At 34.5% G+C, this 53,386-nt stretch overlaps 2 protein-coding genes across 3 annotated transcripts; both read right to left on the bottom strand.

Moving 5' to 3' along the window:
• Positions 1-11,045: 11,045 nt before the first annotated feature.
• On the bottom strand, positions 11,046-23,406 carry LOC141542384 (fucolectin-like). Of its 2 annotated transcripts, XM_074266708.1 has the most exons (5): positions 23,331-23,406; positions 18,675-18,874; positions 14,610-14,895; positions 11,898-12,052; positions 11,046-11,536 (listed from the first exon to the last, which is right to left on the bottom strand). In XM_074266708.1, exons 1-5 carry the CDS (start codon positions 23,378-23,380, stop codon positions 11,532-11,534), a joined length of 696 nt encoding a protein of 231 aa, XP_074122809.1. In that variant the 5' UTR covers positions 23,381-23,406; the 3' UTR covers positions 11,046-11,531. The 2 variants fall into 2 exon arrangements, with proteins under 2 accessions (XP_074122809.1, XP_074122808.1); XM_074266707.1 differs by lacking the exon at positions 11,046-11,536 and having other exon boundaries at positions 11,815-12,052.
• Positions 23,397-51,070, bottom strand: LOC141543922 (uncharacterized). Its single transcript, XM_074269593.1, has 10 exons — positions 50,680-51,070; positions 45,478-45,707; positions 42,993-43,278; positions 41,336-41,517; positions 34,078-34,363; positions 32,562-32,803; positions 26,659-26,944; positions 24,107-24,384; positions 23,465-23,616; positions 23,397-23,414 (listed from the first exon to the last, which is right to left on the bottom strand). The coding sequence occupies exons 1-10, from the start codon at positions 50,814-50,816 to the stop codon at positions 23,397-23,399; spliced, it is 2,097 nt and encodes a 698-aa protein (XP_074125694.1). The 5' UTR covers positions 50,817-51,070.
• Between the last annotated feature and the right edge of the window lie 2,316 nt (positions 51,071-53,386).

Genomic DNA, 53,386 nt, shown 5'->3' with positions numbered 1-53,386 from the left:
TAGGTTTGTTATCTATTACTTCTCTTCATGTTCCATGTATGTTCTAGCCAAACTGGTATGCTTGCTGTTCCTTCCTTTCCCTTTTATTTAGAGAATACTTGCTCTAAATGGTGGTCTCTCCTTCCTTATCTTTACTTCTTTGTATCCTTTATGTTTTCCTTTGCTTTTCTTGATGGTCCCGACTTTAGAACTTTAGACTGACACTGTTCTTATAGAACCCTATTAAACTTTTGTATTTATCCTTTGTTACCTGTTCTTACTTCTGTCCTCAGTATCTAGATTGATTGGTGAATTCTCTCTGCATCCATACTGGACTTTTTAAATGACTCCTATTTTAACAACTTAAAAAGACAACATCTATGATCTATACAATTCCAGAGGTCAAATGATGAAAAATAATGTTCACCTTCTGACAGAGAAGAGAACTCAAGATACAGATGAGCCATACATTTTTGAATCTGACCATTGTGAAAATTTGGTTTGCTTGATCATTTATATCTGTTACAAGATTTTTTTCCCCTTTAATTGGGAGGAAGGAGGTGGGAGAGAATATAAATGCCTTCTAATGACTTCTGTTTTTCCTCATTAGGTTTTTTTCTTTGTGTTTTCAGAATTTCATTCTTGAGATTTTTCCCTGTTTGTCCTCCCTCAGAAACCTTTAGATTTTGCTCTTATTAACTTTAAAAATGCAGAAAAGAAAAAGGAAAAAAATCCCTCTGCTTTTCTAAATTCTAGATTTTGTCTGGTATTGCTGACACAATCTAGGAGAAAATTCACTTTTTTACCTGTTCACTTAAAAAAATACAGGAGAAGCTCAAGAACATCTGACAGGGATGCTGAGTCATCCTGTTAAGAGTAAGAACAACAATTTTGGAGAGAGGATACCCCAATTCTTTTGTATTCCCAGTGGATACCCAATTCTATCTTAGGGTCCCAACGATTTATTTCTGACAGTATTTTATTTTGTGAATATGATTCAATAGACTGGGCTAGCTTTATTGTCTTGTGAGCTCCATGTTTCCTGGTACTAGTCTTTGGTATTTCCCAAACCTTCTTGCATCTGTTGACATTCTGTAGCAATCACTTCCTGTTGATGAGAATCAGATCCAGAGAAGAATTTCTCCTTGTTAGTTCCTCCACTTTTTGAATGATAATTTCATTCAAGTACATCAAGAAGTTTTTAGCTACTCTGTTTTGAGTAGTGAGTGTGATTCAGGAGATGGTCTGATACATTGATACATCCTTCCATTGCTGTCATGATTTCTTTTTTTTTTTCTTTTTGCTGAGGTAGTTGGGGTTAAGTGTCTGAGCCCAGGTCACACAGCCAGGAAGTGTTAAGTGTCTGAGACCAGATCTGAATTCTGGTCCTCCTGACTTCAGGGCTGTTGCTCTATCCACTGTGGATTTCTTTTAAACTCCTCATCTATTACCTCCTATTCAGGCACCTGGAATTATAGTGTAAAAATTAACTTCTTTTTCTGCTTCCATTGATTTTTATTTAAAAGCTCTTATGATCACTCTCTTTGTTCTTGATTATTCATATGAATATAAAAGATATATACATTCAGATCCAAATTTCTTTCATAGACCTTATCCTATCATAATAGTCATGTGGTCAGAGTTGTTTCTTTGCATTATACTCTAGCTCATCTTGCTTATCGCCTATACTTTGTACTTTTGTGTATAATATTCAAGGCCTTGGATTTTTACTATTGGCTTCATTTTTGAATTTTTTCTCTTTAGAAATCTAAAGATATTTCAATAGCTATTCTTCTACCATGTGTCTTTTTTCTACTTTAAAATTTTAGATTTTCAATTCCTTTCAGTGTCTTTGTTCCTTCTTGATCCTCTCAAGTCAAAAGGTCCATTAAATTGTAGGCTCTTTGAAGGTATGCACTGTTTATTTGCTTTGCCTTTTTTTGTATATGTCATGTTTAGTACAGTGCCTGGCATGTAGTAAGCACTTAATAAATGCTTAAAAATCAATTTATACAGTGCCTGCTTATAATTTATACAGTGCCTAGTGTTCAATAGATGTTTATTGATTGAACAAGGGTTGGTATTTGTTGCATTGGGTGAAATCTGGCTACAAAATGACACAAAATCACTAGATGGGGCTGTGAGCATCTGCAGTGATTTAGAAAAAGCTCGAGTTTGGTTTGTTGGAGATCTTTTGCCTTCAACAAGTCACTGTTGTGCTCCTATCCCTTTCCTGCTATCCTCTTCCTAAAGGACTTGTCAGGCAAGCTCGAGGTTGGAATACTTCTGAGACATTTAACTATTTCTGTTCTTTTTACCCAACCCCTTAGGCATTTTCAATGAAAGACGCTCCATTCTCCCTTGTGGGTGAGTTAAGGCAACTTGGTTGAATTTACTTCTTTCCTTCCTTATGCTAAGTCAGAATGTCTCTCTGTCTGTCTTTCCTTCCCTCTGTCTTTCTGTCTGTCTCTCACCAGTATTGTCTCTCTAATTGAAGAAGGGATGCAGGGATGTACTTAATTCAATTCCTACCAATCTGAGCTGATTGTTAAATTTTTAGTTTAAATTTTGGAAATCTGCAATACTACAAACCAGAATTTGATTTGTTCTTTTCTTAGTTATCTGAACTTAAGTGATAGAGAAAGTGTTAATAATGCAGGGTAAACTTTTAACATGTGTCATGCATATATTTTTTTTCAGAGAACTAGTTGTTAAAGATTTACAAGCACATCCTATAGCTGAGAACATGGGACTTCTACCAGACATAGGACAAGTGCATATAGAAGCTTTGTTTTATTGCACCAATTTTCTTGACCTCTGTTGTCTGTGAATGACTGGCAGTGAGAAAAAAAGGACAAACTTTCCTTCCAGCACTTAGGGTATGCTCTTTCCTTTCCTGCATCAGTTTCTGGTTCAAGCATAGGTTTGAGTAGGTTTAAATTTAAAGTGGGAATGGAGCACAACAAAATGGCAAAACACATTGAGTTCCCATCTGAATTCAGCATAGCTGTCAGACAAATTGGCGTTTCATTTATTGCTAATCTTGATCAAGTAGATCAGTCTTAGGGAACTTTGAATTTGCTTCTCCTATGCTTGACTTTAGGAAATTCTAGTTTGGATTCTAGTGCTGAACTTCTGGAGCAAGCTATAAATACGTCTTGAAATTTTCAAAGTTATAGCTATCTCCAGTACTTCTTTACCTAACAGGGGTCATTAGCAGGAAAAAAAATAAACACATGAAGTATATGAGCACAGAGGCCCAAATGAATGGGCCACATTTTGGTCCTGGAAGAGGAAGACCCAAGGCCTGTCCCTATTCAGAGGCTTATAATAGACCTCTCTTACTCAGAAACAGCCAGGCAGGAAATAGAAAGAGGCTCACTTTGGTTGATTAATACATTTTAAATGATCCCAGTTTCTGGCTCAGCTGCCAGTTTTCACCAAAAGTCAGCAGACTGGAACTAATTACAGAATGTCTACACATGCCCCAAATCAGGGAGAAGGGTACTTTCATTACACATCACTGTGCTTTTATGAAAACAGTCTCTAGCCTCTTCTCCATGGCCTGGCAGCAATCAGAGGACACTGTGTGTACTCTGAGAATGGCACTTTATTGATTAGGAGCCCATTGCACTGACAAAGGGAAGGAATGGAAATGGTGGTGAGGAAGAGTGACTGCTTATTCTTATTCTTCCTCTTTGCCTTGTGTATTGGGGACCTGAGAGAAGAGACCCGCCAAGTTGTCTAGAACATACCCTGTTAGTAAAAAATTTTTGAGCATGCACCCTGAATAGAAATATGTATAAAATCTCTATTTGTTTTTTATTTATTTTATTTATAATTTATTTATTTTATTAAATATTATTTATTTTATTTATAAATTCTATAATTTATACTGTTGTATATTCTACCATATTGTTACATTATAAATATGGACAAAATACACATTTAAAAGATGAAAAATATTAAAGTCAAACTCAGGAAGTTATAGTGTGAAATATTATGGGGATGGCATTGGAGTCAGTAGATATAAATGAAAAGGCATCAGATATGGAGACAGATGATTTTCAGTGCATTAGAATTCTGTATCACAAAGATATAGAAAGTTGAGAGGGCTTTAGAAATATCAAGCAAGTAGGTGGGCATAGGGGTGAGGAAAGGAAGAGTAGGTAATCTTAGAAGCTACACTCCTATCTAAGAATAATAAGAAGCTGGATGGAAATGAATACTTTTAAAAATGTAAACTTCCCCCAGCCCAATCTTTCACCCCTTCAAAAACATATACACATAAACACATTTACAGGGTTTATTAAATTAATCTAGAAACTAGAAAGTATTATGAATAGGTATTGGTGAATCTTGTTAACAAAGAGTAAGGAAGGAGAAGGAAGAAAAATTAGTGATAAACTAGGTTAAGGCTGTAGTTATGCACTAAAGTCAATGGTTGTATGTGTTCATAAGATTGGAATTTTAATGATCTCTAGGTTGATAAGTTAGAGTAAGTCAGAGTGTATGTGTGCATGTATGAATAAAGGTACAAAAATAGTTTAGAAAAATCATTTAATCAAACATTTCCTTTGAAAGTCTGACATGCAAAATTTCTAAGAAATGGACACAAATGTACCAGAGTAATGGCACTTGGATTATTTTGGAAACAAATATCTGAAGACTGTATCCGCTAACAAAAATGTTTTGCCTAAAGGCTCATGAATGTCAGGTCTCAGGGGTACCTTAAATACCATTGAGGATAGTCCCTATATTTTAAAGAGGAAGATACTGATGGAAGTGACTCACACATTTTATAATTCAGTCAAATGTAATATTAATGCTATTATAATGTAATTTTGGGGAGCTGAATAGGAAAATCTTTAATTAGTTCAGCTCCCTGATTAATGAATATATAGGGCATGAACTTTTGTTTGGAGTCAAGAAGGTACTTCTCTAATGAGAGTGTTAGCATACTTATTAGTGTATTGATAAGAGGACACAGACAATTCCAAATTAGTTTTTTCAGTAACTAAGGTAGCTGCCAGGGCATTTGGCTAGCTAAAATGCAGGAGGAAAGACTTTGAATTGCTCCTTTGTGCTAGAAAATCAATCTTGGTCCCCCTTTTAATTCCCTTTTCTCCTTTTCCCTTGTACCTTACCTAGTGTGGTGGCTAGGAAATGACTTCTCCATCACTACCCTTATGAACAATATGAACAGATGATGGAAATTTGCAGAAGCACGATAGGATGCTTGTACATAGCCTTTGCAGAGAGTGCCTTAGAGCAAACTTTTCACAATCAATAGCAGCTTCTAGGACACTGACAAATTCTGTGGAAGCACCAATTAGAAGTAAACTTGTATTTGTACTCAGAATAAGAGAAGAACTCATCAACAGTATTCTGGAACCTAAACTTCATGTATGAGATATGGAGATTTTGGTCTCCTAGACAATATAATCTCAGAATTCTCTTATATTTAGAAGGGATGTAGAATATTTGTGCTAAAAATATGGATTAATATAACTAAATTCTTATGTACTTTCTGTTCCGAGATGTTCAGAGATTTAGAGGTAAATGACTTGCCCAAAGTTGTAAATCACAGAGTTGCTAGTCAAACCCAGTTGTTTGGACTTCAGCTCTTCAATTATCTCCACAAGGTCTTTGGGACTGTTACTAGATCGTTTAAATATTGTCGGCAACCTTCCATGTCAATCTGAAGCTTGGATTCTGGATATTTTTAGCTTTTTAAGTAATGTGGGTCGGTAATTTTCCACTTGATTCTTAATAATGAATTTAATTTCCTCCCTTCCCCCTTCCCCCCCCCCCCCCCATCCTGTTCTTTCTCCCTCGATAGAAAATCAAGAGTTGGGATATTATTTAGAATTTCTATACTTGCTGAAAGAGCCTATTTAGACTTTCTGGGATTGTCATTCTACCAGAGAAATTATTCTCTCCCTCCAACACTCTATAATTCTTTCCACACCATCCCAATGCTCTGTGCTGGACAGGTTGGACTTTCAGTTAAGACGTTCCTCAAACTGAAATAGCCAGTGTGTTATTCAGCATCTGGACAGCTCAGTTCTCTTTTAGGGCTACCTTTAGCCAGCAACTTTTAGCAGTAACCCTGAAGAGCCCTCTAGTGGCAACCACTCGACAAAATAGCTCTTTTAAGGAAATTGAACAAAGCCCTTTAATTTCAGAAAGAAAGCATGCTTATTTGAAACCAGAGTGGGGACTTAAATTCTCCCCTGTTTTCCAAATCTGGTCTAATAGAAGGAGTGGATATTTTTGGTGGGGAAAAATGAACATGTTCATCAGGAAATTACAAATTAGAGTCACTCATATATTATTTCTTCTTGTTCTCAACTACTAGCCGGACTTTCTATGTAAAAGAAGCACTTGATCTTACTGATGGACTAATTAAAATGTCCTCTGTTGTCCTTCCTATTTATTAACCTGAAGATTAAGCATACTTTCTTAGGGGAGAAAGAAGGGATTACTCCATTGGTCTTAACAGTAGACAAGTTACACTTATTTCTCAGTTTATACTGTTTAGACACCATGGTGTTATTAATTAATTAATCCTTAGTGAAGGAAGAAAATCTCCACAAGTTCTTGAGATAAACATGTCCTTAAGGCTTGCCTGTGATTATTCAAGATTAATTTTGTAGTGATAGAATTAAGAATCCAGAATTCCCTCTCAAATTGGGCAGGGCTAGAGAATATTTATAGTGAAACTGTAGCATACTTTAATCCATAATTCTTATGCATTTTCTGAAATTTAAAGAAGTTAAATAACTTGTCCAAAGCCATGCAGTAAATATGTGACACAGTTGAGAATCAAAGTCAGGTTTTTGGACTTGAAAATTCAATGCTCTTTATTTAACGATTAGCAAGATGAAGGCAACTAAATAGAAGACCCTTCTGAGCAGAAGAAAATGTTATATATGTGGAAGGTTATATTACATTATGAAATTACTAAATCGGTAATGGAATTATAATGGGAAATTATTACTTTAGAATATTAACTAATTTTCTTTTTTTTTTCCCCCCAAGTCAAGGAGTGAAGTTTATTGTAATTGTAACACCAGTTGAAGAGGACTGAGTTCACAAAGAATCAGGAGAAAGGAATCAAATTTATCTAGTACTTCATGTCACTGATATGCTAATTTTATAGCCTAGAAGTAGAACTGAGGAGTGGTCTCTGGAATCTGGTTATCATTGACTAGCAGATTATGTATCTGACAGTAAGAAATGTTTGAAGGACTATCCTAAAGGCCAGAAGACTAAAATCTTTGACAAACAAGATTGTTAGAACAATAGTACTCTAAGATCAGGGGACCTTAGATTATTGCTATATTTTCTCCAGAAGCTATACCCCATTATATCTAATTTTCAAGTATTTGCAGATTAATGTGATAGATTGATACAAATTTGAGATTTGAAAAATAAAGATGTTACCTAAAAAAGAAACAAAAATGAAAGATTATTTAAAGTATTATGATTAAGGAAGAGAAATATAATATCTGGTCATTATAATTAAGTCTTCAAACGTTTCTCAGAAGTTTATTCTATGTTGCTTTCTAGAACAGAATGAATTTCTTTGCTGTTTGTACAACAGTATGCTTTGTGAAAACCATATAAATGGTGGAATAGTTTCCTATATCTGTTGCATCTGAGAGAGAATGTATGACATCATGTTTTATCATTGGCATTTTAAGTAAATTTTATTACTTTTTCTCTTTAGAGCAGAATAAAGGGGAATAATAGTTTTTTTTTTTTCAACTGATTATACAGGTGGCAGTTCTAAAGGCTTCTGATGAGTTTAAAAATTATTGTTAAAGAAAGAATAAGATATCATGTGTTCTAATAACAATAATAAGATTTAGCTCTTTAGTATTCCTGTATTTTTAGAACAATAGCGGACACTTTTAATCTTCAGACTTTGACTTAAAACTTTTTATAATGAACTTTAGTTCAGATTTTTCAGTATTCTTACTTTATCTCCCAATCTCTGGTTAAGTTGTCAGTTAGTGTCTGGCCTGAAAATAAAGGCATCACTAACAATTAAGACATATACTCACTGGTTCTAAATTGATTGAAAGTTCAGTCAGTTAATGAAATATTAACAAAGGAAAATATTAGCAAACATTATAAAAATGGGATTTATACCAGAAATGTAGGGTTGGCTCAATATCAGGAAAACTATTGACATACTTGACCATATCAATAGCAAAATTAACAGAAATTATATGGTTATCTCAAAAAATAAAGGAAAAAAACTTTTTTACAAAATACAGCACTCATTCCTAGGGAGAATACTAGAGAGCATAGGAATAAATGAAGCTTTCCTTAAAGTGATAAGCAGCATCTGTTTAAAATCATCACCAAGCATTATATGTAATGAGGAGAAGCAAACCAAGTCAAGGAGACAATCTTCAATTTTAGTCACATCAAGATCAGGCAGGATTAAGAATGAGACATAAAATGTGATATTACCATAATGTTCAAGGTGGGCCAGAACTGACTCAGGCTGACTCATGTTTCAGGCTTGGGAATGGAAGATGAGTCACATGTATATCACATACTGTTTGACAAAGGGAAGTTCATTCAACAATAACATGGAAAATAAATTCTGCAAAGAAAGGTATTTCAATTAAATGTAGCTTGCCTCTGTATTTGCCACAGGGGCACATCTGGTCAGCATGATATCTGAGTCACATGGCAGTGGGGAAATCTTTCAAACCCGAAGAACTTTGACTACTCATTGGTTGGGTTTTTATACTAAGGCTGATCAGGAAGCTACATCAAGGTTTAGGCATTAATTTTCTCAGCCATTTTTGTGGAAGGTTTCATTAATATTTTAGGAGAAAATTATTGTATGTAAAACAGATGTTCCAGTCATCTGTAAATTTCTGTGTAATGGGGCTCATTTCCATGGTTCCCAGTCAGATTATTAGTAGGGTTGTTTCTACCTCATGTAAGGAATGATATGAGTTTCTAGGGAACCACGCTCAGCTAAAAAACAGGAAGTATCATCCAACCACAAGGCAGAATTATGTATTGAATAGAATGCTGAATTTCAAGACAGGAAAAATGATTCAAATTCCATCTCTGACACCCTGTATGGCTATTGTGAAATCATTCCATGTCTTTGAATTTTGGGCAGTTTGCTAAGACTATAGATTGTAAATAGACTGCGATCTACATAGGTAGATGGAGTTAACATATCTAAGGAAATTGTGTCCTTGACATATCAAAATATTGTCTGATTATAGGGAGAGAGATAATTTGGTATATGGACAATTATAATAATAGTTGACATTTATATAATTCTTTAAAGATCACATAATGTTCTTTATAAACAGTCTCATTTAATTCTCAACAGCCCCATAATAGGGAAGCTGCTGTTAGCCCTATTTTACAGATTTAGCAATTGAGGTTCAGGGGGGTTGAGTAACTTATTTGGGATCTCACAGCAACAAAGTATATGTAGTGAGATCTGAATTCAGACCTTCCTGAATCAGAATCTGGTTTTGGTCCAGGATTCCAGGGTCATTTTCCTATGTAAACTCTATGTGAATCACATAATCTCTTTTGGCCTATGGGAACTCAATTTTTCTCATTTGTAAAAGTGAATTTCTCAAATGTTTACAGCTCTCCAGGGGATGCTCCTAGCAACTATGACAAAGGATGATGATCTCATTTGTAGCAGCAGGATTAATTTTGTGGTGACCTGAATACAGTGTGTGCTGTTTAGGTTTTTCCACGGTTGGGTAATTATAAAGGCACACTAAAAGTGAATGCTGGTGTTCTTATTAGAAGAGAAGGTAAAAAGGAAACTTTTCCAGGAAGAATTAAATGTTCTTTTTAAAAAGTAGAAGGGGAAAAGGAAGAAAAAGGGTTTGAAGAGTTTACAATTGATTGTTCATAGGAAAGGGTAGTATGTATACATTGGCAAATACCTATATTCTCAATAATGCAAAATTAAGCATCTGATTATATTTGAAAAGTGATTTTATTGACCTTAAAATGATAGATGAACAGAAATAAAAGTTGGCCTTTAAATAAATCCTTACAGAAAAATACATTTTCTTGAAACCCATTTTCTTAAAACCCTGTAATAATAATTAAGACTTTGTTAGTTCTTATTTGGAGGCACACATATATCAAGCAACATAATATCTGAAGATAGGAAGAAAGATAAGGTATTTTAAGAGTCATAGAATTTCAACATAGTAAGGGACTTTATAAGAGTAAACCATGATCCCAAACCTAGAAAGGATTTGCTATAAATAGACAAGTCATCATCTAGCCTTTATTTTAAGACCCCAAGACAGAGTAGTAGCCTTTAAAAAAAATTTCCTTTCATTATTTGGGGGTTTGTTTTGACATGAAGCTTATTTTTTTATTTTTTTCAACTTTGGTTGATTGCTTCTAATTCTTTCTTTTGGAGTTAAGCAAAACTAAGGCTAGAGTTCTTCCACATGGTAGCCCTTCAAATGTATGCAGATAATTAATGTTATTCGCTTGAAGTCTTCTCCAAACTAAAAAAACAAACCAACCCAATTTCTTCAGCTTAATTTCATTCAGCATGAACTTGAAAATTTCAGCAGTGTTTTGCCCAATTCACATTTTCCCCTCCTCAGGGCCATGTCTGCTTTTTATTATTTATGAATTAAAGGCTTACAAATTAAAATAATTGTTTATGAAAGAGTATAGACATTTTAGTTACAAGGACAAACATTTGTACGCTATTATTCTATACGCTATCCATTAAAATAAGTGGGAAATATATTTCTTTGGCAAAATGTTATTAAATATTAATAACAAAAAATTAGATTCCAATATTTATTTAAAAATTAAATACTTTAATATAATTTTCTTTTTATTAATTTATTGAGTATTCTTCCAATTAGATTGAATGATAAACTGGACAAAGATAAATTTCATAGTGTGTACACGTTAAAGAAACATCAGGCATCAATAATGTAGATCATTGGCTTACATGGATATATTGAGGTATTAACCATTTACAACTGGGTCAAGAGGAAGATCTAACTGAGTCTTCTGTGGGAAGCTCTATCCCCTTATTCCAATGATGCTTTGAGTGCTAATCTGATAAATATGATTTCTTCATACAAAATTGATCCTTTTCTGGTGATTCACAATTTTGAATTTCTTAAGAAAGGAATTCTTGGTGTTTTTAATGTTATTTTTTTGTATTTTTGTATTTTGTATTTTAATGTATTTTTTTAATGTTCTATGACAACTACATATGAGATACATTTTAAGGAAACTAATTCTATTCCAACCCTATGCAACTGAAATATAGGATCTCATACCATATGGATAACCTGATATTGAATTTACAGATAAAAGATACCTCCTAATTATATTGCAAAGTTGAATGTCTATCTGAAATATAGTTGTACTCTTCGTTGTAGACATTGGAAGAAAAAGGAAGACATTTCCCCTGTGTGGCTCCTTTGGAATTATGTTTTAATCAATTAATAACTTTTTTTTTCATAAGAAATGAAAATGGAGAAAAAATTGTAGTGGTTTCAACCTGAAAATTATAATATTTTAGTTAGTGATAAAAATACCATCTTGCATAATTATAAGAGAATTTGATAGTTCTCCCTCTCTTCATTAGGCAATGAATCCCCCAACCATATTCTCCAAAACATCCTCACATTCACTTTTTCTCCTACTCTCCCTATCCCTTCCCTTTTCCTTTTGTCTCCTTCCCCTCTCCCCCTTTCATTTTTTCTATTTTCCCTTTTTTCTCCTTGTCTTCTACATACTCTCTCTCCTCTTCCTCTCACTTTTCTTTCTCTCCTCTTCCTATTCCCTTCTCTTGCTGACTCTTTCCTCCTCTCCTTCTTCTCTTTCATTCCTCTCCCTCCCCTGCCATTAAAAATACTTACCAGAGCTGGTGATTTGCTTGCCAAACACCTCTACTTCACAGAGACTAAGGAACTCTTTCACTTCTGGCATGGTAACAGTTATAAAACGTCCTTGCATTCCATCACATTTAAAAATATGTTTCTGCCCTGGACTAATTCTGGCGCTATCTCCACACCTAAAAATGACCATGTAGTAGTAAATTTATCTTTCTGAAATAATTATTTGAAAGTCCACACATAAAGCATATAGCTTTGGCACCAAGACAATATTATCTGAGAAGTTAAAATATTTAAAAAGTGCTAATGCTTAGAATGAACTGAGGCTGGTGAAAGAAGCTAAGGACAACAAGAAGGTTTTTTATTTTGTTTTTTAAAGCTATATTGGGGAAATGAGAAGGGTTAGAGAAGGAATACTGTCACTGTTTGAGATATATGTAATAATGCTAACCAAAGATAAAGAGAGGGAGATGAGAGACTCAACTCTGTTTTCTTTTTCTTGCCAAGAAGAGGGATTTTTGGATTGGAAATCACAGAAGAAAAATAAGTAATTAAAGTCAGTAAGAGATGAACCACATTAAAGGGTCCTAAAGAAACCTGGAAGTGATTATTGAGTTATCAGTGATTTTTGAAAGATCTGTTGAAAATAGGAAAGTTTCTGTGGGATGATAAATATTGTCTGGGTCAACTAGTTAGCACAATTGATAAAAGTGCAGGGCCTGGAGTCAGGGAGGCTTGAGTTCAAATCCAGAACAGACACTTACTGGCTGCTTCTGAGCAAGTCACTTAACCCTGTTTGTTTCATCTACAAAAAAGAGCTAGAGAAGGGAATGGCAAGCCACTTCAATATCTTTGCCAAGAAAACCCTCAATGGATCATGAAAAGTTGGACATGACTGAACAACAATTAAATATTGTCTTTGACTTCAAAATTTGAATTTTATTCCATGAAAAATACTAGAAAACATGTTATTAAAAGAATAGTACCACATTTAGAAAATTGAAGAGTTAATCATAAAAAGCCAGAATAACCTCATCCAAATCAGCTCATACTAGATTAAGCTGATTGCCTATTTTGAAAGTATTATTAAACTGGTAGATGAAGGGAATGTTGTTTATCTAGGTTTTAGCAAAGAATTTGAAAAAAAAAATTTTTTTCATGCTATCTCTGCTGAGAAGATGGAACAATACAAACTATAGTTATGTTGGTTTGGAATTGTTTGCATATCCAGACTCAAAAAGAAATAGTGGATTTTTCAAACTTAGAAAGAGGTCTCTACCAGAATCCCCCTCAGGACTCAACTCTGTGTTGTTTAACTGTTCATGCTTTTAAAATTTTCATATGATGCAAACCTTTGAGGGACAATTGATAATGCTGGGTGAAAGAGTTGGGATTAAAAATTATTCTGATAGACTAGAACATTGCTCTAAATCTAGTAAGATGCCTTTGCTTTTTACTAATTTTTCCTTATTTGACTAGATAGAAAAGTAAATGTATCAATGGGGACTTGTGAATTGTGGGTTTGAGTGGATGTGGTCCACAAAGGAGCTTGAACCTCAGGTAGTTATTTTGGGGTTCCATGTGTGAGAAGGAAGTGTTTCAGTATTCCTTATGCTTACATTTCCATCTTTAAAATTTTTTTTAGAGATAATCTACATATGAATTACATCCTTGATGAGATTAGAAAGGAACAGGCAGGCTTCCATAAATGATATTCCACAGCAGATCAAATATATACATAGATGTATGCAGGTATCTAAATATGTGTGTATGTATACATATTTATATGTATGTATGTATGTGTGTGTATGTATATTTGTGGTGGTGGTTGTTTATTAGTCATATGTGACTCTTTGTGATCCCATTTGGGGTTATCTTGGGGGTTGTCTGCCATTTCCTTGTCTAGCTCATTTACAGATGAGGAAACTGAGGCAAACACGGGTCCATACAGCTAGGAAGTGTCTGAAGTCAGATTTAAACACAAGTTTTCCTGACTCTAGAGTCAAACTCTAGAGTCTAGAGTTTATCCACTGCACCACTTATTTGGTCTCAGGTCTTACGTAATTGGCTGAAAGATATAGAGAATGTAAGATCTCTCTGTACTCTTATATACAGATGTATTGATTCCATAGAGCAAAACACCTTAAATATCCTCCTCTAATTAAAATATATTTCATCATTTGCAAAATTGAACAAGATTCCTTGAAAAAACATAATTCTGAACATATGATAATGTGGAAGCAAAACAGTAATATTCATGCCTGAAGTGTTTTTTCACTGTCATGGAGGGGATTCAAAACAGGTTCCAAGTAAAGAGGAATACCCTAACGATGGTGAAGTTCTCTAGATGCTTCTACTTATGGATAACATTATGCATAGTATGTAAGTTCTAAAATATTGCAGTCTTGTAACTGAGATCCATAATCAATCTAAAGAATTTGGCCTCAGTGTAAACATAGGAAAAACCAAGAATGTCAATGATTCAGACTATGATAGAAAGTTAAATTGATAACCTATATCACTTCTGATTGTTTGACTCATGACTATATGTGTCATTCCAAGAGAGGAAAGAAAGAAGAATAATCTCTCAAGTACTATTTTCAAATTATCTGAGATAGACAGAAGGCCCAAGAAAGTTGTTTTGTCACTGCCTCTGAAAATACAAAGGAAAATTGACTTTGGAATGTTACAGTGAAAATGAAAACTATTAATTTACTTTGAAAAGAGAAATAATACCTGGGATTTGATTTGCCATTATTCTCTTTTGAATATCCAATTCGAATTTCATACTTTGCTGTCATTTCCACACAACGGTCTCCTCTAGGGATGATCATAATAGTATCCACGATGAATTCTGAAGTTAGGTCTACCATCCACCAGGGTTCAAAATCATTATTTGTATGAGTACAAGAATTTTTGTAAAAATCACTGATTTCATTCCCATCAATAGCTTTGTCAGATGAGCCAAGTAGGTGGAAAGTACTGGATTGGTAAGAAGATTTCCCTAATGCTATATTGATACCTGAAATATATAATAAAAATGTCAAATTCATTGTTATTTATTATGCAAAAGAAAAAAAAGAAAGATGATGTTTGAAAAGCCAATAACCAATGTTGCAATGGGTTTACACCAAGAATAATTTCTGGCCTTCACACCTTCTCACCCTCTAGTATCCTGAGCCCTTCCACACTGCCATCTACCCATTCTTAAGGCCCTGCCTTAGGACCTACCAGGGCCATACCACTAGAGAACTAGCTCCAAAGGAGTCTGCTTTTTTTTGCCAGAGGTCCTATATTACAACTCTAAATGCATTTTCCTGTAGAGACTTTGTTGGTTTATAATGCTGAAGTTCTTTAAGAAGGCTGAAAAGCAGATTAACTTACCTGCTCCTGTACTTGAGTAATAATAAAAAGACTTCTTCAAGTACAGTTAATGATGGCTTCTCTTTTAAAGAGTCTCCCTGTGAGTTCTTTTTAATTCTGTTTCTCTGTGAGCCTTTAATAAAATTTTTACTAATGTAACTTAAAATAGATACAAGTAGCTTTATTATGACAGTTTACGGTATGAATCTGAATGGGGAAGTTAGAGGATTGTTTTCCTTCAAGTCCCAGGACCAATGTGAAGGTAAAAGAGAATCTTTTGTGGTTTCAAAAAGATGCTTATAGATTCCCCAGCTAAGTTTTTCCTCATCTAACATAAGAACTTTCATGACTTATTTCCCCTGCCTTCTTTTTGTGCTACTTAATTAATGAGAGGAATCTTGTTCTATTTTTGTTTGCCAATTATTGGCAGACTGAGAAATTCCCATTTTTACAAATCCTTTTTTTTTTTTTTTTTTTGAGGGGACCAATCATGTCTTCTTTGGTGGAGTAGCCACAGATTGAGACAAGCTCTTATTTCATCTGAAACAACTTTTGACTTAGCTCTGATAAGTTCTGGAAGAAGCATGAGTTTTCAGTAAGTACCTATGCCCAATTTAAAGCAGGTTTTAAAAAAGGAAATAGATAAATGGGAGGAAAAGCCTCTCTCCTTTCAACTTTTATTGTGTATAATAACATAATAATTGACTTAATAAAAAATAGTTGGAATAATTTTTTAAAAATGGAAATAATATCTGACAGCAGTCATGCTGAATTTCATAATGATTTTTCTATGAATTGTTAGATTGGGAATTAGAAATTGGAATGTTTTTAATCAGTATCAGAATGGACTTAATTCTAGGAAGGAAAGAGTATCTTTATTGTCTCTTGTTTATTTCTATTATGTTTCCCTTTGGGGAAAAGACCCCCAACTTTTTAAACTAACATAACCAATGTATGTTTTATTTTAAAAAGGACTTTGTAATATATTACCTAAAGAAAAATAAACTATATAGTAAACTATATAGATAGGAAAATTTCAAATGCAATTAATGAAAATGCTAATACTATAACTTTGGAAGTGGGAGGCGAAGCAGCAAGTTAGGAGAACTTGGAATCTTAATATTATATAGAAGTAGTTTTATTTAGAATGTGTCTTCAAGAGATAAGCAAACACCAGATATGCCTCCTTCAACTTTTAGAGCTTTTAAAGGGTAAAAGGTTTTTGGCCCAAAGTATTCAGCTTCCACAAACAAGGCTTATAACAATATCATTTCAGACATTCATTGATCTGGGAAAATATTACCCTCTCTCTTTGGAAAATGATTGCATAATGTTTAAGTATGTAAACTTTTTCAAAGTGGCATTTAGTTTAGGTTTTATTAGCAAGCACAAGGAAGAAAAAAATAAGGAAAATAACTGCTTCACTGGATATTTATGATCTAAAATATAGTAATTACAAAATTGACATTAGATTTTAATGTTTCAGATTGTAATCAAAGGCTCAGTGGATTTTGTAATAAAAGTCTATCTGAACAATTTCTCCTTTAATAGAGAAACTATGATGCCTGAGCCCTTTTTATTCTTCCTCAATACTACCAGAGATACTTGTGCTAACTATAGTGTTTAAACTTCTTTAGGGCAAAGAGTTGTTATTCTTTTCCATTTTTCTTTCTTGCCCAGGCAAGAAAGCATCCACTACTATTAGCATCCACCAAAGCTTTATCCTAGCATGCATTGTTATGTTTTATTTAACCACGACACTCTGATGTTCAAAATATTTAAGAAAAATATTCAAATTACATGACTACGAGGCTATATTGTCATATGTTATTTAGAGTTTAAAAAGTATGACTTGAATTACAAGTTTCTGTCTCAATGTGAGAATATCTCTACAGAAATAAATTGTCTCTTGTAACTAAATATATCCATGGAATGACACCAAAATTCTTATCATTCACGCAATAAACATTATTGAAATGTGGAGTGATAAAGTGTGACTGCATTTTGAATTTTTCTAGCTTTTAAAGCAGCTAGAAGTTGGATAAAGATATCTTTCATTTACATGCAATATTATTCTAAAACTTAAGATGAGAACACTTTAGCCTATATTTGGTCGCCTTGGAGTTAAAAACATGTTGTATGTGCTTTTATTAGTGAGAAGCATGCACCTATATCCTTGATCAATTGGAAAGTATATTATTTAATGTGACAAAATATATTAGAAAAAAGTAAACTTACTGTACAAGTGATTTTGGTCAGAAGAGATCTTAACTTATTACTACCTTTTTTTTTTCCCCCCTGAGGCAATTGGGATTAAGTGACTTGTTCAGGATCACACAGCTAGGAAGTGTTAAGTGTCTGAGGTCAAATTTGAACTCAGGTCCTCCTGACTTCAAGGCTGGTGCCATCTAACTGTCCCTGCTTATTATTATCTTAATGAAATTTGTTTCTATTTATTTTACTGACTTTCTTTTTACACATGAAATGGCATATACTCTTGTAAATTTCTGTATTAATGACAATTATATTGTTGTTTTCTTAAAGATAAGGAGTGAGGGAATGGAAATAAGGAACTTGACACATATTGAAATTTGAAACAAATCACATTATTTTCTTAGCTCTTTTAAAATTTGTAACATAAAAATTCACCTAAAGATGCTAGATGACTGTCAATTGACTAACTTATTTGAGTTAGTTAAGCACATAATCAAAGAAAAGATTGTTGCTATTTTGTTATTCATTTATTTTAAATAATTATTTATTTAAGTTATTTATTATCATGTTATATTTATATGGTAATTTTATTTTTTCAGTTGTTTTCAATCATATCTAATTCTTTATGTTTCTATTTTGGGTTTTCTTAATTCCTTTCTATTAGTGTGAGCATTAATTTCTTTTAATTAAGGGTTTCTGTTCTTCTAAAGCAAATATTTTTAGGGATTTCTAAAAGGCTTGATGGCTATCAATGACAGAAAGGAACATGAACTACATTTATATAACTACAATTCTGAAAGAGAACTCCTACTGAATTTGGAATATTGAAGGGAGCTTGAAACAATTAGAAAGAAATATAAAATCAAATGTTGTATATTTATAAAAAGGCAGTGTGATAGAATGGATAGACTGCTGAACTTAGAGACATCAAAGACCTGGGTTTGAAATCTGATTTTGACACATAATAGTTTAGAGCCTCAATTTCCTCATTTGTAAAAATATATAGCTTGAATGAAATAACATATATAAAGTACTTTGCAATATATAGATTGTCTTTTATTATTGTATTCTAATATTTGGTAAAATAATTTGGAGGAATTTTCAGGAATGAATCCAATAAGAAACTTATAAAAACTTATTACTTCCCTCATATTTTGTTGTGAGGATCAAATTGTATAATATAGAAAGTGTTTGCGAAGCTAAAAGTGCTATTATCATACTCACCAAAGGGTCTGTCAAGGTCCTTTATGAATTTTGGCAAGCCATGAGGCAAAAAGGGAGCCAATTTGCCGAAGACTTGTACTTCACAGAAAGTTAGAAATTTCTTTTTCTCAGGAATGATGACAGTCACAAATCTTCCATTCATTGACCCACAGAAGAAAGATTCTGTTCTTCCAGGATCCAAGGAAGAAATTGTAGCACATCTAAAGAGAAAACATATTTTATAAGTTTTTGGTTTGCTCAAATAAATTACCTTGAATACAATATAAATAAAAATGGTAAAGTAATTCAATTTCAACTTTTTATTTTGAAACATTTTATTTAGGTCTGAGAACCTTCCCCAACTTTATTTATTTATTTATTTATTTTTTTATTAATACACTTAGTGATATCCAATCCATGCCACCATCACATTTCTGTACAGGAATAAGTCAAATTGGAACTATAGTGATATCTAATCTACATTGATGTCAACTTGACTACTATGGAGTGATATGTATGAACTTGAACATGTTCCTGTCCTTGCTTCCATTTTGTTGCCAAAAATTCTTTGGGTCTATACCTTTCCTTGAGAACTACTCTCACTCTTATTAATTTTTTCCACTTGTTAATTTTTTCTCTTGTTCTGGGCTTTTTATCTATTTGACAATGAAGACTCCTGCTTAGAGACTCAGAATATTAACATAGAATTCATCGGTGGAAAGGACCTTAGAGATTATCTATTTCAATATTCTCATTTTACAGATATAAAAACTGGGGCTTAGAGAGATTAAATGTCTTGTCCAAAATTATATAAGTAGGAGGTAACTGAGCCAAGATGTGAATCTAGGTTGTCTGATGCTAACTACAGAGCAGTACCCTCAAGAGTTCTTAAAAATTTCTCTAACCTCTTTCACCTTTTCTCCATCCTATGTTTCTTAATTTTCTCATGCTGTTTTTGTCTGTTTCAAAAAAAAAAATTCTCCCCCCCTTTTTTTTTTTAACAACTCAGAATCCCCCTCTTTATGATTGTTGTTTAGTTGTTTCAGTCATATCCAACTCCCCATGATCCCATCTGGAGTTTTCTTGGCAAAAATACTATAGAGGTTTGCCATTTCTTTCTTAGGCTTCCCTTATATCCCCTTGTCCCACCTTCTGCAAATCACCATCTAGTCCTCTGTTTCATTTGTTCAGTCACAGTGTCTATAGAATGTGACATTGTATTAATGTTGTCCTGAGTCAGCTATTTGAATAGGCAAAGGTGATTAAATTTGTACAGATATGATTTGGTAGGGTAGTAGGCAGACTTTCGTGTCTTAAAATATTCCAAAATCCTCTATTAAAATGTAGAAACCCCGGGCATGGAAGGTGTAAAGCCTTCAAAAATCACTTTGTATAACATTTTAAAAGATTTGTTACAACTAATACACACACGTAAAACACACATATGTATATATATATACACACATACAATACAAAATAAATTATATATGCATATATACACATAGATATACATAAATGCACATTTACATACACAAAATATATGTATATATGTATGTGTATGTATGTTATATATGTGTATAGGTATATACATTCACAGATACACATATACATATATGTATGTACATATATACACATACACATATTTTCCAACACATACGTATGTATGTATCTGTCTATGTTATTATCATCTTTGGGTTGGAAACATGATCCCTTTAAAAGAACTATATCTTCAGAGTATTCCAAAAGTATATGTGTTGGAAGCCTATATAGACAGAAATAGGGAATTCTTTTTAAGTAGAAGTCAATTTGCAAAGCAGTTACAGGATGCTTCCCTTTTGATTTTAAAGAGGATAATCCATTATAGGGGAACTGCGAACAAATGTAGGACTTAGGGGTGTGGAACTTTATCTTTAACCTATAGCTGAACTATGGCATCACCCAGATTGCTGAACCTGTAGTGCAAGAAGACTACTGAAGAGTATCTCTAGAATTGGAAAAAAGCTTCCATCCATCTTATTTAGTCCCCATTTGTGAAGGAACTTTGACTGAAGCCAGATTCACTTTGATAAGATAGGAACAGAAGAGCCGGAGGCAATCCTTTAATTTGGACAATGATATGAGAAAAGCTACTTGAGAGAGTTTTATGGTTAAGTACCTTAAAGCTGGAATTGAGTTTATGCCCTATGGCATAAATAGTGGATACAAAGATTCTCTTGGAGTGAGAGAGGAAAACCAGAGCTAGATTCACTGACAACCAATGAGCATCAATAGACAAAGATTTCTTTCTTAGGTGTATTAATAGTTTAAAAAAAATCTTTCATGAAAGTGTATTACATTTAAAAAATAAAATAGCATATGCTTTAAAATGAAATAAGACTTTTGGGACATCTTGTGTAGTGTTTTTAAATATAAATATATAGTTGTTTCAAAAAAGTTTTTTAAAAATGGATAATAGAACCTGTGATTTCATTGGTGAGAAAATGGCTTCAATTAAATATTTTTTAATGGGTTGTCTAGGTCAAAGCTCTCCAACACTTAGCTCAGAGGAGCAACATTTCTTAATCATAGCCTGAACAAGATTAAAATGTAAGTGGATAATATTTAACAAAATAAATAAAAATGTGATAAAATATTTTAAAACAAAGTCATTATGTGGCCTACAGGGATCCTAATGAATGGATTAGTGCCCTTTCCTCTCTCTTCCCTTACAAATATTTTTTCATTTTATTCTCTTAAGATTCCTGGGAGTTAAGTGCTATCATTATCTCTATTTTAAAGATCAGAGAATTGAAAGAAGTGATTTAATTCAAGGCTATATAGGTAAGTGTCTGAGGGTAGATTTGAATTTAGGTTTTCCTCACTATAAGTCCAGTGATCCAGCCGCTGTATCATTTAATTGACAGTTAACCACTGTTATAATACCTTTAGACTATGAAACCATCATCCAGGAACCATCAATTTGCAGCTTATCCAAACTGTTAGCATGAGACATGAAGGGAATAGCCTTAGAACTACCACATCGTGTTTAAGTCCTGAGTGATTCACATTGAATGTAAATAGCAATCATTTCTGCTTTGGCCAGAAACCCTAAGGACTTCCCCTCCCAGATGCATGTATTTATTTAGATTTTTTTTTTTTTTTGGATTAGATGAAAGAGGAGATTTTTTGCCTCAATTGCTCAATTAATCACTGAATGGTGCAACCTCAGTCAAACTCAGACTCTTTGAAGACCTTAACTTAAAAAGGCTAAAGTCTCCCATTTCATCCAGGGCTATCTCCAGTCGTCCTGATCTATATCTGACCTCTGGACACAGATGGCTGTAGTGGGGAAAGTGAAGCAGGTGACCTTGCTCCCTCACTTATATCCAACTCACTTGCATGCCATGGCATCTCCCTGATGTCATGTTTCTCTTTAAGAAGGAAGGACAAATAACAACAATATCTGATTTACTAATTGTATAAGGGAAGGAAATCACTTAACCTTTGACTGCCTCAATTTCCTGTAAAATGAGGATAGTAATGGCATCTACCTCTCAAGATTATGAGGATAAAATGAATGAATATTTGTAAAGCACTTTGCAAACCTTGCAGAGCTACATAAATGCTGGCTATTTAAATGCTAACTTTACATTTTCTTCCTCCATTACCAAAGGTTTGTTGATGACTCACCACCTACAAGGAATGCCTATTTTGATTAACTATTACAGACTAATCACCATCATTCATATAATCATTAAATATATATTTTCAGACTTCTGCCTTTGACACAAGTTATGCAACTAAGGGCAAGTTATGTCTTACCTGAATTTCAATTTCATCATCTATAAAATGGATAAAATAACATTTAACCTATCTATTTCACAGGTCTATTTTATAAACCTACTTGTTTTATGTAAGTGTGAGTTATGATGATTAAGATAAAAATGATCCCTATGCTGTTGGTATTATTGGGTAATCTTTGGATTGCTTTTTTACCTGTTTATTTTAATTTTAATTTTTATTGTCTTCTTGATCAGGCTGTTAAATTCTCTCTCTTTTTTTTTTCCTGAGGCTGGGATTAAGTGACTTGCCCAGGGTCACACAGCTAGGAAGTGAAAGTGTCTGAGATCAGATTTGAACTGGGGTCCTCCTGAATTCAAGGCTGGTGCTCCATCCACTACTCCACCTAGATGCCCCTAGACTGTTAAATTCTCAAGGAAAGAAATGATTTTTATTTCCTTTTTGACTTTAAATACTGGTACATTTATATACACCCAAGAGCACATAATAATTATTCCATAATAGTGGAACCATGATGATTTTTCATTGACGTCCAGCCCTTCACTTTATTTGTGATCAAGTGTAACTGAATTTAATTTGCTTTTATTTAGGGGGAATGTCATCTGGTCATTCATTGTATCTACATGCACACAAAAGAAGCAAGAGAACAGAGGTACAAGATCATCATGTTTTGGAGAGACACTTTGATTTGGAAGATTAAAATATATTTGAGAGAAAATGTGGTTGAAATCACACATACATACATACACAAATACACACATATGCATGTGTTGTGTTTCTCACAATGATCCATTTAAATTCCCTCCTGCAGATCATATAGGAATGGATTTATCTACTATAATATATGTACCTATTAATCTATGTGCCTATTGTTAAACCCAAACAAAAGATTCATACCTGGGATTAAATTTGCCACCATTGACTGATGAGTCTCCAACAAGAATCATAGCTCCATTTAGGTCTTCATGGCAACAGTCTTTTCTGTTGGTAATTGCAACATAATCAACAATGTATGATGAACCCAAATCTACCATCCACCAAGGTTCATACTCAAATAATGTCTGAATACAGGATCCTTCAATGAAGTCACTTGCCAAGGATCCATCAATGGCCCTCTTAGGAGTTCCAAAGAAACTACTGATACTTGACTGGAAAGCTCTCATTCCTTGTGATAGCAGTGGAGCTGAAACGATGAGATTAGGTAATAGTAGAAATGAGTTAACTTAGAAAATCAAATTTAATCAACAATAACATTATGAACAAAATAAAAGAGAACAAGGTCAAATCATCAAAATCAGAAATGAGAAGGGAGGGATTATGAGTATAAGTAAAGAAAGAAATTTGTTTTAGATCATTATATATGGACAATCCGATGCTATATGTAGGTAAGCATGCCTTATGATTAAAACACTACAACTAGAAGATGATAAAGAATTTGAGAAAAATATTTAATAAAGTGGGAGCTAAGGAAGTAAGGGAAGAAAGAAAAAAGAGGGTGATGAAGAGAAGAGGGAAAATTTGAGTTAAGTAAATAGAAAGTAGGAAGAGAAGCTTCAATAGAGCATTGGTTTTCATTTCATTGGTAATTAATAACTTTGCCTTGAATTTTGAATAATATTTTTGAAAAACTTTCCAAATAACAGTTAGTTAATGGTTTGTTGAAATGTACTCACCACAAGGTCTGATGTAGTTTTTCATGCCAAGAGATTTTGTATTTGTATTTGTATTTGATGTATTTTTGTTAGATGGGGGGGACAACTTATGAAGGGTATTAAGATTTGATGGCTGAATGCCAGGTGAAGACTGTGTCATTTTGCTAAGGACTTGCACTTCACAAAAAGTTAGTAACTTTTCTCTTCCTGGAATGGTGATTGTTACATATCTTCCCCTCAAAGAGCCACAGTTGAAAGATTTTGTCTTGCCAGGACCCAAAGTAAAAATTGTAGCACATCTGCATAGAAAAGAGATTGTTATTTGTGAAGCTGTTTTTGTAGAGAATGAAAATAGGCCAAACAGAAGTTCACTAGGAAATATGTACTTTTCCTTCCCACTCCCAATCCTATTTGAAAGCAATTCTTGAAGCAAATGTTACTTTTTTCCTTTTTTTTTTTTAACTTGGGAATTAAAAGAAAAAGCCTAACTTCCCAATTTTGTGGTCAATAAGATAAATTATTTAAGAATTATTTCATTGAAATTTGTTTCCAAATTTCAGAAATGATATCAGGATCTTCCCTGTGTTCCAAATACATAAAAAATGAGGATGGCCTTTGATTCTTCTTAATTTTTTCTCTTTTTCACTCAGCCCATAATTTCAGCCTAGCTAATAAGTTACCAAATAATCCCCGTTTCTTTTGCAACATTTCTCTGGTCTATCTTTTCTAACTAGGCACTACCAATTCTTCATCAACAAAGTCAAATTTTCTGTCCTCCAGATTTTGTTTTTTCCAATTCATTTGGAATATAGGTCACAAGATTTATTTTTTCTTGAGTAGTTTACATTACATGTTTCCTTTTTCAAGAATGTTACAATAAATCTATTGCTGATAACACCCAATTGAAATCTTCAGTCTATTATTCATGGTCTTTGCTCCTGATCTCTTACTTACATAATACTAAACTTCAATATCTACTTCCTATCAAGGATCCTCTTATTCTGAACCAAGTCAGTCCTCTCATTTTCACTACATTATCCTTGATAATTAATTTCTTTCTTAAAATTCTTTTCTTTGGGTATTTGCTTATTCTAAGCCCCAAATCATTAGTGTTATTTCTTTACAGAAATCCAGTCTTATCTTCTCTTCAAAAAATTGCAGAAAATTTTGTCTTCTTTCAAAAGACTTTCTTGGTGATTGGTTCATGCTCAAAATCCCTTTAGTCACTGTTATCACAACACTTATTAATAAACATTATCCTTCATTATTATTATTTTTTTTTCTATTGATGCCCTCTAGTTATTTTTTGAATCTGTTTACTATGGTTAACAAGTTTATAAGCATCCAAAGACTAAAAAGTCGTGGGACTGAGATAGAGGGAGGGAAGAAATAAACATTTATGAAGTGTCCACTATGTGCCAGGTATCTACTAAGTGATTTACAAATATTATCTCATTTCATCCTCATAACAATCTTGAGAGGTAGGGACTATTATTATCCCCATTTTACAGCTGAGGAAACTGAGACAGAGGTGTGCCCAGGACCACACAACTAGTTAGTAAATCTGACGCTATGCTTGAATTTAGAAGTTCCTGAATCCAGATCCAGCATTCTCTCTACTGAACTCCCAGGAAGGATAAAGATAATTGATATTGGTAGTCTAGAAAGATTCCTTTCCCATCTCTTAATTTTTTGGGGTACTCAGTTCTAATTCTGAGATTCTCATTATCCTAAGATCCATTTAGAATGTTCTACATAAGACTAATATGTGTATTTATGTATAGGGCCTGGTGTTCTGGTTGCTCATGACAAATTCATGTCATGTATACTAGTACAGAGGTATATAGTGTATACTAGTATATATGTATATTGTATAAAGGAAGCATTGGGAGCTGTAAACTAAGATTAGTATGGGCTTGGTAACCAGTCTTTATTGCTGAAGGACATTGCCTGGGATAGAGGGACCAGGTGGTCATCTTACTAATGAACTGCTTAGGATCTTGTTTTTTACTATTTTGTGTCTCCCAGAGTATTCTGTATCTATCCTGTACTATACAGAGCATATTATACAGAGTATCATGTATAATTATTATAAGGCACATAGTAGACAGCTGAATGAAAAGCTATTACTTAGCAAAGAAATTGGTGTGGTAACATGAAAAAATTGTTAATCATATGGTGGGAAGGGGATAGGAAACAACAACTATTGGGAATTTTGGAAAAAAAAAATTAGGATGCAAGTATATTTGAGGAGTCAACTCTTAATTAACTGCCATTTAAAGATGATTTGGTTACACAGAAGAAATAAAGGAGTAATTTAGGATTACTATGCTAAAATAAACTTCAGTTATTTAGTTTCATAAACAATGGAGAATTTTTTAAAAAGATGTTCTTGGTCTTGAAATAGCCAGGAAACCAAATCAAAAAGGATGGCACATTTAATTTGTACTTATTATTGCCTCATTTCCAGCTTTTGCATGTAATTAAAACCTCAAATCCCATGAGAATGAACAATGATAACTGAATCCTTTATTTTTTCATCATCTGGCAGAATTCATAGCTTGGATTCATACCTAGGATTTGTCTTGCCACCATGATAAGATGAGTTTCCAACAAGTATTGCTGCTCCATTTATCTGCTCATGGCAACAATCTCTTCTATTGGTGACTGTCACAAATTCCACAGATTGTGAAGACTCCAAATCTATCATCCACCAGGGATCAGTTTCTAGGTGTGTTTGAATGCAGGACCCTTTATCAAAGTCACTTTCTAAAGAATCATCCACAGCTTTTTCAGGAGACCCGGAGGGATCAAAGATGCTGGATTGGGAAACTGGTTTTTGCTTTAGTGACATTTGAACTGCAAAGAAAAGATATATTATGTTAGAGTGAGTCAGCAAAGGATTAAGGAAGACCTGAGACACTAATTAACTGTGTGACCCTTGGCTTACTTCATTTAACCCGTACTTATTTTATTTTCCTCTTTAGTAAAATGTGGACAATAATAGTATCTAACTTTTCCAGGATTGTAGTGAGAATCAAATGTGATAATTTTGAAAAGCACTTTGTGAGATATAAATGCTAATTATTATATCTTAGCAAAAAGTAGTCATTTAATCAATGTTATATAAATTTGTCGAATATCATTATAAGCTTATCTTTTGCCTTTCAGGATGTTGTAATGTTTTCTCTCATTATACCAGAAGCTTCAAGGAATTATATGTTCCTGATTTATCTATTCCCAGATATTTGAATTACTTTTCTTTGAATGTTTACAGTATTTTTTCCTTTATGTGAGAGCTCTGAATTTCAGCTTTGACATTCTTAGACTTCTCTTTTTAATGTTTTTTTTCCCCCCAGCTAGTTACCAGTGGAACCTTTCTATTTATACTTTGCCCTTTGATTCTAATAAAAAAAATTGATTCTGGATAGTTTTCATTTATGATTTCTTTAAATAGAGTGCCCAGTCTTTCCTTGTCCCTTAAATAATGTTTTTCAGGGAATCTAATGATTCTTAAATACCTCTCAATCTATTTAAATATGTGTGTGTGTATGTATAGTATATTTTCTTCTATTTTTCAATAGAAAGACTTTCAATAGAACAATCTCTTGATTTTGTCTTAATATTTTTTTACTGTTTCATAAAGTCATTGCTTTCTGTTTTATTTTATTTTAGATTTCAGAGGATTCATTTCTTTGGTGAGGTTTACCATATTCTCTTCTAAATTCTTTCTTTCTTTCTCCCAGAGCTTTTAATTTCATTTTTAAAATTTCTTGCTTCATTTCTTCTAGGTAATGATGTAGTCCTTGTGGAGAATTCATTTTTTCCTTTGAATATCTGTTTGCAATGCTTACAGCATTATTAATTTCTTTTGGAGAGCTTTAAATTAGGGTTAGTTAATTTTGGTTCTTTGAGGTTCACTGCAATCAATCTTTAGAACCCTTTCTGGCTTCTCAGGACAGCGTTAAGAACTTGAGCCCTTGGGTCTGGACTGTCCCGATCTGTGTCCTGCAATACCACACTGATCACCAGTTGTTACTTGTTGCCACTCTCCAGGCTTCCTGGAGACTTTACCTGTCATGAGACTTTTTGGTCCCTTTAGACTTCCTTGGGGTAACCTTCTGCTCTTGTTCTTTCTGGATCTTGGAAGCTACATGTATTTCATCTTTTATTATATTCAGAAGCTATTCTGTACTGGCATAGTTTTGCTTTAAAATTTTAAAATACAACTCATAGGCTTCTGGCTAACATTTTGTGCAGTTCTGGAGTGGAAGAAGTCACTTATTGGATGATTTTTTGATCATTTTTCTGACATTCATAAATTTCAGGGTCTTCTAGTATAAAAGAATTGGCAGTTTATATTCCATTCAGGCAGCCATATTGACTGAAAGTTTCTAGCTCTTTTAAAATTTACTTGAACCATGGAAATATGATTCCCTGAACATATTGATGAAAAAAATTTCTCACTGGCCTTTCTTCTTTTTGGGCACATAGAATTCTTCTCATTTTTCTTTTCCCAATGGAAAAAAAGATCATAACTTTTATTTTTCTTCCTCTTAAAATATTATATTATTTTTTTTCCCTTTCCTTCCTTTCCTTCCTTTCTTCCTTCCAACAACAATTAAAAACAACAACCTAAACAAGCAATATAGGAACTGCTAGACGGGGTGAAGATATTTAATAACCTGATGCAGATATATTTACAGCTGAATTTCATCAAATGTTTAAACATCAGTTAATACTTTTTTTTTCTTTTTTTCCTGAGGCTGGGGTTAAGTGACTTGCCCAGGGTCACACAGCTAGGAAGTGTTAAGTGTCTGAGACCTGGTTTGAACTCAGGTCCTCCTGAATTCAGGGCTGGTGCTCTATCCACTGCGCCACCTAGCTGCCACATCAGTTAATACTTATACATAAAAATTATTCATAATAACTAATAAAGAACACATTCTATCAACATATTGTATAAAACAAATATGTTCCTGATACCTAAATCATGGAGGCAGTGGCATGTTGCTAAATGCAACAAATCTCCAAAAAAAAGTACACATGATATACTTCCAAGTTTATCCTGTATTATTAACTTTTTCTCCATTACCTTCAGGTCTAGAAATAATAATTAAAAGCCCTCAATTAATCAAAACCTGATTTGTAGTATTTGCAGATTTCTGAGATATAAAGATTTACACTGAAAATTTAACAATTATCTCTTGTAAGTCCGTTTCAGCTAGTTCTAGCATACCATGGCATGGAAGGATAAAGTAGAGAAAGAGATAAAATAATATAACTAATGAATATGGATGTAAAAATTTGAATAAAATCATAAATTCACACATACACATGAAAGGGCATGTAAATTATTTACCATAATGAAGATGGATTTTTACAGGGTACATTATAATAATAGTTAAAAATTATGAAAATAACAAATGTAATTAGTCATATTAAAACAGAAATAAGCAAAACTTCAAATAAATTTTACCAATCAATGTAGAAATAACTTTTAATAAAATGCTCTGATAGTTTATACTAAAACACTAAAAAGCACAGCATAGTTTTATACTTTTATTACATGACAAAGTAATGCATATTAATCCAAAATGAGAATTATTTCAAATGAAGAAATACCAGAAAATTTACTAATAACTCTGGGGGAAGGAGTAGTAAAGCAAGGATGTTCCCCTTTCCTCACTATTTTTGACTTAATTCTAGGAATGCTAAATATAGCAAAGAAAAGGGAAATGCATTAAAAATGTTTGTTAAAATTTTGAAAAGGAGAAATTCCCTTATTCCTCTTTTCTGGAGACATGATAAAAGATTAAACAACTTGCCCAGGGTAACATAACTAGTGTCTTGAGTCCAGATATGAACTTGGCACAAGTTGAATCTTCTTGACTCCAGGCCTGGCATCCTAGCCAATATGCCATTATACCATAATCTTATACTATATATCATAGTAAATTTTAAGTGGGCAAATTTAGTTAAAAAGTCAAATACTAAACAAAGGATAGAGGAGATTTCTTTCTTTTTTTTTTTAAATAATGAGAAATTTGTTAGTTAGATTTAATTTATTGTTTTTAATGCAACAAATACTTTAAAATTTTTTTTATTAATTTTTATAATTATAACATTTTCTTTGACAGTACATATTCATAGGTAATTTTTTTTTACAACATTATCCGTTGTACTCCCTTCTGTTCCAAATTTTTCCCCCTCCTTCCCTCCACCCTCTCCCCTAGATGGCAGGCATTCCCATACATATTAAATATTTTATAGTATATCCTAGGTACAATATGTATGTGCAGAACCGAATTTTGTTGTTGTTGTTGTTGTTGCAAAGGAAGGATTGTATTCTCAAGGTAAAAATAATCTGGGAAGAGAAACAAAACAAAACAAAACAGTGCTCACAGTTTATACTCATTTCCCAGTGTTCCTTTTCTGGAGGATAGAGGAGATTTCAAAATATAAAAAGACAATTTTTGTCACAGAAAATTGAAAAGATTTTGCATAAACAAAATGTGCTAGATTAAGCAGGGAAACTGTCAGTTGAGAAAGTCTTTGCATCACATAGCTCTGATAATAATTGATATCCAAGATATATAGGAAATAAATGCAATTATATAAGATACAGATATATTATTCATACATATAATTTATATATGTATAAATATGTAATTATATAAGATACAGATATAAGATGCAGATAAGTAGTGTAAGGATGTGACCAAAAAAATCTCAAAAAAGTTGCAAACTATTAACAATCACAAGAAGGATTGTTCCAAAACACTATTAGTAAGAAAAACGCCAATGTATATAGTCCTGAGATTTCATCTAATCCCTAGGTAAATTGGTTGACTGGACAAAAAATAGAAATAACTAATGTTACAATGTCTGAGGGAAAGGAAATCACTAGTGTCATGTCTCCCTGGTGTTAGCTGAGCTTCTTAGTCACTTAGCTTCTTAGCTGGGGTAAATCTCTAAGATTCTTAAAAGTGCAGAGCAGTAACTGTTGTGAATTTATAGAGGGATTTTCTTCATCAAGAATTTGCCATAATATGATTGTGCATGTATAATGTATAACAGATTGCTTGCTGTTTTAGAGAAAGGAAAGGAGGGAGAGAAAAATTGAGAACTGAAAATCTTACAAAAATTAATGTTGAAAATTATCTTTAAATGTAATTGGAAAAAATTATTAAGTGAAAAGAAAAGGATTTCAAAATGCTTAATAAGCCTAATCTCACTTAATTCTCACAACAACAAACAAAAAAGATTTTTAAAGTAATAAATGAAATAAACATTGAATCAAACATAAAAACAATGATAATATTTTTGGACTTATTTTATATGTTACTATTTTGTTATTACTGGGATCATGAATGATATAAACTGATTTCTTCATTCATGACCTAGAATTTTTGAAGTAGATTCTTAAAGTAATGTCTAGCATTTATGTAGCTCTTTAAGATTTACAAAACACTCTATGTAGATATGTTGTAACATTTGAATCTCAGAATAGTCCTGTGAGACAGGTGCTATTTGTATTGTTTTGCCAATTTATGTCCTTCAATTATTTTTCTTGAGTTACACTATTGTTGGAGCTAAAGAATGATACAATGCCTCTGGAAAGTGATTTGAAATGATGTTGACAAAGTAACTAAAATGTTTATATTCCTTGACCCAGAAGTCCTATTCCTAGCCATATGCTCCAAGGAAATTAATGACAGATATTAATATTATTCTTATAATTAAAATATAAATACCAGAGCCTTTTTGTATTAGCCAAGAACCAGAAGCAAAATATGTACCAGTTGATTGGGAAGTTACTAAGTTGTAATATGTGAATGTAATCTTATGATATATAATGAATCTTATGAAACTTTAAGAATGAACATTATATGAAGAATATAGACTCAAAAATTTATATAAGGAGGCTTACATAAACAGAGTGATTAGCAGAGAAACAACAAACACAATGACTACAACAATATAAATGGAAAGAACAAGAAAAAGACCAACGCTATGCAATTATAATGACCAAAGCTGGCTGCAGAGAAGAGAAGAGGAAATATACTTCTTTCCTTTATTGGAGACAAGGGGAACTCTGAGTGTGAAATATAAGCTATCAAGAAAGACTTGGTTAATGTGTTGATTGTTTTTGCTGAATTGTTCTTTAATTCTTATTACAAAAAAAGATTTGGTCCCCCCCAGAAATTAATGTAAAAATACAAGTTATCTATAAAATAAAAGCTAAAACAAAGAAAACATTCGAATGAAAAGAAGATGAAGTAGGCTATGAGGTAAAAGGTAAAAAGAAATGTAATCCAGGAGAATGCAAGAAAATGGAAAATGCTTTCATATGGGGAGGAACAGCATTACAAGACATTTCAAGTCTCAAACCACTTGTCTTGAATTATGCCCATCTCTATAACTAGTTCAAAAAGCATTTGCAGATCATTATTACACAAAGAAATGTACTTACCCAAAGAATTCTGACGAGAATTAGAAGCAAAGATTATCTGTGGGAAACTAGAACTCATAGAAAGCCAATCCACTTGAGGAGGAGTAAATTGCTGGGTGTCATTTACACCAAAGATTTCTACTTTACACAAGGATAGCACCTTTTCTTTGCCTGGAATAATGACAGTCACATATCTTCCTATCATTGCCTCACAGTTGAAAAATACAGTCTTTCTTGAAGGCATTGAAGAAATGGTGGCACATCTGAGAAGAAAGCAGATTATTTATGAAGCTATCGTGATTTTATTTTGTTAGACAAAAATGAATTTCAATAAAAATACTAGACTGGCAAATCATTGTAAGGGATTCCCCCAGTTATTCCTCTTCTATTTAGGCCCTAGTAATAAAGAATTGTCAGGTTTGTTGTCAACAGAATTATTTATTCTCAGAACAACCAAATAAGGTCGTTAATGCAGATATTTTTAATATCCATTTTTTAAAATACAAGAACTGAGGTATTGTGGCAGAATAAATATTAAACCTACAAAATTTGTTTCAAATCTTGGCCCATTCACTTTTTTAGCCTTGAACAAGCTAATTAATTTTCCTGAGTCTCAGTTTCTTCATTTCTTAAAGGAGGATAATAAAACTTATGCTACTTACTTCAGAGCAGTAGTATGAGATCAAAGCTACATTAATACTTTTGGCATGCTCTGTACAATTATAACACTGTATTATTATTAGAAAGAGGCAGTAAAGGGTAGCAGAAAGAAAATTTAATTTGGAATCAGAGTGCTTACGTTTGAATCTTGATATTGTCAGTTATGTGATCTTGGACAAGTAACTTAGTTTCCTTATGTGTAAATAAGGGGACTGGACTATATCACTAAGATCACTTCTACCTTTCCACAACCCATTAACTCTATTATTGAGCTACCTGAGATCATATAGCTGGAAAGTGAAGAAGCTGAATAAGAGCTGGACTTTCTATTCTGCCTTGGGTTAGGATTTTGGAATGCCATATTCTAAGCTTGATGGTCTCTTGATGGGTTTCTACCCACACTTCAATGACAAACCTGAATGTTGCCTGATATGTAAAATATTACTTAATTTTTCTATTTGAAAATTATCTTTGATAACCCTTTGTATATTTCCTATGAATGTATCAATTCTGTGTGATTTTAATTATTTATGTACATATTTCATTTTCTTTATTAGATTATAAGATTCTTGAGGGCAGAGAACATGTCATTTCTCTTTGGATATATTCAGTTCTGATCATAATTCCCTATATATTGCAGAAATTTTGAAAGTCTTTCAAATGAATGACTGGATATATTTTAGGGGAACTTTAAAGCACAAGAAATGAACCATTTAGACAAAAAAAGATGCTTACTTTTATAATAGTAGAAAATCAAGAAAAAAGATTTGTGTAATTGCATTTTCCTGATAAATGATTTAAATCTTTATTTAAAAATATTATGCAAAGATTAATCTTTAGGGATCCTTGGAGGAAAGATTTTGAGTGAATCACTTACTTTGGATTGAAATAGCCACCCCGATGAGGCGAATCTCCAACTAGAATCATAGCTTCAGTGACTTGGTCTTGGCAACAGTCATCTCGGTTGGTCAGTGACACAAGGACAACTGAGTATGTTGAACTCAAATCTACCATCCACCAAGGATCACTCTCCCGGAGTGTTTGAATACAACAACTTTTGTCAAAGTCACTATGGAAAGATATATCCAATGCTCTTTCAGGAGATGCAGAGAGAGGGGATACACTGGATTGGGAGGCTGACTTTCCCCTTGAGAGTAATGCAACTAAAATAAGAGAATTGTAATGTCAGAAGATAGTCACTGGGTAAGAAGTGGAAATTTTCTTTAGTAGAATGAGGAATTATTTTTGATACATAAAACAGCAAGTCTCAATTCTTAAATAACTGATTTACAGAATAAATGTATCAACCATTGCCTTAGTTACCACGTCACTCTCATCTATTAGAATTATTCAATGAGTATTCAATGAGAATTACCCCCCCCACATTCTCAGAATTCTTATTTTTTCCAGTAAATAAAACTTCACACTAGTAAAAACAATAACAAAACCCCACCAATGACTGTCTTAGCTTCTTTAAATTTTTAATTATTATATAATTAATTATATTAATTTTAAATGATTTCATTTTTAAGTCAATTATAATTTTTAAAGTTTTTTTCAACTTTGTATCAAAGCTTGGTTTAGTGGCATTCAAATCTCCTTTGCTCTATATACATATACCTGCACATATGGTGTTCATATGGTGTACATATACATACAGGCTGGGTGACTCATTCAGTGCCTTAGACAATTTTCTAAGACTTTAACTTTCTTTAAAAAAAGTTGCCAATCTGCACTGGTAGAGTTTCCTCTCCTTTGAGTTCAATGAGATGACAGGGGTAGTCCCTACCTTTTTAATTTGTACCTTTAAATATCTTGAAATAATTCTAGATGAAATTGATGATAATGATAAAATAAAAATACTGAGAGCTAACATTTACACAGTGCTAAGGACAATTAGGTGTCTCAGTAGATAGACTTCCAGGCCTGGAGGCAGGAAGACTCATCTTCCTAAATTCAAATCTGGCCTTAGATACTTATTAGTTGGGCAAATCATTAACCTTTTACCTCAGTACCCTTGTCTATAAAATGATCTGGAGAAGGAAATGGCAAACTGCTCCAGTATCTTTGCCAAAAAACCCTTCCAAATATCATGAAAAATAAAATACAACTTACACTGACAAGTATTATGTGCCAACCTCTATGCTAATTACAATTATCATCTCATTTGATCCTCACAACAATCCTGGAAGTGAAGTGTCATTATTATCCCCATTTTATAGATGAGGAAACTGAGGCAAATAAAGTTTGAATAGTTTGCCCAGGGTCATACAGCTAATGAGTGTTGGAGATCAATTTGAACTCAGCTATTCCTGACTTCAGGTCCAGTGCTTTGCTCACTATCTTGCCATCTAGCTGCCTCCTGTAACCTAACTCCCTCTGAATATTCTGAAATTAATGTAGACCAACACTATATTTCAAGAAATTTTTAGTTTTGAATCTAGCAAGAATTGTTAAATTGTGCAGAATCTACTTGCAATATTTTCTGTAATTCTTTCTCTCAAATGAAGCTTTCATATATTTAGTAAAGAAAACAATCTTCAAAATGTAGGGAAAGGTTTAAATTGAGTGACTGAGGTATAGTGGAAGATGAAAGAAGAAAGACTTGATTTGAGTTAGAGGGATGCAAATTACAGTGGTAATTTGGAGAGCTTTGGAATTAGGAAGAAAACAGATTAAAATTTGAGAAGCCTTGAGGAGCCAGAGAAGGATTCAATATGAAGAAAGATGAGGAATCAAGAGAAGAACAGGGGATTTAGGGAAAAGGATATAAAGAAAAAAGCTTCATATGAAGAATTGAAGGAAGAGAAAGACTTGAAGGGAGGAATAGACCTAAAACAAGAAAAAGACTCAGATGGCAGAATAAGACAAGACAAGATAAATCAGATAAGTTATCAGATAAGATCAGTTAAGTTAATCAGATAAGATCAGTTAAGACAGGTCAGTTAGTAAAGTATAACACTCATAACAGTTCATGTAAGTCTTTCCAGGCTTTTCTGAAATCAGCCTCTCATGATTTTTTTTAGAACAGTAATATTTCATTACATTCATATACCATATTCAGTAATTTCTCAACTGAAGGGTATCCATTCATTTTCTAATTTTTTGCCACCACAAAAAAAGGTACTAGAAACATTTTGCACATGTGGGTCCTTTCATCTCTTTTATGATGTCTTTGGGATATAGACCCAGTAGTGAGACTTCTGGATCAAAGGGTATGTACTTTTTTGTCTTTTGGGTATAGTCATGAAGTCTTTCTTGATCCCTAGAACTGCTAATGACTTAAACTGTTTTGTACATAATTACTTTCCATTTATTTGTATTACTTCTTTTTTATGCTTTTGTTATATATATTTTCATATATGTTTGTTATCACTCCTGTCAGAATGCAAGCATATTGTGAGTAGGGCTTTTTTTTTTTTTTTGACATATATCTTCAGGGCCAACCACACTGCTTGGAAAATAGTAAATACTAGAATATGGAACAAATAAATACTTTTTGATTAATTTATAGGTTGACTGAAAGACAAAAACTGAGGATCTCACTTCCAAGAATTGAAGCATGGGGGAAATTTTTCCGTGGTCTGTATAGAGCATGCAATTTTAAAGATTTCTGCTCTGGTCAAATGACTGCTATCTATACTCAAAGGTAACGATCTCCTTGTAAAGGTAAAAAGGATTAAGGACTGTTATTCCTCAATTGTAGTTTTTAGAGATGGTAAAGGGGAAGGAAAGGCTTCAAACTGAAAACTAAAAAAAGAAAATGGAGTTAAAGATGCAGAAGGGAGTTTTGATCTATGTCAAAAGGTTATGAAGAAGAAGAATGTCATAAAGAAGAAAAAAGGAACACTGAACACTTGGAATTAAGAAACAAGAGGAGAGAAATGTACGCTTTGAAAAGCAGTAATAACTTGTCATGAATCCCTAAATATTGTTGTTTTTATACATAGGTGCAACCAGTTAAGAAATCATCTAGTCTGTTCCAGTCTCACCTGGCTTTCTTGGATTGCTCAAGGGTTGTTAGAAGTGTTAGGTCCCTTCATCAAGGATGTTGCCACACAATTCACATTACTGGAGTACACATATGACATCTGCCATGCATGTAACTATATATACATATATATATATAAATGTAACTATATGCTGTTGTATATTATACATTGATTGAAGGTTATGTTCATTGATGTGATTTTGATCTCCGTTAAGATAAACATAGGGGCAGCTAGGTGGCGCAGTGGATAGAGCACCAGCCTTGAATTCAGGAGGACCAGCGTTCAAATCTGGCCTCAGACACTTAACACTTCCTAGCTTTGTGACCCTGTGCAAGTCACTTAACCCCAGCCTCAGGAAAAAAAAAGATGAATAGATTCCAAGAATAAAGAGATGATAGTCCAAGTGTATTTTACTTTTACCAGATTTTATCTATAGGCAGAACTAAGGTGTCCTTAGTTCTGGGCACCATGATATCGATAAACTGAAAGATGTACAAAGTAAAAAGATTAGGAGATGAAGGGTTTCTCTTGACTTCATGCCATATGAAAATTAATCGAAGGAAGAAGGGGTTATTTAGCTTGGGGAAGAGAAAACTCAGGGAGGATGTGATTGGGTTAGGATGGATTACATTTTTTTTTGTTTATTCCAAAGTTTCAATGATTCACATTTAAGTTGATGTAAAGAAAAATAACTAACCAATTTGTAGAATTGGCTGTTTCAAGACACAGTAGATTCTTTAACTTGGAGAACTTTAAGCAGAGACTAGAAGATTACTTTACAGGTGTGTTATAATGAGGACTCTTTTCAGATTAGAGAGCTGTTAAGATCCTTTCTACTTCTCAGCTTCTGTGATGTTTTTTTGTCTTTTGTTTCAAAGAGGATCAATGACATCACAGGTTGGAAGAATTGGATTTAAATAAGGCAGAGTTGCCCAAAGTCATTAGCCCCACTATTTCTTTCAATCACCAAAATCCAGTGGCAAGACAAAAGTCGATTTTACTGGCAGTGGCCTGGGATGCTCTAGATGACCTTGGCTTCTTTGGTGTCTCCTTTTATATCCATTGGAACAAACTGTTCTCACCTGCCCATTTTTAAAAGGGGAATCTTCACATGCTTGGGGTAGACATTCTCCCAACTCACCAATGGATTTGAAGCCTGTTAATTACCCTCAACTTGATTTAGCCTGTCTTCTGAGACAGTGTGATCCCTGAGCATGCCACAGCTTCTTGGAGTTACACGTGACAGTTGGATACCCTGGTGGATGAGCAGCCCTGAAAAGGGTTTAGCAAGCCCGAGGTTCTAGTCCTCCCTGAATACCCCATACATCTTGATTGTGTGATATATATATTATTGGCATATATGCTAAAATGAGTTTTTATTATGGCTCCATATACTTTTGTTGGCATGTGTAATAATATGCAATGTTATAGATGTATTATTGTTTTATTCACCTTGCTATATTTCTGCCCACAACTTATATATTTCGTTATAACATGTACTTGTGTTATTTGTCATATATTCCATGAGATTTGTATTCTTGAGCTCATATACATTGCTACATGTGTTGTAGTATATTCCATTTATTACTTAGCTGTATGAACTGTGGCTATCTGCATGACAGGCAGCATGATATAGTAGATGGGAGGATCAAGAAATTCTTGGGTTCAATAAACTATAGATCACTTTGGCAGAAAAAGGGAAAAATGAGATCAAAATGTATATAAACCTTGTAGAAAGATGAGATAGAATAGAGAAGGAAGATTTCAATTATCCATATATTTTAATGGGTATTCTCTCTGTAGAAAGCTGCTAATAATTTCTTAATTTGATTTAATGATAATTGCTTCCTTAAAATACTATAACAAGAAATGAGGAGATTCTATTTTTATTGAATGATTCTCAACCACAGGGAGAGATTTGTTATAGAAGTGGAAATGATAGGAAACTTTGGGAGGTGCATAATATGAAAGGCAATCTGGGAATAGTCTGATACTGTCTTTCTGCTTGTATTTGTATTTCCAGGATTTAGCACAGTGCCTGATATGCAGTGAAAGCTTAATAAATGTTTTTTGGCTGGTCCTAAGGAGATTTCAAAGAGTCCACAGGAAGAATAACGAGCATCCCAAGGCCTAAGATTCTCAGGGGGAGTCAGTTTTTAAAGACATGGAAAGATTTCATTCAGCCAATTAATCAACACACATTTATTATTTATTTAAAGTAAAGGGAAAACATTCTATTGGGAAGGGAAAAGGGTAGATGTTAAAATGATATGGCTGCAGAGGGAACCAACTGATCATCTTGGGGTTAAAAAAATAATAAAGAAAATAAAAGAAAGGTCAAGTAACAAGATGAATAAAAGTACCTAGCCTGATACCATAAGAATGTCAGGAAAAGAGCTAATGCTTACAATAAGCAGGTTAGTGAGAAAAATGATTTTTTTTTGAAAAAGAAAGCTATGATGGGGAAAAGAAGATTATCAAAGAAGGAATAAGATCACTGTTTGGGGGAGATGGAATGATGACAAAGATAAGGCAAAGAAATTTAATTCTTCTATTTGACATATTTTCTTTCACTCTGAATGTGATCTTTGAACATGAAAGTGCAGAACAAAATTAGCCAATAAGGAATTTATCCCTAAATTAAGAAAGGAATTACTAAAGGAAAACCGACTTACCTTTGAGTAATATATCCTTCAGAATTGAAAGAATTGGATGATGTGATTATTGAGCCTTTGTTAGTGCTGTTTGAAAAACTGTGACGAATAGGAGAGATTTTTTTGAAAAGGGAAAAGAATAATACCTAAAAATGACAAGTCAGCAAATAGTTTCAGTTACTGACAAAATTCTAAAATATATTAAATGATGGTTAGGAAACATCATGAAAAGGCAACCATAGTCTCAAAAAAACCAAAACAAAACAAAACAAACTTATTTTGGCAAGAACAGGCCATGCTAAAGTAACCATTTCCCCCCCCCCTTTTTTTTTTTTTTTTGGATAAGGGACATGATGTGGTAGGAACAAAGACTAGAAATTCCATATAGCATAAATGAGGCTAGTTTTTCCTGAAAAACTAATGAGACCCTCTTCAAGATTTAACTGATCCAGGGAACTAAGGCTTGAAAAGTTGATGTTGCCAATCACTTATGTATAAAAAAAAATCCAGAAAAAATCCCAAAAATGCAGAAGTCTAGATTCTTTGATCTTGATAATATTCCATTGTGATTTTACACATCCTTCTGACCATGTATTAATAATACAAATTAAATTTAAAAGTGTGAATTTTTAAAAGGAGCCTGCATGTCTCTAAGAGTATGCTAACTGGTGATACCAAATGTCACTGTCCTCAGAATCAGAAAGCTCCAGGTTTAAATATCACCTCTAATAAATAATGGTTCCATGACTTTGGACCATTTGCATTGTGTCATTATTGATATCCTGGTCAAATCTACTGCACAGCATGCAATGATATGCCTTAGTAAATAGTGTTTCCTTATCTGAAGGTTTTTAAACCAATAGAATCTCAAAACCAGTATGACAAAAATGTCCACTGGTATATGACTTGTCCCAAATTCTGCCATCAAAATGCATTAAAAATCCCTTACACTGAAAACTGTAATGAAAACTGTCATGAAACTTGACTGAACTGGAATAAGGATGGGGTGAACTGGAGAAAGGATGGGGTCAGCACTCATGAATTGGCCAAAGATGAAAATTCCCAACTGCCTGAAGTCAATGTATGAAGATGACTAGAAATTGAATATCTTTGGTTCAGTGATTAAAAAAACTACAAAGGGTAATGATGAACAAAAAAAAATACTGGGAGAAGGGAAGAAAAAGAAATGAGGAAGGAGAAAGAAAGGTGGAAGGTAGAGACAAAGGTAGATTAGAAGGGATAAATATCAAAGGTAGAATTTTCTGGCAGTAAAATGATCAATATTAGGGAAATATATATTTTCAGTCCATGTCTTATGATTACTTTCCTGAACCATTAAAGTTTTATGGGAAGAACTTTGTGACATCATTGATCTCATTTCCCCAAGTAAATCTAGTCACTAGAGGATATCATTTGGAAATAGTGCCCAGAGTTTATTATTGGAGAATCAATAGGTGTGCTAGGTGTGTTCATTGGAGAGACCACATACCTGACAGAAAGATTTGTTCCCAACGCCCGAGACCTTTGAATGCTTTCCCAAAGACTTGTACTTCGCACATAGTTAAGAGCTTTCCTTTGCCAGGAATGGTGATGGTCACATATCTTCCTTTCATTGACCCACAGGAGAAAGACTCAGTTTTTCCAGGTATCATGGCAGGAACAACAGCACATCTGAATAGAAAATATATCTTTATTTGTGAAGTTATTGCAATGAGAGAAAGCTGAGTAAAAAGAGGGTCATAAGAAGTAGAGACTTCTATAGATAGTAACCACCCATTCATTTTCATGAGATTTCCTTGGTTAAGATTTCTGCTCCACTTATTCCCTGAAAATTCTAAAAAGAATTGATTTTAATAAGGTCAATTTTTGAACATTTATGTGATGAACAGTTTATTCTCCTCCTTGACTATGACTCTAGCATCCTTCTTATTCCCCCACATGCATAACAACAGTGATCTTTGATGATACCTACTTTTCTTCATCCTTCTCAGATTCCATTTTAATATGATCCATCAGGTATCTAGTCTATGAATCTATAATACTAACAGTTATTCTTTTATAAATTATATTTGCATTTTATATGACAACTCACATATTCCATACTCCAGCCAACTTGGCTTCTATGTTGTTCCCTATAAGTAACATTTCATTTTCTCTCTTTGGGCTCCCTCCATGCCTGGAATGCTCATTTCCCCCCCCCCCATTTCACTTTTAGTTCTCTTCAAACCTCAGTTCATTCCCTCCTATCTATATGAAGTTTTTCCCATGCTTCAATTTTAGTGCTCTTTTCCCCATCCTGAAAATTACTTTTGCATTTTCATATTATTACATAATATTGCACATTAGTCTGTGTACACATTAGTTTTCTCAAAGAATAAAAGCTTCCTGAGGATATTCAGTCAACTAGAATACATGAAGTGCTTACTGAATGCCAGGATTATATTAGCACTGGGGATAAAAAGAAAGGCAAAAACCTCTCAATAAAAACAACCAAAACCCCCTCAATCCTTACTTTCAAGGAGTTCATAGTCTAATGGGAGTGGGGATTACTTTACTTTTTCTTTATGTTGCTTTCACTTGACATAGTGCTTTGAACCTTGTAGGCACTTACAAAATATAAAAATATTTGTTGAACATAATTGAATTGAACATCTTTATCTTTGTCTATTTATTCTTATTTATTGAATACAAACTTTCCTTATTTTATTACTTACAACGGTATTATTATCAAAACTCCTTTTTAATTTTCATTTCCCCTCTAAGCCTTGTATAACACATTTACTTGTGTAATCTATATATATGTGTGCATATATTAATCAGCAAAAATCTACCTCTAAACCTAAGACAGTGCTTTATACTTGAATATTTGTTGAATAATAAACATGTTCAAGTAGGGGGAGGGAAAATTTTTCTGAAGTCTTCATAAATTTAATATCAATGGCATCACACAATTCAATTTATTGTCTTGGATTCATGAAATGAGGAACGTTCAGAAAAACATACCCACATACTCAAGTTATTTGGTACCTCAGAGAAAAGGGTTAAATACTTGATTTATATAGCTAATTGATTCAATTCTTCATTCCGGTTGTTGCATTAAAACCTCAGGCTTCCTGGGAATTAAAAGTGGTTAGTAAATCATTTACCTGGGATTCAATCTGCTATCCAGATATTGGGATTCTCCAACTAGGATCATGGCTCCATGCATCAGTTCAGAGCAACAATCTCTTCGGCTGGTGATTGACACCGATTCCACAGTATGTATTGAACCCAGATCTACCATCCACCATGGATCATTCTCTAGGTTAGTTTGCATACAAGAACCTTTTTTGAAGTCACTAAATAAAAACCCATCCACAGCTCTCTCAGGAGACCCTAAAGGACTGAAGGTGCTAGACTGGAAAGCTGGTTTCCCCTTCGATACCAATGCATCTGAAAGGAAAGAAGAGATTGACATTGGTGATTGTGAATTAGCTGTAAGTCAGTAAGAAGTACAGGTTCTCTTTAGCAAAATTAAGTTTTTGCATTTTTTACATAAGGAGGAAAATGTAAGGAAAGAGCTTTACAAAATGTTTATGTGCTTCCCAGCTAATAGCTGTTATGTTTGTATATCAGAATTCAGTTTGGAACTTGACAAAGATTTCCATCCCTTCTCCACCACTAGAACCATTCCTTTCTTTGAGAGCCCAGCTACTCAGTATATCCTTTCTGAAGCATTTCCTGATCCCCTAGCTGCAAATTATCTTTCATTTCTTGAATGTTTTGGACCCCCTTTTGGAAGACCTGATGTATTTATGATATGTACATAATAATAACTTTTACTTTTATCTTATTTCCTGTTCTAGATTGTAAATTTATTGAGAATAGGAATTTTTACATCTTCATAAACCCAGATATAAAGATCTTAAAGAACTGGAGTAAAGGATGTATTCAGAGAAATGTGTGCTTAAAAAGGGGGGATGGTCATGTGGGGAGAGCATTGGATTACAGGTCAATGGTCTGTGAACCTCATTCACATCCTTGCCATGTTAGAAGATGATATTATAAGACTGAAGATTTAGAGTGAGAAGAGACCTTAAAGGTCATCATAGAGGATAGATACACATAGAGGATAATATTAAGAAACTAAGTTTCCTCTGAGGTAGGAATTCCAGTTCTGTGATTCCAAATCCAATGTTTTCTAATACACACCATATTACCTCTATTATATTGTGCTGGTATGACTCAGGAAAGGTAAGGTTAAGTATCCTTCTTCCCTCTTTGGCCTCCCTGAAAAAGATTCTCTGGCAAAATGAGATGCAATGCGTCTTCTTGCTTCCTTCACCAGCCTCTACTAAGAGGCTTTTGTTCTGGCATAGAATTAAGTTAATATAATTGTGCATGTACCCAACATAGGCTTTTGAAAGGTGAGATATATTACTTCCTGAGTAGTGTCATTTTAGTTCATCCAATGATACTATTCTAGGTGATGGATAAAGACATATCACAGAGAAGAAATGAATGAGTGTGTGTGTGTGTGTGTGTGTGTGTGTGTGTGTGTGTGTGTGTGTGTGTGTGAGAGTGTGTGTGTGAGAGAGAGAGAGAGAGAGAGAGAGAGAAAGAGAGAAAGAGAGAGAGAGAGAGAGAGAGAGAGAGAGAGAGAGGAAGAGAGAGACAGACAAAGCAGAGATTGAGAGACAAAAAGAGACAGAAACAGATAGAGAGAGAGACAGAAAGACAGAAAGAAGAGAGAGAAAGAGAAAGAGATATAAGGATGATGATTGATGATATTATGAGAGGAGGGAAATAATTTAGTACAATACAAAGAGTGAATAGGAAGAAGTGAAGGAAAAAAAATCCAAGAAATGGAAGGCAGAGAAGTGTGAGTAAAAATAAAAGAGAAAAGAGAGGGGAAATTCATAACAGGATTCATATGGAAAACTAGATGAGGAAGAAGATGAACGAGCACTATGAAAAAAGAATGAAATTAGACTAGCTCTACTAGATTTCAAAATGTGCTTTACCAAGTTAAGGGTAGCAGATTAACATAAAAGCAAAAACAGATAGTTACTTTAGTCTTCAGGTTTGAAGTATCTCACTGTGACTATTGCCCTAGACCTTCACATGTTGTTAATACACCCCTGCCTGGAATAGTAGTCTCAGTTATGTTATTTTGACAATGGTGATCTGGTCTTAGAGATGGATTGATAACATCCTGAGTTTTCCATAGTATTGGCAGTATTAAATGTTCTGAAAGATCAAAACAAGTCAACTTTATATTTGGAGATTAGAATATATATCTTTGGCAAAATGCCACAAGAAGGAGAGATGGTTTTTATGGCCCCTTCTAAGATTCTTCCTTTATGTCTGAAATTCTTAGGCACTTTTTCTGTCATGGTCTCCCTTGATAGTGTGGAGAAGCTTATAAATATCTGCTCAAGATAATATTTTTTAAATGTGTAAAATAAAATGTATAGGATTAAAAAGGAAATCAATTATGCTGAAATACAGTTATAAAATATTATAATAATAAGTCACAGATCCTAAGTTAAGAACCCCAACTTAATTATAATTACATTTTCAATCATGAGTGTTTTACAGTGTTTACAGATAATATTATTTAAATTCCCCTAATTAAGAAAATATACTTACCAGGTGAACTTATGGTATTTTGAGGCATGGATGATGGAAGCTCAGAATTAGTTTTGAATGACAGGTGACCAGGAGGATTAGAATCTGATGATTTTCCAAAGACTCGAACTTCACATAGAGATAATATTTTTCCTCTTCCTAAGTTAAAAATACTCACATATCTTCCTCGAATCATTCCACACTTGAAAATCTCTGATTTTTCATGATTCAAGGAGCCAATGACTGCACATCTAAAGGCAAATCATATTTGTATTTGTAAATCAATAGAAGATGATTAGTTTCTGGTCCCACTTAATTTAAAATAGTTTCTTTTCTCCCTCCATCCCTTCTTCTTTCTTTTTCTTTTTGAGGCATTTGGAGTTAAATGACTTGGTCAGGGTCAGACAGCTAATAAATGTCAAGTGTCTGAAGCAGGCTTTGAATTAAAAAATTCTTAACTTCAGGGCTGGTACACTATCCATAACGCCATCTAGCTGCCCCTAGATTGTGTTTCAGCACAACATTCAAACCTATTTATTTCCTTGGAACAATAAAAAGGCTTGTTAAGAGGATATCACAGAGAGAGAGACAGAGACAGAGAGAGAGAGACAGAAAGACAGAGAGAGAGAGAGACAGAAAGACAGAGAGAGAGAGAGAATATCCAGAGCCTGAATCTATTACATAAATACAAGTATAAAAATATTTTTATAAAAAAAATAAAAGAGAATGTAACAACTACAGATCATTTTTTTAAAAAAGTAACTAATAGAGCACCAGCCTTGAAGTCAGGAGGACATGAGTTCAAATTTGACCTCAGACACTTAGCACTTCCTAGCTGTGTGACCCTGGGCAAGTCACTTAACCCCAACTGCCTCAAAAAAAAAAAAAGTAACTTGTAGTTGGAATAAGCTAAAATAATAAAACTTACTATAATATTACATAAATTTATAGGTTTAATGCTCATCCCATGAAGTCATGAAGGTGATACTTTGTAGAAATAGAAAAACAATAATGAAATTCATCTGAAAGGGTAACAAGTCTGGGATCTCAAGGGAAGTATATAGGAAAAGGAAAAAATGTAAATGAAAGGAGCAAGGCATTTAGACCTCAAACTATGGGGTAAATGACACTAAAAAAACTGAATAGCAGATCAGCAGAATGAACTAATTAGGAAAGAAACAAACAACTGAAAATAATATTCAAGTACTAGATAAAGCTGAATAACATTCAAGTACAAGGATATAAATTACTAGATGAAGGATTTTCTATTTTACAAGAACTGCTGGAAAAACTTGAAAACAATTTGGCAGAAATTATATTTAGATCCAGAGTTTATACCAGGGATCATAATAAGGTCCAAGTGGATACTTTTCCTGCATATAAACGATCACATCACTAAAAAAATCAAAGGAGAATGAGGGAAGATACTTTTTACATTGAGAATTAAGGAGAGAATTATTAAGAGATTAATATCTTAGATAAGATATGAAAAAGATAATTATTATTATATAGAACGAAATCATTTGCATAAATAAAATCTTTCTCAATTTAGTGAATTAGGTTATAAATAAAATGTTTATCTAAATTGGTAAATGGTATGAAGACATGGTTATCAATTATGCAAAATGTGGACATTATATAATTAATGGTGTCTGAGTGAATTCCATAGATGCAAAGATTAAATAAGTCAAAGCTAAGAAAATAAAATTTAATGTATGTATGTTTAAAGTCCTATATTTTGGGTTCAAGTAATCAATTATACCAATACAGAATGGAGAAAGCAAGTTTGGTTTATGCATAAAAGATGCAGGGTTTTTAGTGTTTTGTAAACTTAATAGGAACTTTGCTATTTTGTATGCTATTGTAACCTCCATAACCCATACCCCCAAATCTCCCATTTAAAAAAGATGAGTTTACAGAATGAAATACAATAGGATGAAATACAAACTCCTCAGCTCAGCATTTAAAATATTTTCCCAGCTGGGTTTAGCCTGTAGCCCCAAACTTCTCGTACGCGGTAGTGCGGTTGATGAGGAAGGCTTGCTGCTCCCTACAGCCGGCATTGCACCTCCTGTCTCTGAGGCTTTGCACCCAGCATCTTGTGGGCGGGGAATGCCATCCTTGCTCAGCTTCTAAGAATCCTTAGTTTTCCCTAAAGCTCAGTTCTGTGACACATCCCCGGACTTCCCTAACCTCAGCACTGTCTTGTGTTATCAGCGTAGACATTCTGTAGCGGCTGGAGAGCGCGTAGCCGCCCCTTCGCCGATGTTCTCCTCCCTGGCTCCTTCCCTACTGTGTGAGTGTGGGCTTCTGCTCCCCAGGGAGCGGCTCCCCCGGGGGGGAGTTGTGATATGAAATAATAAGAGTTAGCCCTTAGGACAGAGCGACCTCACATAGCAGGGAGGTGCCTGGGCCCTCGGTGAAGATGGCGCTGCAACTGGAATCAAGAAGTGGGAACCCCGAAAAACACTTCTGCCCGCGAGTCCCGGAACTGTCACTTATTCTCACGCAACCTCAATCATCTATATAATATAATAAGTAAGTAATAATAACACTTGCTTAGAGGACTGTAAGGCAAAAAGAAGAAAAATGCACAGAACATTGTAAGCCTGACACTACATGAATGATATTGTTATTATAAAATTTTTTGTTTTTATTTTATTATAAAAATGCCAAAGCCACAGAGAGGCAGAGACCACATGAGATAATGGGTTTCTCCTTTGCCGGACTAGACTGAATGAAGGTCACATCCTTCACCGTGATCAACCAGCTACGGAAACAACTTGGAAGTTCCCACTAATGGTTATGCATCAAATGGGAAAAAATTTACTCGTAAAGGGAGCTCTCTCCTAAACTCATTGGATGCTGAGTCTGTCTAAACTCTATGCTGGGAAAGGCTCAGCTCCGAAGTCCTTGGGTCTGACTCCGAAACTGCACGTCTGAGTTAGATATGGGGTAAATATGTCTTCTCCAGACTTCGGATTTCACAGCAGCTCATGTGCTGTCCAGAACGTGGAAAAGGAGCACAGTAGCAGAGTTATTATGCAGTTTTTTATTGTCTTTCCTGAGTCAATGCAAAGGGCAGAGCAGTTTATAAATTTAAGCATTGTGGCGTTCAGTAGCTCTAGATCGTAATCGTTTTCTTGGGGCAGGTTTCTTGGGGAGCTTCTGGAGCAGCCTTCGTTTCAGTTCAGTTCAATAATCCCCAAATGCAGCCAGGAGTTAACTTCCTTTACTGTCTCTTTCCAAAGTCTGGTCTCCTTCACTTGGGGCTCGGCTCGTTTTCTGGAGGCCTTCCTCTCTCCTTGGTTGCCGAGAGCCCTTGCTGCTTGTCCTTTGTCTCTGCCAGCTTCAGCCTCTCGGCTTCCCAAAGCCTCCAGCCAGCACAAAGGTGGAAGTGGGAATGAATCTGACTCCGCCTCTGAGAGGGTTTCCCAGAAGTCAGTCCTAGTTGTGACTCTCCGGAAGTCCTCCCGGGAAGTCCTCTCCTTGACTGGATCCCCTCCCAGAGAGTGGGCTTTTATAGCCTCTCTAAAGGTGTGAGTCTAATGTGAGGCCCGATGATCGAGCTGCTTTAAAGGTGTGAACCAGGTACATTACCTTGTCTCAAGTTCTGGCCCATAACATCTATAAGAATCCTAATAAAGCATGTTCTGTTTCTCCTGTGAGAAATGAGTCCAATTCTTGTATTCATCCACCTACCCATCTATTTATCTATTTTTTGTTGAGGCAACTGGGGTCACATGACTTGCCCAGGGTCACACAGCTGGGAAGTGTCAAGTGTCTGTGTATTTGAGAATGCAGAGATCTGGAGCAAGATACTGAGGAGAAAGTGCTGGCTAAAGAAGGGAGTTAGTGGGAGTGAAGAAAGGAGTTTGTGCTGATGGAGCGCTCGTGCACTCAGGGATACGGCATGCCGGGATGGGACTGCCAGGCGGAGGAAGAGTCCAAGCACCTGTCGCTGACGGATGGAGTGCCCTAACACAGGGTAAGCCACAGCTGGGAGCCTTCCTGAGCAGAGTAAGATTCGCTGTGAAAGACGGCCCGTTCGCCTTCCCGGAAGAGTCAGTCTGGGATGGGCGGAGCCTCAGAGTTCGCCTTAATTCCTACCGAGCTGTTAATTAGGAATGCCTCAGACCGACTGGGACTGGGGAGAGACTTCAGCTTAAAAGCCCAGGGTCTCCCGCTGCGCTGGGGCCCTCTCCGGCTTCCAGACTGCTGTCAGAGAGCGGGGGAGGCTGGTGGCTCTGCAAGCTCTATCTCACTCAAATGCAATTTAAAAGAGAGTCTCTTTAGAAGGACTAAAGCGCTAGAACGTCATCAGCGCCACCTGGTGGCGGTTCCTGACATCAGGACTTTTTTGGTTTTTGCTTTGGTGTTTCTTGCATTCATCTTGAAATGATGCTCATGCTGTGCACATGTTAACTGCTTTTAAAACCGAGATGCAACAGAATACTCGCGATGGCTTCCCCAGAGTCGGCCCGGGATGGGATCCCTTCTTCCCTGGGCTTCCCCAGGGCTTCAGAAGCCATGTCTGTGCCCCTTCCTGCCGCCATCTGCAGGCTCCTGGCCTGACCCTCTGGGACATAACTTCCCCTAGTACTGTCTCTTTAAATAGTTTATTTTATTTTTATTTTTATTTTTCCCGAGGCTGGGGTTAAGTGACTTACCCAGGGTCACACAGCTAGGAAATGTTAAATGTCTGAGGTAAGATTTGAACTCGGGTCCTCCTGACTTCAGGGCTGGTGCTCCATCCACTGCGCCACCTAGCGGCCCCTCTTTAAGTAGTTTAAAGGGCACGGCGTTACTCCCTAACATGAACCTGACCGTGAAAAGATGAATTGCCCACTTTTCCAAGTCTTCCTTTCTAGCCACTAACACTCCGTTTCTAGACTCCTGCAAAGCTTCCCTTCTCACCGCATGCTTTCGCGGTCCCAGGGTTCCGAAGCTCCGTCAGCACAAACTCCTTTCTTCACTCCCTTCTTTAGCCAGCACTTTCTCCTCAGTATCTTGCTCCAGATCTCTGCATTCTCAAATACACTGACGTCCCGATTTCTTCATCTGCTCATTTCTCAGGCCCTGCTCCTCTACTCAGCCTTAGCTGTGACACCGGCTTTTAATCATATTACCTAAGATACGGCATTTATAGACTGGCTTAAAACGTGTAAAACACCTTAAATATTGTTTCACATTATTTTCAAAAGACAACACTTAGCCTCATACCTGGGGTTCAGAATGCCGCCGTGAATGGGCGAGTCCCCCACGAGGATCAGTGCGCCGCGGAGTTCTGCCGTGCAGCAGTCTTTCCGGGGGGTGACCGCTACGGATTTCACAGTCTGTGAGGAGCCCAAATCCACCATCCACCAGGGGTTGTTCTCCTGGGATGTCTGAATACAGGTGCCTTTTTCAAAGTCGCCTAGGAGAGACCCATCCACAGCTCTGTCTGGAGACCCCGAGGGGCTGAAGATGCTGGACTGGAAGGCGGGTTTCCCCCTGGACAGCACTGGAGCTGAAATAACGGGACATGTGAGGATAGAAATGGACCAGCCAGCCTATCAAACACGTCCCTAGAATGCGTTTGTCCCCTCCGCCTGGGGACCAAAGAAGCGCTGTCCCAGAGGTGAAACAGAACACCCGGCCGCCACCCACTGATGTGCTAATACGTGTCATCCTCATTTTTATGAATTTATAATAGAATTCAATTGACATGCTATCTATCCTAATGCATCTTCTTTTATTATCTTGTCAGTTGTTTTTAACTTCATGATTCCATTAGAGGTTTTCTTGGCAAAGATGCTACAATGGTTTGCCATTTCCTTCTCCAGCTCATTTTCCAGCTGAGGAAACTGAGGCAAACATATGGTCATACATATGTATGTAGTAGGTGTTTGAGGCTGGATTTGAACTCAGGTCTTCCAGACATCTGGCTTATGGTTTAAACACCATTTTCTTTTCTTTTCTTTTTTTTTTTTCTGGTCAGGGCAAAGGCTTTTTTTTTTTTGTTGTTTGTTTGTTTTTTGTTTTTATTAATTTTATAATTATAACATTTTTTGACAGTATAGATGCATAGGTAATTTTTTTTTTACAACATTATCCCTTGTACTCCCTTCTGTTCCGAATTTTCTCCTCCTTCCCTCCACCCCCTCCCCTAGATGGCAGGCACTCCTATACATATTAAATATTAAACACCATTTTCTATTTGTTTTATTGCACAGTTTTTGAAGAACAGTGACAGGCTACTTGGAGTGATGTTAAGTTGAACTGCAAAATGGTGTAGAAGATTGGAGGCCTTCCATTCAAGCCTAAATCCTGGTAACTGTGGTCTAAAATTGGGAAAATGAGGAAAACTTTTGGATAGAATGAACTGAACTGAGGTAGTTATTTCTAACCAACTGAAACATCACTTATATGTACATTTTAAACTCATTCTTTTGCTATATGGAACATAGGTCCTTTTCTAGAAAACTTATAGGATAAATGAGTCAATTCCAAATAATTCTATGTATTGTTTCCTAGGCAAAATTTCCTAAAAGGACTAAAAATATCAAGATCATATTTAGAGATGTTTAAAAATATTTAATTACTAAAAATATATAAAAAAAAAGATCCATTAAATGCTTTATGCTTTTGTTAGCCTCCTATCAAAAGGCTTTGTGATGCCTCCTCACAATCTTTATCACAATTCACAGATTTCATTTTGAGAGGTAACTTGAAAAATAGAGTTTGTTTACAGCATATGAGCTGGGTATGAATGTTGAAAAAGGTAGAAAAAGAGAAATAAGTAAAGAAATTGAAAATACAGAGCAAGGTGAGTAAGGACTGGAAATAATTTTTAAAGAAAGAAAGTTTGAAGACGTAGTGTTAGAAGACAACAAAATAATATTATAAAATTGTCACTGATTCATTGTGATGAAGAAAATAGACTCACCAAAATTGTTCTCTGTATGATCAAAATTATAAGATGTAACTGAAGATTCAGCACTTCTGGTTTTCTTTTGGTCCTCATTAGCAAAAGAAAAAAAACCCCAGGTTTTTCCTAAGATTTTCACATCACAAAATGATAAAACCTGATGATTTCCCAGGTGGAGGATTGTCACATATCTCCCTTTCTTTTTTCCACAATTGAAAATCTGTGTCATTCCTTGGCCCAGGGAATGAATAATTGCGCATCTGGAGAGAAACAATATTGACATTTGTGAAAGTTTTGTGGTGATTGAATATAGGCTACTCAGGAGGACAGCTGAAGATGAATAATTTATCCCTCTGTATTACCATGACTCAGACTTTTAAAAGGCTTCCTGCCAATGTGATCATTGCTAAAGATTGACATTGTGGAAAGTTTATCCTTTTTATATTCCATTTACACAGATGTACAAATTTGTTATCAAAAATAATAGATTTGAAAAGTTATAAAGAAATGTATTACCATCCCTCCAAGCTTTCAAATGATAAATCTATTTTCATTTATTTAGCATTTTATTTTTTCCTCAGTTATGTGTAAAAACAGTTTTTAATATTTATTTTTAAACTTTTGAGTTCCAGATTCTCTCCCTTCCTATTTCACCACCCTACCGCATTGAGAAGGCAATCAAATTGATATAGATTATACTTGTGTAGTCGTGCAAAACAAAAGATAAATCTTAATTCCATACCTTGCATTGAATATTCCACCCCAGTAAGGTGAGTCTCCCACCAAAATCATGGCTCCATTTATCTGTTCCTTACAACAACCTTTTCGACTGGTGATTGACACAGAGTCTATAGCTTGTGTCGAACCCAAATCTGCCAGCCACCAGGGGTCAGTCTCTTGCAGTGTTTGAACACAATAACCGCTTGGACTAGATCCATCCATTGGTATATCGGGAAATTGATGGGAAATGTAGATACTGGACTGAGTTGTTTGTACTCCTTTTATCGGTTTTAAACCTGT

This window comes from Sminthopsis crassicaudata, chromosome 5 (genome assembly GCF_048593235.1).
Source record: "Sminthopsis crassicaudata isolate SCR6 chromosome 5, ASM4859323v1, whole genome shotgun sequence".
NCBI lineage: Eukaryota > Metazoa > Chordata > Mammalia > Dasyuromorphia > Dasyuridae > Sminthopsis > Sminthopsis crassicaudata.
This window is presented reverse-complemented; position numbering and strand designations above follow the sequence as displayed.

What these genes read in the sequence shown, in the direction of transcription:
- LOC141543922 (XM_074269593.1), bottom strand. Translation starts at nt 50,816, where the DNA reads ATGGTGGATTTGGGCTCCTCACAGACTGTGAAATCCGTAGCGGTCACC. An exon ending in GGAACAAATCTTTCTGTCAG is followed by an intron (nt 34,364 to 41,335) that starts GTATGTGGTCTC and finishes CTCTTATTTTAG; the next exon opens with TTGCATTACTCTCAAGGGGA. An exon ending in GGTGGCAAGACAAATCCTAG is followed by an intron (nt 24,385 to 26,658) that starts GTATGAATCCAA and finishes TTTTCTATGCAG; the next exon opens with ATGTGCTACAATTTTTACTT.
- LOC141542384 (XM_074266707.1), bottom strand. Translation starts at nt 23,380, where the DNA reads ATGATTCTTGTTGGAGACTCATCAGTCAATGGTGGCAAATTTAATCCC. An exon ending in GGACCTTGACAGACCCTTTG is followed by an intron (nt 14,896 to 18,674) that starts GTGAGTATGATA and finishes TATATATTTCAG; the next exon opens with GTATCAATATAGCATTAGGG. An exon ending in AATGGCAAATCAAATCCCAG is followed by an intron (nt 12,053 to 14,609) that starts GTATTATTTCTC and finishes GGTCATTTTTAG; the next exon opens with GTGTGGAGATAGCGCCAGAA.